Source organism: Myxine glutinosa, chromosome 1, assembly GCF_964187855.1.
Source record: "Myxine glutinosa chromosome 1, kmMyxGlut1.1, whole genome shotgun sequence".
NCBI classification, from domain to species: Eukaryota; Metazoa; Chordata; class Myxini; order Myxiniformes; family Myxinidae; genus Myxine; species Myxine glutinosa.
In genome coordinates, this window is record NC_136261.1 from 72,971,465 (window position 1) to 73,043,553 (window position 72,089).

Sequence of the window (72,089 nt, forward strand, 5' to 3'; positions counted from 1 at the left end):
TCATCGGTCACGTGGTTCGGCCGCCATATTTGTCCAAAATGGCCGATAAAAAAAAGGATATTCCGGCAAGTCCTCGGTCTCTGACCGATTTTTCATTTGTCTGTTTGTCTGTGAACAAGACATCTCAAAAAGTTGTGGATGGATTCGGACGACATTTGGCAGCGGGGTAGCGTATGTGACAAGGACGAAATGATTAGATTTTGGTGAAGATCCGGATTCGGATCTGGCTAGTAGAATTTTCTAAGTGATTCTTCACCATTGAGTGATAGGGCTAAAACCGATATATAGCACGATATCTCAAAAAGTTATGGGCGGATGTGGACGAAACTTGGTGGACCGGTTGGGTGTGTGACAAGGACTAATCGATTCAATTTTGGTCAAGATCTGATTATGGCTTCGGATACGAGAATTATTTAATTTTTAAGTGATTCTTCACCATTGAGAGATCGGGTGAAAAGTGATAAATAACATGATATTAAAAAAGTCGTGGATGAGTTATGACTAAACTTGGTGGATGGGTTGGTTTGGTGACAAGAACAAGCCAATTAAATTTTGGTTCAGGTCTGAATCCAGATCCGGACTATCAGTGGGATACAAGACATAAACTGTTCAGCCTGGCGGAGGTTTCGGTTTCTTGTGTGACATCTTCCATTCCCTTTGGAAATACTTTGCCAGGTGGGTTTGGGATACCTTCTCTGGTTAGTTGTCTTCGTGTTTGCTTACAAATTGGACTCGGAAGAAGTGCGTTGTACTTTTTATATATTCGGCCAATCCTATAATCGGTTGACCTCCATTATGCTGCTATCTCCTTCTCATCTGGGCAGGTACATTCACAGGATGCATTGATTTTTGTAAAACATTTTGTGGACGGTGAGGAGTTTCCTTGTTTTGATACCCAGTTTATTGATTTCTGATTATAGCCGGTTTATTATTCCGCAGCTGTAATGGAATACTGGAATTGCGAGTTGGTTTAGCGCCTTGATTTTGTTCCTTGGAGAAAGGTATGTTTTCAGGATCACTCTCGTTCTATGTAGGTGTCCTTTAATAATTGTTTTGCACATCTGTTTGTGGCATATTTGGTGGCCCCGAGGTATTTGTGTCTGATGCTTCGTTGTCTAGCTCTTGTATTGTTGTATTTCAACTGTAACAGGATTAGAACAGCACCGGGCATTGTATTGTTACGTACCCCTTGCTAGTACCTCATTAAAGCTAACCCGAAGCAATATTCGCATAAACTACCCCCACCAACCCTCTAGGTCTAAGTTGGATACTTAGTCTTGTTTCTTTGAAGGCAACAATTATTCACACGTCTTGTGGGGCTGGCCAGAGGATGGGTAGGAGATTTTTCCCCCAAGTTTTTCACAAACCAGCAAGCCGGGCCTGATGTTTGACTTTGTTCAAATTTTGAATTTGTTCAGGGTGTCAGCAATACAGTAGCTCACCTCGTCTTCGTGAAGGACGCCATGGGATCTTTAACCGACAATTTTTTTTTTTTATTATTTGCCCCAAACAAGGCTGAGAGCCACAAGATGGACCACCATCTCTTATCTTCCCCCATCCAAAGCCTTGATCTTTTCTACCCCTGCTAATTCACCCCAGATCCACTTTTTTGAAATTCCAACTTCTTTTCTGGAAGTCCTTGCAGTGTCCATATGTTTTATACCTCTCCCACCTCCCCCCAAGCCCTCTCCCTCCTACAGATCTCTCGATGTCCCTACTCTCAAATGTTGTTTTGTGTCCTTCCCCCTCTCTCCCCCCATCTTGTCTACCGCTCCCCTTATTTTGTGTTTTATGTGTCGGTTTGACTTTTTGTGTGATTAATGTTAGCTCTTTCACGAGCCTCGATCTTGCATACGGAAAAAAATAAATATAGAAATGTGCAGGGCTCCTGAGAAAAAGAAAAACTGGAAAACCCTCACCTAGTCCTGAAACAAGGAAACCTCTTCACAGGACCACTGTGCAAGAGGGGTTACCTCGGCCAGGCGAAAATAAAAATTTTTCTCCCCTCTTTGGGTGTTTTTTTTTTAGGTGACACTAGAGTCCCTGTATAAAGAGAGTTGCGCCATGCGCTGACCCGAGATTTCTGGTCACGTGATTTCGTGGCGCCATTTTGTGTCTAACTTCACCGTGCGTGAACGTCAGCTTGGTACGGGAATGTTGTTTATTGCCAAACAAAATGACTGGTTGTTCTGCTTTTGGTTGTTCAAACCAATCTGGGAAATATAAGATGTATAGATTTCCAAGTGATAAAGTCAGAAGACAAATTTGGGACATTTTTGGGAAATTAAACAAGTTATGGTGAATACGACGTCTTATCTGTGCTTTTCCATATCTGTTCGACTAGACGAACCGTGCACACTGCAGGTATTTTTAAAAGTTTTTTCTCTGTTTAATTACGGCTTGGCGCAGTCGAAAATTAAGTATTAATTAAGTCGCCAGCTATGAAACATTAATCGATCAGGCAATATCCATCAGAGTTCTGGGCAAGGGTGTAGTAATAAATGAACGTTTCAATCTTACTAGATGCCGATGACGTTTTCCTTATGTCAGAGACAGAAGCTGACTTGCAGCTTGTTAAATCATTACAATGGAAATTGAATATAAATGTCGATAAAACTAAAGTTGTACACTATAGAAATATGGCAATACCACGTACAGAATTTGTTTTAAGTGTGTTAGACTATATGTCGGCTGGAAGTCCTACACCGGAATTGCTCTCGGCACCCTTTAAAAAATATTGGATATGCCCACACTCCTTTCTAAAAGTTATTAAAATTCAGAGAACGACAGCATTGGTTTGTCTTACTTATAATGTTAGCTCTTATATGCAGTGTTGGCTTGTAATATGCATTGCCATGCCACTTTTAATATCACCACACAGCTCTTTTTCACGGCAATAGCTGAGTTTTTGACAAAACAAATATCACCTGTATGTAATAATAAGACTAAATATGTGTAGTAAAAAATTTTTTTAGCAGGTTTAGAATATATCACCCCATATCGCGAATGTACATGTATATCTAATCCGACACACATAGACACAAAATGGCGTCCAAATTTGAGTTGACACAACTCTCTATATACAGGGACTCTAGGTGACACCAACTCCATGCTGGATGGCCATCGGCTCCTTAAGGGAGCTCAGCTGCCCATTGCCTGGTGTTGTGACACCCCCCCCCCCCCCCCCCCCCCCCCCCATTGTCAGGTGTTATTTTTGGTCCTGCTAGGGTGTTACAGTCACCTTACTCACTAGTAAAGCCAGTGAGGGGTGTCGGTTTAGTCGCCCCGACCATGCAGCAGGTAGCACTGGGTTACCTGTTACCAGTGACAGTCCCAAAAGACTGACATGACTAAAACATACCGGCAGCAGGGATGGGATGCCCCGTTTAACGTCCATCCGAGGGACACATTGACAAATCACGCTGCCTGGGAATCACTGGGATGACAGTTTTTTGCTGCTTCAGATTCAAAATAGCTCAGAGGTGAGTGTGCATACCTAGATGCCATCCTGTCAGCACCTTAGTCGTCTCCAATGAGGGTAAAATATAATTTGCAATAATAAAAACATCATGATGAAATGTAACATCCATTCCTCATTGATCCCATTGGAATCCGCGTATCTGCATCGGAGCAACTTTAGCCTTGACGAAGACTGGCATCTCGTTTAAGCCGGCTGTCCCATCCACAACGTATCTTGTGGAAAGTATCTGCTGTTGGCATCCAGCGTTCGAACCGAGTACCCTTAAGGTTGCCAGGTGGGTTGGATTCCGCGACCAAGTTAAAATCTGTTGGAGCACTGTCCCCCGGATGCATGTTAAGCCGGGTGTCCAATCTTCTAGCATTCGTTGGTGAACTGAACATATCCCACGGTGTCTTTCGCGAAGAGTAGGCGAGTTATCGCCGCTATCCTGAACGAGCCACAAATCCCTGCCCAAATCACCTCGACTCGAACGTCAGGCCTGGTCAGCTGGTTCGTGAAAGACTTTGGATAAAAAAAATTCCTGGCCAACTCCAGCAAGAAGGTTGAAATAATTGGGGTCAGTAGAGTAGTAGTAGTCGTCGTATTTGCATGCTACCTGAAGCCCATAATATATGGTAATGTTGTGTGTATACTGTACAGTATTGGGTCAAACGTACCCGTGTACATCTAAGGGATGATTTGGTATTCCTGCTCAATATTGTACATCTAAGGGATGATTTCGTGGTATTCCTGCTCCATATTGTACATCTAAGGGATGATCTGGTGGTATTCCTGCTCCATATTGTACATCTAAGGGATGATTTGGTATTCCTGCTCAATATTGTACATCTAAGGGATGATTTCGTGGTATTCCTGCTCCATATTGTACATCTAAGGGATGATTTGGTATTCCTGCTCCATATTGTACATCTAAGGGATGATTTGGTATTCCTGCTCAATATTGTACACCTAAGGGATGATTTCGTGGTATTCCTGCTCCATATTGTACATCTAAGGGATGATCTGGTGGTATTCCTGCTCCATATTGTACATCGAAGGGATGATTTTGGTATTCCTGCTCCATATTGTACATCTAAGGGATGATTTGGTATTCCTGCTCCATATTGTACATCTAAGGGATGATTTGGTATTCCTGCTCCATATTGTACATCTAAGGGATGATTTGGTGGTATTCCTGCTCCATATTGTACATCTAAGGGATGATTTGGTGGTATTCCTGCTCCATATTGTACATATAATGGATCATTTGGTGTTCCTCCTCCGTACTGTACATCTAAAGTAGGATTTGGTATTCCTGCTCCATATTGTACATCTAAAGTAGGATTTGGTATTCCTGCTCCATATTGTACATCTAAGATAAGGGATGATTTGGTGTTCCTGCTCCATATTATACATCTCATGGATGATTTGGTATTCCTGTTCCATATTGTACATCTAATGGATTTTTTGGTCTTGCTGCTCCATATTGTACATCTAATGGATATTTTGGTATTCCTGCTCCATATTGTACATCTAATGGATGTTTTGGTATTCCTGCTCCATATTGTACATCTAAGTGATGATTTGGTATTCCTGCTCCATATTGTACATATAATGGATGTTTTGGTATTCCCGTTCAACATTGTACATCTAAAGTAGGATTTGGTATTCCTGCTCCATATTGTACATCTAATGGATTTTTTTTTATTCCTGCTCCATATTGTACATCTAATGGATGTTTTGGTATTCCTGCTCCATATTGTACATATAAGGGATGATTTGGTACTCCTGCTCCATATTGTACATCTAAGGGATGATTTTGGTATTCCTGCTCCATATTGTACATCTAAGGGATGATTTGGTATTCCTGCTCCATATTGTACATCTAAGGGATGATTTTGGTATTCCTGATCCATATTGTACATCTAAGTGATGATCTGCTCCATATTGTACATATAATGGATGTTTTGGTATTCCTGCTCAATATTGTACATCTAAAGTAGGATTTGGTATTCCTGCTCCATATTGTGCATCTAATGGATTTTTTTTATATTCCTGCTCCATATTGTACATCTAATGGATGTTTTGGTATTCCTGATCCATATTGTACATCTAAGTGATGATCTGCTCCATATTGTACATATAATGGATGTTTTGGTATTCCTGCTCAATATTGTACATCTAATGGATAATTTGTTATTCCTGATCCATATTGTACATCTAAGTGATGATCTGCTCCATATTGTACATATAATGGATGTTTTGGTATTCCTGCTCAATATTGTACATCTAAAGTAGGATTTGGTATTCCTGCTCCATATTGTACATCTAATGGATTATTTTTTTTAATTCCTGCTCCATATTGTACATCTAATGGATGTTTTGGTATTCCTGCTCCATATTGTACATATAAGGGTTGATTTGGTATTCCTGCTCCATATTGTACATATAAGGGATGATTTGGTATTCCTGCTCCATTGTACTTCTAATGGATGCTTTGATATTCCTGCTCCATATTGTACATCGAAAGTAGGATTTGGTATTCCTGCTCCATATTGTACATCGAATGGATTTTTTGGTAATCCTGCTCCATATTGCACATCTATAATGGAGGATTTAGTATTCCTGGTCCATGTCGTCGGTGCTAGTGTTTCTAATCATCAGTAAATGTAGAGTTGTCATCATGGGGACAATGGATCGCGGTAGTAATGTACAACTTGAAAGATTTCCTGTTGGGTTCGAGAGATGGTACGTAATACGTTTAAACATCTGACGGAGGTAGTCGTGTTGCATTGTGATGATAATACAGGTTGTACGTTGTTATTCCAACCACCGAACGATGGGAAGCTGTGTGGTCACCATGTGCCACTCCAAACGGCGTAGGTCCTGCGTTGACCGATAGGGGGCGGCGTTGCTTGCGAGGCTCCAACTGGAAGAGCACGTGGGGGATGCGGGGTCCGGGGAGCACGAGGCGCAAACATCGCAATTTGAGAGATGATGGAAAACGGTCATTTGGAGGCGTCTCGAGTAGGCTACGTGTAGAGACGAATTTCCGTAACATTTCCACTGGATTCTCCCCCAACCTCCACCCTTTTACTCAAACACCAAAATCCTCATTTCCCCCAATCCTTGCCTCCCTCCACCACCCTCCCCGGGGCCACCCACGCTCCGCGAAGGCTCGGCTTGCGACGTGGGTGGCCCGGCCGGCAATAATGAGCCGTGTTTGGCGAGTCATTTGCTCTCCCATCGGCCAATAGGAAATGAGGAGGAGGAGGAAAAAGGTGGTCATGGTCGTGTGGAGGTGCTCTCGTCGAGGTTGTGAGCGCTGCGCTGGTGTGTGTGAGAGGGACATATAGAGACGAGAACAGACGGGGTGCAGAGAGAGTGCGCACCGCGATCGGAGCAAGGTAGGAAATGGGGGCGTTATCTTGCGGGGAGGAGGGAGGGAGGGGTGCCCCGCGGGGAGGAGGGAAACTCCACCGGGTTTAAACTCGTCCGCCAAATGAAGGCTCTGCTCGTTCCGGCACATTGTGAGCTCCGTTCCCTCCGTGCGTGCAGGATGCCCGGCCATAGGGCTGCCCGCCGGCCCGCGTAGGGGGATTCCCCATTTTGCAGCGACTTTCCTCACTCTCACTTCCTCACTTTTCTCATCGCCGTCGGGCAACGTGAATGGGACTGAGGGCGCTTGGAGCGCAGCGCCCCGGGCTTCCCGCTCGCCCCGCAAAATGCCTCCAGGGCTGCCGGTTGGTGAGAGCACGGAGGCGTCGCACCTCGCCAGGGTAGGTCCTCCAGCCAAGTTTAACAGATCTTCGGGAGTCGATGTATATACCCTTTGTGGGTCTCTAAGTCTCGTCCACCCAGATGTAAATATTCACTAAATCTCGTATCATTCGGATTTATTGATGAACCTTCATTGTTTTAAAAAAAAACTTTTGGTCTCAATGTCTGACAGGCTCGAGGTGTGGGAAATGGGGCCGCGCGGCGACTCCGGGCGCACCTCGAGGACTGGCTCTTCGTGCTTGGATGTCGCATTCACCAGAACCCAGGCAAGGTGCTCTTGGGAGGCGTTTTGGCTCTTGGGGCATTGGCCGCGGGTCTACGCCTCGCCCGCTTGCAGACCGACTTGGAAGTGCTCTGGGTGCAGGGTGAGTGGTATCTCTGAGCACTACACGGCACGCTTGTCCGGTTGGTGGTGTTTGTATCATTTGCTCTGAAGACCATCGACCATTGCCTAAGTGGTTCTGGTTATCGCTTTACATCAACGTAACAACAGTATATATGGACCCGTGATGGAGGAACGTCGGCCGACGCGTGCTGAGCGTCCCCGTTCCCACGTGTCCGAACGGGTTTAAATCTTTCGGTATTCGTGCCGAGTATTTTTTGCGTATCGACCACGTCTCGTTGGACTTTCTTCGCTGCGATCCCTGCAAGGATCTTGGGAAGGGGTGGGAGGGACTCGAGTTATCGGGGAAGCGACGCCACGCCTCCTCCGCCGCTGTGCCACGCCCCCTATACTGCTAGGCCACGCCCTCTCCCGTCACTCACTCCCTCCCCGTACCTTTTTCCCCGCGCCGTGTGTGGTCCTTATGGCTGCCAAGGCGGGCAGTGCCGGGGCTGGCGGGGAGAGGCCGAGTCCGAAGGGAGCACAAAAGGAGCACAGGACATGAAGAGCGAGCGAGTTTACCGTTGTTCATAGGGAGCACGCTGTGACGTGTTAGATGATTAAATACATGCCTCGTGCAGGGTACGGGTTAAACCGCGGGGTCTGTTGTGAATATATAACGGGGGTGCATGATGATCCATAAATGGAGGGACCGCCCCAAAAATGATTCCATTAACCTTTTTTCCCCCTCGTGAATCGGAAGGTCTAGTAGACTCAAAAGGGTCACTGCACCATGGCCGGCTGCTTGCGATGGACCCGGTGGAGTGGAGCACGTGTTGAAACAAAACCTGTGGAAGTCACGTTAATAACCATGAGTTAGACTATGGGAGGTGGAATGAAGAAGGGACGGGGAACCATGCATGCTGCGTACCATGTTGGTGTGGAAGGGGGGCTGAGAGGGTGTGGGTGGGGTGAGGGAGGTTAACATATATGGAGCAGGACTGCGCTGAATGAACATCTGCTATCTGCAAGACTTGAAATGTCTTTATCGGTTCTCTTCCACGCTGTGACGTCATTTAAACTTACAAGCAGCAGATATTCTTCCTTTCTTTTGCGATGACCTTAGTTTCTTTATCTCTTTTTTTAACATTGTCTGAAGTTTGTATGGAACTTTCTTGGAGATTAGTTTAAAGACAAGGAGGGTGCAAAAGGAGAAAAATGGGATCCAATCCTGAGATCGCACTATCTATCAGAAGACAAGGGGGGATAAATATGTGAAGAGTCATTCAGGAGTCCATTGGTGCACCAAGACCCCCTCGGTTTTTACGAGACGCCTTCTGGCCTTGCACTGAGGTTTCAATGGCGCTGTAGGCGTCTGCCATGGGCGAGGCACCGACACGGCAGTCTGTGATACTGGGTGCACCATGCACCATGTGGAAGGTCCTCGTCGTGACTGCACTGTTTCATTCGTTCATAGGACCATAGAGGACATCTTTGGTGAACCATTCGCAGATGGTCTACCTTTGCCATTTTGACTCCATTGTTCTCGGGATGAGATGTTACATCTGGGTCTCCTCGAAAAGCTCACGGTACAGAATTGCAAGCTCGAGTGGAAGCAGGTCCACCTTATCTACTGCTGACAGTTTTTCTGTGATTTCAACCTCTGGAAGACATCACAATGAATTTCCAACGTGAACCGGTGAAGAGCTGCGAATGACCAGACTTGGGTAGCAACCTGCGATGGTTTCCATATCAGAAATACATTCAAAATGTATTGGTAGGTATGGTCATCTGTGTAACTGAGGAAGCAGTTTCTTGGCCAAGGCTCATGCAGGGTGGTTTTCTATCCCTATCGCAGCAGTAGTTAGGGCAGGAATTTGGAATTTGTTCCTGGTGCCGGCGATAGCTCACCCACTCTTCATGAAGGGCACCAACCGTGAGATCTTTTACGTCCACCAACTAATGCCGGCAGACGGGACGCCCGCTTTAACATCCGTTCGAGGGCCTGTGAAACAGTATAGAGCTGGGCCGGGATTCAATCCCAGGCTAGATGGCCGAGAAGCGAGTGTGCGTAACTTTAGGCCATCCTGCCACCCTTCAAATGAGATAGGTATATGCAAATGTTCCGTTACTTGCATGATGCGTCATGTCACTGAATATATTTGCAGGTATCATAAAGCAAAAAAAGAATTCGCAATTGTGAATTATCCTTTCTTGTTGACGGTCATCTTAGGCTTATTGGGGAGCTTGATCATATACTATTTGTCGGACAAGGAGATTAGGAGAAATCCTTTTACACACAACACAAGGTCTTTAGAGGACAATGCGAAACATCATCCCAGCATATGGGATTTGGACTGGTAACCCGAACACCATAAGTTAACTTCTCTGTTAGGTAAGTCAAACAGGCCAATCCGAAATGTTTATTTCTCAAGTATCATACGAGATACCGCTTTGAATAAATGGCTTGCGCTCTGCTAACGGGTTATTCTTTTCCACGCAGGCACCTTATAGGGATGGCAAATTGGATTAGGCCGAAAGGCAGTTGGAAAATAGTTAGGAAAACATCGAGTGAACCTGGAAAATAACACGCCGTCAAAGGGCTCATGATTAAAGATGACGTGAGAGCATGATATTAAATGCGGCATGCAAAGAATTTGGAATAGCAATAAGCAATAAGCAATAGCAAATAAGCAAATAATAAATAATATTATAATATATAATAAATAAATATAATAAATAATATATAATAAATATAATAATATTATATATAATAAATAATATAATATTATAATATTATATATAATATATAATATAATAAATATATATAATAAATATATATAATAAATATATATATAATAAATAAATATAAATAAATAAATAAATATAAATATAATAAATAAATAAATTATATATAATAAATAATATTATATATAATAAATAATATCATATATATAATAAATAATATATAATAAATAAAATAAATATATAATAAATAAATAAGCAAATAAGCAATAATAGCAATAAGGCTAACCCCCGCTCCAGCGGGGAAAATGGCCTTAAAACGATCATTCATTCATATTCATTCAAAGAAGCGGATAGGGGGATTAAACGTGGGAGCAAATGGCTCTGAAAAAGCAACCTTTAATGGCTTGGAATATTCTTCCTTGCCACACAAACCGTGGCTATGCTTTTGAGAACTGGCAAAAAAACATTGGTTGCTGGCAAAAAAAATCCCCCAAAAAAACAAAAAAACACCCGACACCTATCATTCGGATCGCTGTGTTGGGTTTTGCACCCGATCCCGTGGCCTTGAAATCCATCGCTCCTCTCGGTGGCAGCTGCATCCTTTCCTGGATGTTGTGGATGAACTGACCGGTGCATGAATGTTTGCGTAGCGTACTCGTTATAAAAATTATTATTTTTTGAATTGTACAAAGCATACCGAACACGAGTCTGATCGTTGATTACGGACGCTTTAGTTTGGAGGATTTTGGTTGGGCGACCCACCTTTTCATAGGTAGCATTTCAGTGCCCACTTCAGCTTTCTTAAGGGCGTTAGGGGTCACCCACATTGTACAAAGGTGTCACATGTTGGCCAAGCCAGGAGGTGCAGGTAGAATATCACCTTTTTATGTCGTTAATGAGAAAGTTTGTTTTTTACTGACAGTTTTGATGACGACATTGTAATCTATTACGAAAAGGAGAAGCAACCATCCGTGTGTCCGCCACTGTTCATTCTAAAGGGTTCCTGGTGTCGTAGAATAATAACAATTGTACCGTTGTAAAGCTAATATAGTAATTGATTTACTCGATTTGGAAAGCCTTGGTTTTGAAAGCTAAAAATCAATTTATTTGGAACTAAAATGAGTGGTCTTTTATTCTATAGGATTCCTGTTTTAAAAGCCTGTCTTTTCCCAATTGAAGAAGAAGAAACAAGACTTTGACCTTTAACGTATCCGTTCATATTGTTGTAGAATAATAAAAATGGTACCGCTCGAAAGCTAATAATCTATTTAATTGGAAGGAAAATTAATGTCCGTTTAATCATACATGTGCCTGGTTTTAAAGCTTCACTTTCCGGGATTGAAGAGGAAGATTTGGGAATGGGAGCTTAAGGGTGTAGTACTGGCGAACAGGTGATTTTTAAAATTTATTTATTTATTTAGCTGAACAGTTTCCTTATAGTCTTATAAACAAGAATCATGCTATGAGAGGTCATAGAAGTACCCCTAATTATTGAAAAATTTCCAAATTTTCTAACATCACACATGCCCCTCAATAACCGGAAGTAGAATTATTTGTTATAACTTTAATTTGCATCATTCTTTTGGGCTGAAATTTGGACAGGATATTCAGAATATCATTTACTTTAAAATGATGAAGGCTTTTGTTTATAGGAGTAGCCATTGTGGATTTATTGAAGGACAACCAAGTTTTATCTGGTAATTGGCATAATTAGCTAATTAGTGAACATTTGACATAATTTCACAAAATCCTCTCATCAGGTAGTAGAGTAACACATGTATAATACATGTACCAAGTTTTGTGTGAAAAGAATGATAGGTGACATAGAAGATAGAAGTAGAAATGTGTTCTTTGTTTTTCCTTGTTTTTTATTGACGGTCTAATTTATGCAAATTATATGCATGTAATATGACAAAGAAGCGTTGAAACTGGTCTGAGAGCCAAGATTATATCTTTCAAGAAAAACTGAAAATTAGATACCTCTCAAAGGTACCTATGTAGTTTTCTCAATTTTTCACCAGTACTACACCCTTAATGTAGCGGTTCCAACAGTAACATTTATTATTATATTACAGCAGGAACCCTTTAGAAGGACATGGAAGGAGCACACAAAATTATATACAGTAATACTTCTCAAAGCGATAGAAAAAATATATAATAGTATACGGAATGAGCGCACAAACAACAACAACCACATTCCCCACAACATCAACAACAACTACATGTTATAACAGATCAATTTTTCATATTTTACTTCATTTTACATCCTCATTGATATTCACAGATAGACATGCAATATGTTTGTGAAGTACAACATGGTGTCTCTTGATGAAATCCATCAGCAAAGCGACGGGTAGCTGGGCACTCCGAGTTCTCCTTAAATTAGCTCTGTTTCCAAAAAACTTCAAATTCATATCCTTAAGACTACTTCCTTTAGCCAGATTTGAACCAAAAAAATTCTGGCATGCCAATCCAGTTTATTTACCATTGGGCCACGGTGGTTTGTGGTATACTGTTTATGTACCTGAATGGGGATTTGTTGAGAAAAAAAATGCCAATTATAGATGCTGTGGAGAATGAGAGTGAAAGTGAAAGATGCTAGTGTGGGTGGTGTAACAGTCATTTAATAAATCTCTCCGTGAATTTGAAGTGTCGTAATCTGAAGGACCGAGCTGGGAAACTTTCCATTCTGGTGGTCAGAAGGCTCTTTTCCTTGTTCATCCATCCTCCCCTCTTCTTCTTTGCCCTCCCAAAGTGAGATTTATAGCATTCGGTCTCTTGCAACGTCCCTCAGCCATTTTCGGCCTTGTGAAGGCCTCACAATGTCCTTTGTCAGTGTTATTGTTGGAAGAGCGCTGGCAAGGAGAGGAGAGTCGGCAAGAGGCTAGGACACTCTTGTATTGGAGAAAAGAATGGGGGGGAGGATGTGGGTGCACTGAAAAGAGGGAGGGGTAGAGGGGTGGTGGGGAGAAAGAGAGAGGGAGAGAGAGAGAGGAACAGAGAGAGAGAGAGAGAGAGATGGAGATCATGGAGAGGAGGAAGGAGAGAGGGAGAGAGAGTTGAGAGAGATATGGAGATGGAGAGTTTGAGAGTGAGATGATGACCAAGATGAGAGAGATGGAAAAAATGAGAGAGAGAGAGAGAGAGAGAGAGAGAGAGAGAGAGAGAGAGAGAGAGAGAGAGAGAGAGAGAGAGAGAGAGAGAGATATATATATATATATATATATTATATGGAGATGAGGAAGGAGAGAGGGAGAGAGAGATATGGAGAGCTCGAGAGTGAGATGATGACCAAGATGAATGAGAGAGAGAGAGAGAGAGAGAGAGAGAAAGAAAGACTTTGACTTTTACATCCTTTTATTACAAAAATATCAAAAAGTATATTTTGTAAAACGTATAAATACAACCATTTCACAAAGCATTTCACAAATCAGAGGTAAAAAAACAAGCAAAACCATTTAAAAGGGAACATTTACATGAAGACCATTAGTACATCAAGAAAGGGAACAGGAAAAAAATAATAAAGTGTTTTGCTCCTCACAAAGAAATCATATCGTGCTTGAGGAGTGATCAATCTGTGATCAGCACACCATTTTGCACAGAGCAAAGTGCATTATTCAATGCCCATATACTTTTGAAGATCAATACTTTATCCATATATGTATAGAAACAAAATTCTGTTTTAATCCGGGCAAAAACAAGTCCTTTAAAACAGGCCGGGAGGTTATCTGTACATCTTGTAGGATTTTCAATTTGCATTTTCCTCGTGCGATATATTGCTTTCTTTGCCATGGCAACGAGAAAGTTCGCTAGGGCCACTTCTATTTGGTGTGTGTTTGAGACAAAGCAAAAAATGAAAGAATTCAAAGTAAAGTTTAAAGAAAGCTTCATGCACATTTCATGCAGCAAACCAAATAAAGGAATCAAGCGCGCACATTCAACATAAGCATGTGACACGGTCTCAAGAGCACCACAGAAGGGACAATGCTCAGATATTTCCGAAGAAAAAACATGCAAGAGCTTATTGGTGGGTAATACCCAATGTGCCAGCCTCCACGACAGGTCGGCAGTTTTCTTTGGAATAAGTATGTGATAATAGGCTTTCCAGTTAGGTTGGAAGGGGTATTCTGTAGGCAAGCAATTGTGCCACTTCCTTGACTGCCAAGTTCCTAAGGAGGGCCGGATTGCTTTGACACAGGCCTGGTATATTGCACGATTTTCCAGACCTGCAGATCCAAAACGTATTTTTGGTAAATATTTTATTATTGTGCCACAATTCATTACAGTGGGGGTGACTTCTAAATTTGGGAAACAGAGGCTTGGCTCACAAACAATTAGGCCATCACCAGTGCGAGGAGATTGCTCCCAGTGCACCTTAACTTTGCGGTATACGCTAAGTATTTCGCATAGCACAGCAGATATTATGCGGTTTGACCGCATGCCAACTTTATTTGCAAGTGCTGCAGCACTTAACCATGTCCTTGTCTCAATCATTAGATCAGCAACGTGATGGACACCATTCTGAACAAAATAATCAATAAAAGAGCGTTCCGTTCTTATTCTTTTGAAGAGAGAGTTGTAGAAAAGAGGCTCTCTGAAAAACATCTCTTGGGTGTAGGAAACATAATCACGGTCGACCATGAAAACACGCCAAGCATTCAGAATTATATTGTAAAATGGTGGAAGCAAGGACAGATCAATACATTTCATGTTCATTAGGAATAGACCAAATGAATAGTCTAGCATGCCGGCTTGACGGAGGAGGAGGAGAGCAGTGGACCTCCAGGCTAGGTCTGATGGACCATAGAGAAGCCGCCAGATTGAGGCAATGCCAAATGCCATAGCCCTGCATACGATGTCCACAAGACCATGCCCACCTTCCTCTAAGGGAAGATTCAAGATCTCTGGACGAAGCCAATGTTTTCCACTCCAGAAGAAGTTTATTATTGTCTTCTGTATATTCAGCAGAAAGCGTTCAGGAGGTGGAATGGCTTTGATTCTGTGCCACAGTATAGATGCTGCTAGGTTGTTTATGACCAGGACTCGTCCCCGGTATGAAAGCAAAGCCAGCAAACCTTTCCATTTCCGCAGCTTTTGTTCGAGAGAGTCAGCGAGACCCTCCCAATTTTTCGCTTGTGTTGCTTCATCACCGATGTAAACACCAAGGTACTTCATTCCGTTGAGGGACCAGGTGAGGTGTTTCGGGAGGACAGGCATAGGGCGCTGGCATGGGCCCATCCACATCGCCTGGCACTTGTTCCAGTTTACCAAAGCTGAAGAAGCTGAACCATAATAGTCCAAGCAATCCACCAGTTTCTTTATCTCATCACTATTATGTACGATGGCGCAAATATCGTCAGCATATGCAGAGACTTTCACAGGCCTTGTGAGCAAATTTTTGCATCCGGTTAGGATGCTGCGGACTTTGATTAAAAGAGGCTCAATGGTTAAAGAGTACAGAATACCAGATAAAGGACATCCCTGACGGATACCCCTTCCAACCTTTACAGGTGAAGTTAGCTCAGAGTTTACTCTGAGTATTGAGGAAATGCCATTATAGAGCAGTTTTACCATGGAAAGAAAAACAGGACCAAGTCCAAAACACTCTAGCACCTTGAAAAGATATACATGACTTACACGGTCAAAAGCCTTCTCTTGGTCAAGCACAATCAAACCAAGATTGTCATTTTTTATTTTACACACATCCCAAAGATCTCTTAATAAAAAAATGTTATCGTGTATCTGTCGGTTAGGGATACAGAAAGACTGATCACTTTGAATCAACGATTCTAGGAGTGGGGCGATGCGTCGAGCTAGAACTTTAGAAAATATTTTATAATCTGAAGTTAGGAGAGAGATTGGACGCCAATTATCAATGAGCTGAGGGTCTCCTTTCTTTGGTAATAGACTAATGACTGCTCTACGGCAGCTCATCGGCAAGTCACCACAACGTAATGAACTATTAAAGACCTCCAATAGTTCTGGGCCTAATAAGGGCCAAAAGGATTTATAAAACTCTATTGGGAGGCCGTCCAACCCAGGAGATTTACCCGTAGGTAAAGAAGCAAGGGAAAGTGTAAGCTCTTCCAAGGAAAGTAAGGAGCCAAGCTGATCCCTTTGAGCAGCACTTAGCATGGGTAAGTCAGATGTGAAGTAACTTATTGAGCCATCGTCAACATCATTTGCCATAAACAGGTCTGAAAAGAAGTTATAGACCTCCCTCTTTATATTATCTTGTGACGTCACAGTGTTACCAGTTGAGAGCTTTAAGGTTTCAATTTGCCTTTGATTGGTAGTCTTTTTATCAAAATGGAAAAAAAATTTGGTCGGTGCATCTAAATTATATAGCTGATCCATCCGTAGACGGACCATTGCACCTTTTGCTTGGTATTCGACCAGGCTGTTTAGTAGAGTCTTCTTTTCCATAAGCAAATGATTATTTGTTCTATTGGGGCTATTTGCCACATCAGTTTGCAACTTCATTATTTCCTTTTCTAGTGTGAACCTCTCCCTTTTTACACTGAAAGAAGAGAAGTAATTAAACTGTTGGCAAAAGACAGCGATCTGCGCCTTTGCGTAGTCCCACCACAATATCGGGTTATCAAAATTATTCTTTCTTTCTTTGAGGCTAATCCAAAACACTTTGAAAGCTTCACAAAAAGCAGCATTTTCCAGCAACATGACATTGAACTTCCAATATGGGCTGCCATGTTGCTGCAGAGCAAGCTTAAAGGACAAGGTTACAGCCAGGTGATCAGAAAAAAGAGAAGGCACAATATCAGATTTCAATATCTTGTCAAGCATTACAGTATTGACATAAATTCTGTCTAACCTGGCTAGTGTGTGCATCTGAGACGTACATCTAGACCAAGTAAACTGCCGTTGCATAGGGTGCTGAATACGCCAGACATCTATTAATCCCGTCGTCTTGATGATTTTCTCCAAAGGTATGGCAGATCTAGGATGTGGCTCCGCACTGTTTCTATCTAACGCAGGGTCAAGAGTGCAGTTGAAGTCGCCACTCATTATAAAAGAGCAATTTAAGTCAATTGTACTCAGAAGATCCTCTAGCTTTAGAAAGAAGTTTTGCCTTTCAGCATTCTTACAGGGGGCATATATGTTTACAAAAACAAAGATTTGATTATTGGCAGTGAATTGAAGACAAGCCAGATGTCCGGGAATTATTTCATTATATTGAACTTGTGTGAGTGTTAATGAGGAGGAGACAAAGAAAGCAATTCCAGCAGTGAGACAATTGATATCACTGAAGAACCACTGGCCTTTCATTAGCCTTCTCCATTGGGCTTGGCCATTCAGATCTCCATGCGTTTCTTGCAGTAACAAGACATCCAGGTGCAAACGCCGGGTCAGATCTTTTACCTGAACTTTGCGTTCTAAACTAACACCACCGTTAATGTTTAGACTACCAAAACTAACACTCATTCTTTCGGAAAAAGAAAGAAGATAAATAACTAAATAGATCAAAAAACCCATGGGGACCTCATTTACGAAGCTCCTGCCGAGCTTTCTGGATCATTTTTCTTAGCCGGTGCTTCTGAGCATCAGTGAAATTTGGAGTGTCAGGGTTGTGCACAATTTCCTTCAATTTAAAAATCAACATCTGCAGATCAGGGAAATGATCTTTCAGTTCAATGTTCCTTTTCCGATAGGAATCTCTCAAAAAGTCCTGAAGCTCGTCATCCGTAGGGCTGTTTACAGCCTTTAGAATCTGAGAGGACTCCTCTTGACCCTCACCATCAGATTCCTCATATGGGGAATCAATTGGTGTTTCAGCTTCCTGGCGCACATCACATGATTGCTCAGTTTCAATAAAGTAAACTTCTTCAGGAACGTTTTGTGCCAGAGTCACATTTGAAACTTCTTCGGGATGCGAGGTGGGGGGCTCCAAGCATGTTTGTGACATGACCACCATGCTCGATTCAAGGATGTCACTCTCCTCCAGTGGATTTAAATTATCCTCTTTTATTCTCTCTGTGCCCTTATTTTCCTCATTTATTCCTTTTTTAGGGGGAGATTTTAAGTGCTTTTCCTCCTCTTGCGATTGACAGGAGGAAGCTGCACAATGAACGTCCTCGTGTGAGATGACACTGTCTGAAGGATCAGCGACACTCACTGGGATTGGAAAGTTAGAATCCACTTTTTCCTTGATGATGTTTGTACTAGTGGAGGTGTCCTTTTCCTCCAATAAGGCAAACCTGTTTTCACATTGAAATCCAGTGATGGAGTTTTCACTGATTTGCCTTTTCCCAGAAGGTGACGCACTTCTTACAGCCGATTTACGTTTTTTTACTTTGGAAACGGTGACAAACCCCTCATTTGCGCTGTCCATTGATTCAACGGGAGGGGGCGTGTCCACTTGTTTACCTGGTTTATCCTGCACATTTGTCGAGCAGGAAACGTTAACATTAATCTGCGAGTCATTGTTTCCCGTTTCGACCATGTTAGGCTGTTCCTTCTGATTGCGGCAAAACCGTTTCATATGTCCCACTGCACCACAACCAAAGCACTTTAGGGTGTCGGTGGTGATGTATACTTGATAATCGCGGCCATTTGTCGTGAATTTTAAAGCAACATTCAAGGAGGGATATTCCTTTTTGAGAACCATAAAGACCTGCCTACGGAAACTCATCACGTGACTGACACGTTCATCCTTACAGCCCAAAGGGAGCATTATTAATGGGGACACACATTGCCCATATCGCTGCAGCGCTGCAAGGATTGTATCGGTATCGAGAAATGGTGGTGCATTTGAAATAACCACTTTCTGAGCAGGAGTATCCAAGGGATAAACCATAACAAAGTGTCCGGAGTCGAGGGACAAACCTTGTTGTACGATGAGAGCAATGTGCTCTACATCGGACACAAACACGATAACCCGTTTGTTCATACGCGACGCCGCACGTACCTTATCAAACCCGATCATGTTCCCGATCGTGAGAACAATAGCTTCGACTGTAATACCCTCGGGTGGAGAACACGCAATGCCATGCTCACGTGATAATTGCTCAAACGCTGCATATCGCTGCGAGTGAGCAGCCGCCATGTTTGGACACACGAGGCTCGACCTCGTCCTCCCAGCTCGGGAAGAAGAAGTTAGTAATGTACTCCGACTTTCCCAGCTTAGGGAAAGGGAGCGTTAAAAAAACAAACTAAGGAAATATAAGCGGGAAAAAAAGGTTTGAAGTGAAGAAAATAAGTCGGGGGAAAAAACAACAGGGAACCGCCCAAAAACGGCGATTACCTTAACCTGCACAATAAGTGTGCTCTATGGCTCTCTCTCTCGTCTCAACATAGAAGGGGAAACACAGGGAAGCTTTACAAATAGAAACAAGCACACGAAGGAGCGAAATGGGGGGGAGGAGGGGTGGAACAAACAGCCAAGACAGAGCACTCACGACACGAAGCGAGCAGACGCCATGACACTGCACCCAGCGCACCGACAGCCGATAGGTGGCGACAGAGAGAGAGAGAGAGAGAGAGAGAGAGAGAAACAGAGAGGGAGAGAGAGAGATGGAGATCATGGAGAGGAGGAAGGAGAGATGTAGAGAGAGGGAGAAAGAGATATGGAGATGGAGAGCTCGAGAGTGAGATGATGACCAAGATGAGAGAGATGGAGAAAATGAGAGAGATGGAGAGACAGAGAGAGAGAGAGAGAGAGAGAGAGAGAGAGAGAGAGAGAGAGAGAGAGAGAGAGAAGGATGGAGAGGGAGGAGAGATGGAGTGAGAGGGAGAGCGAAAAAGAGAGAGAGAGAGGGAGAGAGAGAGAGAGAGAGAGAGAGAGAAGGATGGAGAGGGAGGAGAGATGGAGTGAGAGGGAGAGCGAAAAAGAGAGAGAGAGAGAGATAGTAAAAAAAAAACCTTGCGCATTTGCAAGTGAAAGGCGCGAGCAGCAGCGAAAACAGTACTGAGCGTTCACAGATGTTAGAATAATGGGCGCTCCTTTCATCATCCTCCTGGTATGTCTGGCAGCGCTGTGTGCTTGTCACTTGGCCGCCTGTGGCCCTCCGAGGTGGCCTTGTCCTGACGTCCAAGCTGTGCCCACCGCTGCCTCGGGCTTCCGGAAATTCAGGCCGGCAAGTCTCGATGCAATTTTGTCGTTCTCAGACATTCTTTCTTGGCCACCCTGCCGTTTTAATGTGCTTTCTTGTTCTTAAACCGTAACTAGGGTGATGACCAAGATGGCCTTTTACCGTCACCATCACCAGGCCTAATGTGGGAGGCCTTACTCGGAAGGCCTGCTGTTTGGTGTTCTATAGTGGCTGTATATGCTTTCGAGACCGCTTATACCGTCAAAGGTCACTAGTTATGCACGAGGTCATTCACATGCACTGTGGCCTTCTTCTAGGTCTTTAGGCCAAACATTTGAAGGCTATGCCAACTGCCTACCTTGCTTTTTTTTTCACTTCAATCATGTTAGGCCCAACCACTCACTACACATCTGTGACATACAATATTATTGTCTTTAGAAGTTGCAGTGCAGCGTTCCTAGTGCCTGAACCTTTAGTCTTTTCCTTCCATGTGCTTGTGATGCTAAAGTTTGGAGCACGTTTTTGTCATGTGGGGCCAGTCGAGAGCAAGGGTGTAATGTTGACGTCCATGAGGAAAACGTGCATAATTGGAGATTTGCCTGCGTGACACACAAGATGTATTGCACACAATTTGTGGCGTAATCCATGCTTACTTAGCTTTCCCAGAAAAATAGATATTAATCATTTTTTTTGTTCCTGTTGACACCACAACATGAATGATGGCACAAAATATCTCAAATACTGGCTTTATCATCCCCGAGAGGTTGCCGCTAGTCTTCGGCTGGTTGCTCCTCTTGCTGGATGGGTGGTCAAATCTGTCCCAATGGGAGGTGAACAGGATTTGAACCACTGACCTTTAGGTTCCCAGGAGGGCACAGCTAGTATGACCTCACATCTGGGTCGAGAACCTGTTTTCTTTTTCACTAGGTTAACGAGCTGCATTGGCCTGTAGCTTCAGTGTGCCAATTCCTATGGCAGAAAAATAATTGGGCTGTGATTATTTTCTTTTTATTGATAACATCATGATGATCCGCATCATTATGGCTTTGGCAGTCCGTATATTATTCCTCCACTTTACGCCTGAAAGGTTTTGGGTGTTTCATCACCAGGCCATTAGTCTTCTAAGAAGTGGCCACGAGTCACAAATCATTCACTACACCGAAGTAAGGTAGAGCAAACGACAAAAATTTACTTGAACAGCAGGCCTCGTGACTCCAATGTATCATAGCACCACGACGAGGCAGTGCGCTTCATGGCGAATTACGGAGGCATCATTGTAGTATAATAATCTGGGCCACAATTTGGTTTGTGGGCAAGACTTGACTTGCCACCTTAACCCTAGATAGGTGTACCCATGGGTATACGCATCCATAAAGAATGGGTGTACCCAGGGGTACACCTATCTAGGGTTAATTCACACGAGTACATGCATTGATTGGTAATTGTGATTGGAAATTCCAGGCCCTACATCTAAAGTGTCCAATGTGACCATTCTGAAGGATAGGCCTACACTGCTCTGGCAAAATCTGCACCAGGATGCGATTCGAAAACTTCATGATTACATTGCTCATCGGGTTGAGGTATCACTTGCTCCTTATGGAGGAAACGCAAAATACCAATGTATCTTTCCCCTTAATAGTCAACATATTGGGTGAAGCATATGTACTTTGAGGTGTATGTGTGTGTGTGTGTGTGTGTGTGTGTGCGTGCGTGTGTGTGTGTGTGTGTGTGTGTGTGTGTGTGTGTGTGTGTGTGTGTGTGTGTGCGCGTGTGTGTGTGCGTGCATGCGTAAATTATGTACAAGCTGAGCACAAACTCTTTGTAGTTCACGTTTGAAGTGAACATTGTTTTTGGCAAAACTGTGGTCGCTGTGAAGTTTGATTCGCGGAAGCAAAGGTGAACAGACATGAATGTAAACTCTCATCGAGTTTTCTTCTTCCATATTATTATGTTTTACAGATCTGGTCCTTTATAACCATAGGCCGAATTTAAAGTCAGATTCTCAGTTTAACTCGACTTTCCATCACGTGGTATATAACAGGGTTTCTTCTTCAGAAGGACAGCTGAGTGATCAATAGTTTCTTCTTCCTCTTCTTCCTTTAAAATCTCTTCCTCCTCTTCTTCATCATCTTATTTGTCATTTTGTTCTTCTTGTTGTTCTTCTTCTTATTATTATTTTTGGTTTTGATGGTGTCAATCGCAACCATTCAGGATCAAACTACTGTATTCACTTATTGACACTCTACTTAATATTCTATTTTTTATATTCTCTCTACAACTTAGATATTTTTATTTGCTTTTATAAAACCAGACAATGTGGCAGTTTTTGTCCATTGCCTAATGTCAAAGCACACTGGTCTCTCCTTACATCCTCGTCGTTTTGGAATGCAAAATACAGACATATGGAAGAAGAAGATGACGGATTTTTGAAGAATTATATATACTTACAGTAGGGTAATGAGGAAATAACTGGACACAAACAAGTGGGTGAATGAATGAATGGGAAAAGAGGAGGGTGAAGGAAATATAGCATAATAACCTCCAGGTAATGAGTTGGGCATTGGTGGGGTTAATGTGGTAAACTAAGATCATGAGGAGCGATAGAAGATGACATGTGATTGTGGTCTACTGCCGCCTTGAAGCCCCGGAGGAAAGAATGGGACCGTACTGACTCGGGCAATTGATTCCACAGGTGGGAGCAAAGAACATAGGAAGGGATATGAGCAGTAAGCTTGGATTTTGAAAAGTTCACAAGGAGAGAGCTAATAGAAGAATGCTGCCATCCTGGAGGTGAGGACGAGTGAAGGTCTCAAAGAGCAGGGGGAGCAAGACCAGAAAAGAGGAAGTTGAGAATGGAGAGGATGTGATGAAAGCAATATGCACTGTGCTTCCGCTTTTTTGTGAGATAGGTCAATGATGTTGACGGTTTTGGATTTGATAGGATGCAGGAGAGGAGTGAAGTAAGGCACCGGCCTATAGGGGAGAGCAGTACTCCATGGAGCTATGAAGAAAGGTCTTGTAGGCCATCATAAGTTGAGGTTTACTGAGGAACGACTTGGCACAATGGATTATACCCAGTCTTTGAAGATGCATAGACTCTCCATCCATTGTTTATAGAGAAGTAGCAGCATATTCAAAGTTGAGTGAATCAATAAATGTTACTGAAAGTGTCGAGATCATTCACATCAGATCATGAATCATGCTCTATGCAGAGCGTCGGTGATGCAGAAGCAGTTTCTTTGGCTGGGGTTGCAATCCTGGATGGGTTGCCACTCTCACACAGGAAGTCAAGACAGTAATTTGGAATTTAGACAGTGTGCCGGCGATGGTTTGCCTACTCTTTGCGAAGAGCACCACAGGATCTTCAACATCCATCAAATAATGTCGGCAGACTGGACGCCTATTTTAACGTCTTGGATCCATTGCCTGTTTTATTTAATTTTGTTGTGTGTTTATGTGTGTGTGTATAATATATATATATATATATGTGTGTGTGTGTGTGTTAGTGTGAGAAGTCTCTGAGGATATCCCAAACACTCAATAGCTCAGTGGGCTGTCACCGCGTAAGTGATGAGGTCAGTGGGTTCGAGTCCCGGGTTGAGTCAGAATTTTTTCACACTAGCCCCACGCAGGAATTTATTCCTGTTTATTAAATATATATATATCTATCTATAATTCCAGTAATCTCTGTCTGTACGTTTGTACGTCTGTTTGTCTGTGACCGCTGTTTCTCGACAACCACGGGTCCGATATACTTTTAACTTGCCAGGTATATTGCTGGGGACCCGAGGATGTGCCTTTTCAAGGTTTCATATTAATCGGACAATTACTTACCGAGCTATGTCCAAAAAACGATTCAACCAATCAGAGAGCAGCGAACGATCGCGTGTGCCGAACGTGGAGGACACACTCTGCCTCGGATGGCACATTTGAGAGCGTATTCATTTATTTCACGTTTGCAAACTATGTTGGCGTTAAACTATGTTTTAAAACTAATAAAACCGAATTTGCGATTCATTCGCTTTCCTGCGCGTTTGTGCACGCGATGGCGATTTCTTTACCAAACTCCGGAAGCCGTTCGCTTTGGACCAAACCATTGCATGTAAATAGAGGGGGGGGATTGTCACCGTACTCGCAAGCCGTTCGCTTTGGACCAAACCATTTCATGTAAATAGAGGGGGGGGATATAATTTTAGATATAGATATAGTACGGGCAATGCCCTAGTATATATAATGGCAGTGGCAGTGCAGCGTAACTGTAATGCACTCAGTTAAAGGCCTGCGGCCTATCTCACTCTCCACATGGTATTTTTTACACATAAAACAATTAATATTTTGTGAGACGTGTATATATATATATATACATACATACATACATACATACATGCACACAGCCAATCACGTCACCGCGATTTTAGGAACAACAAATCAGATTTCACCTAATCAACTATCGCCAGGTGGCTATATGGATCTTTACAATTAACCCTCCTGCTCTTCCAACCAAAGAAAGCTGCACAAAGGAACTAAGAAAAGCTACACAAGGTAAGCCCCTTGCTGTTTCAAACCCAGAACCCAGGTAGTGTTTTGAAACAGCAAGGGGCTTACTTTGTTTAGCTTTTCTTAGTTACAATATATTGGTTTATTTGGCTGGACGAGCAAGGGGAGGAGGGTGTGGGGGCAAGGGGGAGGGTGTGGGTGAGGTGGGTGGTTAAACACACACACACACACACACACACACACATACACACACACACACACACACAGTCGACTTCTGTTGCCTTCAATGACCCTGCAATTCATTTTTAAAAGAATGTTCATGTTTGCTGAGATATGTATATGTACTCCTTACTGAGCCTTAGACAATGTGGCAAAATAGTAAATATAAAAAAGAGGTTAAAACATTATTTAAATGTTACTTGAAAAGTTTATTTTCTTCACCATTAAAATGTTCATTAACCAAATACTATTATATATACGACTATACGTACATTACTTCATTGGTGGTTCTTTTACCGTTGGTGACGTGCTCAGGAGCGAGCATACTGTCTCATTGAGCTGAGCACTGAAAGCAGAGGCAACTACGTGGAAAATCTCACTTTTCAGCTGCCAAGCTGTCTCCACTGTCTCCCCAAGTCTGCCTTTAGGAGCCGCTGGCCTGCTAAATGTGGCCCTTTTTTCTGCTTAAACCCCCGACTGCGATTAACATAATTAGAGTGGCTCTCGCCATACACATGTAAAGCAGGGGAGTGTGTGTGTGTGTGTGTGTGTGTGTGTGTGTGTGTGTGTGTGTGTGTGTGTGTGTGTGTGTGTGTGTGTGTGTGTGTGTGTGTGTATGGCATACACCACTCAGCCAAGCCAATGTTAAATGATACAGTCAAAAATGCTGGAAGCCAACGTCTGGAATACACAAGTGTCATCCTTCCATTTTTGTGAATAATCATTTGGATTTTCTTCACTTGCAGTATGTGGTGCCTTCACCTCCACCTGAGCTTTGCCACTATTTTCCTGAATCTTCAGCATATAATTCCTTTCACCAATGCGATGGATGCATGAGACATCCCTAATAAAAGCTTTTCGGCAAAGTGTCCCATGCCATTTCCCAGCAGTCCTGGAGATATTCTTACACTTTATGCTTCACTGGTACTCATCTGCCATGCAAGTGACATATATAATCTGAATTTTGTTATGAGATAAACTTTTCAAAAGTTCTACTATAGACAAGCTCAATGTATGTTTGCTGTTTTTGAAGTTTTCTGTTGGTCACGACTTGCTTGCTGCTGTCCACCCGTCCCCTCCCCCAACCCAGCGCTTTTGTGCGGCCTTACACACAATGCCCATTGGCTTCTCAGAAGCTACATTGTCAGCTTAATTCTAATGCCTCAGCCAAAGACCTGTGGCCTATCCAGCGCAGCTTAATTCTAATGCCCCAGCCAAAGGCCTATGGCCTATGCATTGCAGCTTAATTCTAATGCTTCGGCCAAAGGCCAGTTGCCTATACCCAGTGCAGCGTAACTGTAATGCTCTCGGTTAAAGGCCTGCGGCCTACCTCACTCTCCAGATAGTATTTTTTTACGCATAAAACAATTAATAATTTGTGAGACGTCTCTGTTTCTCTCTTTGATGCATACTCTAGTACCTGTTTCACCTCCTAAACTGTAATACCTGTTTAGGAGGTATCTGTAATACCTCCTAAACATAGGAACCTGCTAAGAAGGTGTTCTCGCAGAAGCATAAACTCTCGCGCGTATTTCATATTTTGCTGCCACTCTCATCCAGACCAATTATTATTTCGCACATTCAAAGAGAAAATCAAGAGGAAGAAAATAATTGTTGGGAAATTACACGCACGCTCATTTAGTTTGCTGAGGGGGGTTAGGATGGAGATTGGGGGGGTGAGGGGGGGAGCTCTGGTTCTTGACAAACTTTATTTGAAGTTTACAGTACGAAGTTGCTGTGCAGTTTAGTGAAAGTGAATGTTGTGGTTATTTTGTGCAATCTCAGTCGGATGGTGGGAAGAAAATTGGGCAGAATGAACAAAAAGGGGTCGTCACTGCAAGGTGCAGGTCTTGCATTGTAAGATGGAGGGGGACTCCCAGCTGAAGAGCGAGCAAAAGTAGGAAAACAGAATGTAAAATGAGCCTCCATTCTCGCAGGCAGAGCCGAGCAATCCGGACATCCACGAAGCTGTCCTCCACAGCCTAATGACTGATTGGCTGAATTGAAAGCAACATATTGTGACAAATTTCGCCCTTGTGTGCTGCCACATGCGTGAATGGAATCGCGAGGGGATGATTGTGGGGGGAATAAGGGAGGGGGTGAGCCAATGGGAAGAGGTGGGTGTTTCTTTGAGGTGAGTGAGTTGGGAAATGAGAGTAGAGCTGTTGTGAGAGGAATAGAAGGGGGAAAAAAAAAGCAGCTTGCTGGTAGAGTGGAAAGGAAGCATCGGAGGCCAAGACCTTCACCCAAAAGGGCGGCTCATCACAGTTTCTTCACAGTCAGGATGTAGGGTTATTACCTGGAGGCAAAATAAGAAAATTAGCAAAGGGTGGTGCAAAGAGGTGGAGAAGTAGAAGTTGAAGAAGAAGAAGAAAAATTATGTTGAGTGCCATGCACAGTGGGAGACTTCCTGTGACCCAGTGGGGTTTCCTAGTAATCCAGCTAATCCTGCACACACCCACAGCAGCACGCACCGAGGCAAACCTCGGCCTAACGCCACCTGAACCTTCTGCCCTTGACTCCTATACCCATAATTTTCCTTGGAATTTTCTCCTAATTTGCACCTGGGCCTTTGTGCGGTGATAATTTTTTTTTTTTTTTTTTACTTTTAAAGTGATCTAAGACTCTTCAAGGAGCTTGCACATACACAATATGTATATTTACATGAAATACAAGGAGAATAGTAGAGAACGGATAAGTTTGCGGGATATGAACCCGGGACCCCAGCATCGTAAGTTGTGTGCTCAGGTGGGAACGCCATTTAGGCCGAGCAATTTCTATAAGCTTATCTCCATCAGTTAGTTGTTTTCATGCTGAACATTGTGTCAGTCTCAATATCTGCGCAACCCACAAACGCATCAGTAGTCATCTATTCCAAGGCCGTGCTCTCAGGGATCATTTCGATAGTTGGCAATACCAGAAATGTACCCACTCCTAGTTGATGTAGACTGGTTGAGTGTATAACAAAACGTTCAAATGATGGAGGGAAAGCCTTTTACACATTGCAGTGTCTTTTTTGATGTATTGTCGCATTACACTCGTATCGTTTATTTGTAAAAACAAAAAAAATTCTCTAGAAAAAAAAAAAATGTAATATTCCAATGAGCTCACACAATCCTTGCAATGCAATCAGTTGTGCGATCCTCACCCTGCACAACCGTATCGGTTGCTATGCCCGATGCATTAAAGCGATGTGGGCCATTAACCAGACTACCGCATCGTTTACCCGCAGCGGGTGGTCGGCTCAGCGAAGAGATTGCTTACACCCAGAGCAAGCTCGGCCCGGACGGGCAGCTAAGCTTCCAAGCCCTCATCCAAACCCCGCGTCCTGAGAAAAGAGATGCCGCTGGAGTCCTGACGGCCGAGGCCTTATCCCAACACCTACGTTCGGCGCAGGCCGCGAGCCGCGTGACCGTCCGACTGTTTGGCAGGTAAGCCGAACGGTTGGGAAAATGTGACTTTTTGATTTATTTGGTTTTTTGCTGAGTAGAGAATTTGAATTCACAGCAATTGTGTTGGGGGCATAGATCTGGGAACCAGTTTTGGCCAAAATAAATCCATAAGGTGGAGTGAGGCAAGGATAAATGATGGTAGAAGGAAGTGAGTGGAGAAGATTTGTCATTTTCATAACATTATGTCGAGTGGAACTTGTCAAAATAAATGGAGCCACAAAATCATTCGTCGATTTATGGTAGAGAGTATGCGAATGGGGCGGATTTGTAAGGGGGACAGAGAAATGCTCATGATAGAGTGCGGGGAGGAGAGGGGTGGGGTATGGATGCCTGTATTTGTACGTGAATGGATGGAGGTTAGTGGAGGTCAGGCCTCCTTTCCAAAACCTCACACGGTATACTTTCCACCATTGAGACTGAGATTATTTGCAGGACCTGGGACCTGAACAGGATCTGCTACAAGGCTGGAATACCACTCACGGAGAATTACATCCTGCAGCAGGTGAATTTTTTTTACTCACATGTTTCTCACAACATTTTCAACATGACGCAAGACAGTCACTCCAAAATGTTTTTTTTCTATATCGTCAGAGTGAGAGACTGGTGGTTGAAATGTATAGGTGAATCACGACCACCAAAGTAAAGGGGGAATTGTTGAGGCCTTTCGGATTTATTCCTGAGGTTTGTAGATCTTGCGATGTGAAAAGTAGAGATGGCGGAGTCGGAGCCACCAATGGTCATTAAAGGGGGCACGGTGGGCGGGATAAGTGGGGGTTGGGAGTGAGGCTAGGCAGGGAAAGCCAGGCTGCTTAGCCATCAAATGGGGCCGATTAAACTCTCACACTTTGACCAGGCACCGTGTGTTTTTGTAAATTCCTGCACCATTAGCAGCTGCCTGAAACCCCGACCAGGCGCTAACCCCCTCCGCGCACCCTCAACTCTTCTCACTCGTGTTTGGTCGGCATTGTCCATTGGCAGGCCATGGAACGCCTAATCCCCTGCGTTGTGGTCACCCCCCTCGACTGCTTCTGGGACGGAGCGAAACTGCAGAGCGGCAAATTCTACTTGTCGTAAGTTGCATGTGTGGGACTTAGCTTGATTGTTGGCATACAGCTGGGCACACTTGGGCTCATGTAAACAGTTGTTTTCTTGCTCATGTTGCCATGTGTTTTTCTTCCTTTCCTTGTGTATGTCAGGTTTTTATACTGATTTCACTTTTTATGAAGGTTCCCACTGGTATAATGTGACACGAAGCCTCCTATAGGGGATGGGGTTGGTGATCCCTTGAAATTTCTTGGATAATCGATTGACGTAGCGGTTACATTTACTACAATCTTCTTCTTTTTTTTCTCACGCATCATGAATAGTACAAGTTCCTGCAGCAGTTTGGCTATGTGACGTAGGCAGCCAAGTTCACGGTGCAACCAATGTCTGGGAAATGGCATTTGTAAAGCTTCCGGGAGATGGCCTTGCCTTGCAATTATGGGATGCTCTGGCAGAATGCGTTTGCAAACGCTCCAAGATTTTCATCCCGAAGTGAATTTGACTCTCACCTCGTGGTGCGTTAAAGATCCGGGGTGCATGTTTCACGTCCCTCAAAGCAATTCCTGACATTTCTTGGCACATAATTTGTTCCGGGGACCCAGCAGAACCGAAGTATTTGTAATCATGCCTCTGGAATGTCAAAGAGAGTTCAAATCACATGAACTTTTGTTTAGTAAGGAAACATGATTTGTGCGATGTGAGCGAACGTCAAGCGCACGACTCCACTAATATTATGCCTGCTGTGATTTTCCCAAGGTGTATGACATCATCTGTTGCTTATGCTATGGCTACGCTGATGGATCTTCTTTTTCCACTGGTTGATTATTCTCACGGTTGTTTTCATTCCCATGGGGAAAGTTTTGTTGGTTACTTGTCACTCTTTTATGAGCCTAGACATATTTTTTAGAACACTTTCTCTGGTTGCTTTGCTCACAGTTTGTTTTACCAGCAGATCTTCTTCCATTGATTCGATAATATCATTAGTAAGCTTTGCTCGCTGATGCTGTCGGTTTGTTGTGCTGGTTGTCACATGATGACCAAACTGTGATTCTGATCATCTTTCCACAAACAGGGAAATATTTACGATAGCAATCTGGGAAAGTGTCGTTTGATTGTAGAACCAATACATGCTCAACGACTGAAAGAAACTAAGCGAGGCACCAAAGAGTTGGGCCGGTGGTGCTTGAACAAAAAGGTGGAATGTGGTGTCAATTGACGAGAGGTTTCCAAATATGGCCAGATGTTAGGGATGGGCTCAAAAGCTTAATATGCAAAGTCTTTTTAAACCTCCAGTTTTCTTTGTAGCCCTGGCCTTGTGCAGGTTTCCCATCCTGGATTTAAGGTTCAGGTTCAAGGATGTTCTGCGGAGTTATTGGTAATGCGTTGTCACTTTTGTAGTAGATATTGCATCAGCACTGTGGAAAGAACTTGATTTAAGGCTTTTGCTTCTACAGCCGTACGGTGTTTCGAAAAGCGCTAAATTCGGGAGTAATTTTACTACCCTTGCGGTTTTACCAGACTCGTATGGCTTGTAAAGTTCCCACGCTATGAAAGCCATTAGATAGGTTGTTTCTGACCTTCTTGTGAAAGGTCGTAATGCAAATGGATACTTTTTTGCCACCAGTGAGGGAGACATTTTTGACTCCTTGAAGAGTTGGTGGTCTCTTTCTCACTGTATGTCGCCTCAGTGCTATCCAGGGCACACCAGCTTCTACTATGGTTTCCTTTTAATGCACACGTCATCGTTTTGATGAGGGTTACTTTGTGCGACATTGCAGCAGTTTTCGTTGAACTTGGGGCATGATCTATAAAATTTGTTGAACATTCCCACTGGAGGTTGAATTTTTTCAACGAGATGTGTAACTTCCTCCCATGAGATGAGCTACTCAGGCTCTTCTGGGAGTTATAGGACCAGTGCAATCAGTTGTAGGACCAGCACGAAATTTTAGTTTGATGTCCTTCATTTACTACGTGATGCCAGTTGGCGTAGACCAAATTATGGCGTAGACTCATGCATCCATCGCATTGGTTGGCGTAGACCAAAAGTTTCAACGTGTGAACTGATGTAATGTTAAAAATGATCATAATATGATGACTTTCATGTGTTTGAGGAACATAGCCATGCATTTCTAAGTCCCATGTTCTGCGAGCATGGGGTTTCGAGTGCACACTTGAAATAGGTCAAAGAAAGTGAGATGGCTTGTAGAGACAGAGGGTGAGTTACAAGTAAAAGGTAGGGGGGTGCAGGGAATGGAGGAGTTTGGAGGGAGGGATGAATTTGTGGAGTGATGGGGGTGGGAGGGAGAGGAGTTTTCACAAACGCGAGGAGTAGCATAACCAGTGCGGCACACAAAAGCGACTTCGCTTGGGCAGCGAGGCAAACTAAATGGCGGAGAAAGGCGCACTGTGGTGCTGCATGCCAAGCAGCCATGCTGTGGTGTGGGAATGCAAGCATTGGGGGCGGGATGAGGCAGGGGAGTGGGTGTGGGGAGAAAAGGGTGTACTGGGGGGCGCTTCGGGCCTAGGGAGTCTTGATGAGGGTAGGGCTGACAGAGATTGAACGAGACTAGTTTGGTGGGCTTTACTGTGTGAAACATTCTTTTTCAGTGTCATGTACCTTGCCATTGCCGAACTAAATCTGCAATCGGAATGAAAGATTGTAGCAGTCGGTAGTGGTTAGTGTTTTCTGAAAGCATAGGCCTTAGCATACGGATGCTATGCTAGCGGCATGGTGCGTTACTGCACTGAGCAACATGCCACTGTAGATTTGCGGTAATTGTGTGGGATTCTGTCCGTCATTGTATAATTCCTTCATCATTCGATGAGAGTTGATTGTATGTCGTTTACTTTTCAGTTTCACGTTGTACGTCATCCCCTTGCAGAGGCTTCTAGTTTTGTTAGTGCTCTTTATCCCTTCACTTCCCTAATCACATGCTTTTTCTAACTGTAAAATCATGGTGTGTGGTAAACGTGTTTCAATAATCTGGATCGATGCTCAATTCTGCATAACTTGCATTAACTTTCAACCAGGAGTGCATTGGAGTACCGGTGGACAAACCTGGATCCACAGGAACTTATCAGAGGTATGGAGGCCTTCCGAGACCTGCTGAACCTACGAGACCTGGAAGAGCTGCTGGAGCGTGCACAAGTGGGCCGGGCTTATATGGACCGGCCATGCTTGGATCCACAAGACCCTGGATGTCCTGCTAGCGCTCCCAACAAACGGACTGGCCAGGTAAAAGCAGTGTACTTTTGTCATGTTTCTTTATTTTTTATCAGGAAACATCCCATTTGTTTCCTGTTTTTTAGCCCCACCCATGAATCAGCCCATTTAGGGGCTTGTATTTTGAATTCTGTCAGTCCGCATAGTTCATCCATCCGTGCTTCCATCCGGAGCCTCCACTTTGAAGTGACTAAATGCATTTCTTTCAGATTCGGCCATGTGTGCAATAATGGCTGGGCATGAGGCATTTCAAACTATTTTGGGATCAGAGCTAATTAGGAATTTTGGGAATTAATTTTTTTTTTTTACCAGAGAGAATAGTATAGGACTGTATATGCTTTTGTGAGCCATTGTTTATTTATATACACTTCACCATCTCCACCGCCTGAATTATTTATTTATATACAGTATATACTTTACCATCTCCACCATCTACACACCACATTTAATTATTTTTTTATATACACTTTTATATACACTTGACAATCTCTTCACTACCAACACACACCTTTGATTTCTTTATTTATGTACACTTTCCCATCATTGCTCCCTACATACTACCTTTAATTATTTATTTATTGATATGCACTTGACCATCTCCATAACTGACATACCTTTGTTTATTTATATACATTTACCATTTAACAACTTACATTACATACTGCACATGTAAATGGCTTTCTTTCGACTGACCTTCCCTGATTTCGCACATCGTGAAAAATACATATTGACAATGATTACTCCGCGTACGTGAAGGGCAGAGTGCGGTTAAGCAATTAAGTCATGGCAGTTTATGATCGAGGAACAACTTATTGAAGTCAAATGTTATATTTTGAACATGAATCGGAATACAAGTCTGTCATTTAACAGTATTTTGGCTGTCCCGATCACGCATGTGCAGAGAGGACTGAGATTTAAAAAATTTTACTCTGTCTGCCTGCCTGGCAATAAGCCAAAATTGAAAATAATTCCAAAGAGGAAACTTACTGCTTTTAAGGACGTTATAAAGAACACAAACAACAGGCATGAAGAACTAATGTAATGTGTTAGATAGGGTGATAAATAATAGACACTGGGTAAAATGGAGGAAAACTCGGAAATAATTTAGTTATACGCCTATAAACCTCTTTTAACCTTTATTCAAATTTAATTATATAATCTAACACTGTAGAACACAAATCCCCTTCATAATACTTCCAAGAACCTATATGGAATATTTAACATGAGAGGGCTTGGCATGTGAGACGGTGCAGTATCAGGGTGAAGAAGAGTCTGTTCACTATGGTTACATACGATGCTGACTGATGCTGCGTTCGATGGTGATCAGTAAAGCCTCCATCTCCTAAACTGCGACTCATCTTATTACAATGTATAAGACTGCCCGAGCAATGCTAAACTTCCGGATTTTTTAAACAATCATTAAAACCATTATTTTATTAAAATTGAAGTATATACTTGAACACTGTGTGGGGTATCGTGTTCCATGAACTCTCTCTCGTTACTAATGTCTTTCTTTCGCCCTTCTTGACAGCCTGTGGATGTGATGCACGAGCTTGCTTCTGGCTGCTCTGGCTTCTCACGGCGTTTCATGCACTGGCAAAGAGAGCTGATTGTGGGTGGTGCACAGGAAAATGCTAGCAGGAGTCTGCAAAGGTAGGAAAAAGGTGTCGTTGTTACACCTGCGATAAATATTTAATTAAATAAAAGACAGAAAACTTTCATTCTGAGTCGTGGCTGTGACGTAGCAACGTCCAATAGTCCGGAATGTTCAGGAGCAACTTTTCATACCATTTAGGAAAGACCAGATAGGTGACTGGAATAGTGGAATAGTGCTGTCAATCGGCTTTGCGGATGGGGTCGTGAGTTGTTTGGATAAAAAAAAGTTTGCGCCCTTGAGACATGAAATGCAAATTTTTTCATGCTTCGTTTCTGATTTGTTTGGGACCTTTTGCTTGACTTGTGTGCAGTGCTGAGGCCCTGCAGACAATGTTTGTGCTGATGGACAGCAAGCAGCTGCATGAAACCTACAAAGATAACTACGATATCCGGGACATTGGCTGGAGTGAAGAAAAGGCATCGGCCATCTTGGATGCCTGGCAACGCAAGTTTGTGCGTGTAAGTACAGCTATCATGATGTGTGTTATATACTTGGAACCCTGCTTGAGGTTGAAGAAAGCAAAAACAATAAGGAGTTATGGGACCAATAATTATTTGTGTGATCAATAAATGCATGAACTTGTTCAAGGAAGTCCAACGCAGGAGGAGGCCTTCAGGCCCATCCTGCCTACGCATTTCCACCAATATGCATTTACCCCTCGATCCCCAATTCTTTTAAGAAATACTTTTTAGAAAGAGAAATCGTTTTTAAGAAAGCCATTTTAAGGAAACCCTTTGGTTAATTTTTAAGCCACAAGCTTCCTTTGCGACTCCATTATATGCACTGCTGAGAGACAGGTTTTGAAATAAAGATAGTTTCCGCTTTGGTTACTTCTATTTGTAGTCTCAAGGTTGTAAACGTGATACCATTTTTGTTGAAAATGCAACTAAGCAACTGAACAAAAAAGTTGCATTTTGCCTAAATATTGTGATGGAAAGCAGTACACCTACTGCTCCGTAAGCCACAGATTCGGTTTGAATGTATTCATCTTGTGTGTATGCAGGTGGTACATGGAAGTGTAAGACCAAACTCATCTCAGCAGGTCCACGCTTTCTCCACCACTTCTCTCCATGACCTCCTCTGGGCCTTCTCGGACTTCCGGCCGGCCCGCGTTGCTACAGCATGTGCTCTCATGGTATGCCCCAGGTGCTGATTTGTCACTGTCCGTCACTCTTTCGTGGTGCACAAGTTCCTTGTACACGATGTCGTGCACGTTCTGACTTGATTCTCTTTGCACCAGAATAGAGTTTCCCCTTGTGGACCTGATGTCATCTCGTAGATGTTGACTATGTAAGGGTTCCACAGTTGTTCCTCCTTGCCTTCCGTTGTAGTTGGTCTTTACGTGCATGGCGCTGTTTCAATGGGACTGCACCAAGTCCCAAGGTGCAGTGGGGATTGCTGGGTTGATGATGATCGTATTATCCGTAGCCGCTGCCCTGGGTGTTTCCTCAATCCTCGGTCTGGATTTCAATGCGGCCAGCACCCAGGTAATGTTCCACACGGTTTCTGACTCGGAATCTTTCCCATTACATCAAATAACATTTACCCTTGGTTTACCTTTTTCTATTTCCACTTGCTGACTTGCTACAACCCTGCATCTCAGGTTCTTCCTTTTATCGCACTTGGATCTGGAATGAAGGACATTTTTCTGTTGGCTCACGTCTTCTCCTGGACAAGCATCAACAGAAACATCCCTGGAAATGTAAGGGGATGCCAACCTTACATTTTACACTATATTTTTTGTGGAAAATGATGCAACGACCCATTATCTGGTCATTTTGGATAATTGGGTTGTGTTTACGACTACTTGGTGTTGGTACACATAATCCGCTGATATGTTGGGCTCTATATTTATTTCTTTTGGAGATCAATGTGCCAAAGGGATTTGATTGAAAACCAAAAATTTGGATTTCTGGAATGCCATAAAATTAAATGAATTATTCTCCTGTATGGTCTATAGACTTATTGAGGACATTGTACATTTTTTTTACATATAAGATGAGGACATTAGGAGACGATGGACACAGAAACACAGTGTGTGGGATTTGAACCTGGGATTCAGGCATCAATACCCGTGTGATCAGATGGCACCACCAAACCGGAAGACCTTAAAGATATACACACCGAGCAGGATTTGTGCCCCAGAAATATGTTATTGACGCGAATGTGCTGCGATTTTATTTTGTGGGCAAAATGAGACCCATGGTCATTGCATCGGCAGTCATCAAGTTGTCCTCGTTACAGTGCTGTGTTGGAGATTGTCTGCGTGAATGCGGTCCTGGCGTTACTCTGTGTGCTGTTTGCAACTTGGCGGTTTTCCTCCTGGCTGCCCTCATCCCTATTCCAGCTCTGCAAGCCTTTTCTCTCCAGGTAGATGCCATGACCTATCCTGAACCCGACCAAACGTCATGCCATATGCATATGCTGGACCACACTGTTGTGATTCTGCCATTGATGTATTGTCTTATTTCATATAATTGTCGTTACCATAGAGCAGGCTGGGCCTACATCCACCTGGTTCCATTTAGTGTGGTCACAATTAGCATTCCTTAGATCTATAATCTAGCAATCCATGAAAAACAAATATTTATATAGTTTTCAGCATTTTGAAAAAGCTCTAAACGGTGGCCACACCAATTCCTACTGGAGGGCTGTCCGTCGGCCCTGATGCAAATTGCGACAGCTGCAGTGCCCCTTTACTTAGATGAAGTCCTCTCTGAAGCTTGACGCGATGTAACCCGACCTGAACCCTGTCCCTGCAGGCTGCTATTGTTGTGGTGCTTAACATTGCCACAACTTTGCTCGTTTTCCCCGCCATCTTGGCCTTGGACCTGTGTCGTCGCCGTGGCAACCGCATGGATGTGCTATGCTGCCTTGCAAGGTAGGCCACTTTGTACAAATAAAAATGGCTGTACTGTTATTGTGGGGTGCAGGGTTCTTTCCTGGAAAAATTGTTGAAGGAGAAAATTCCAGCGTCGGTGGTTATGCGATGGCTTTTTAGGGAGAATAATACTGTCGGTCCTTTTTGTTTTTCCACAAGAAGCTGTAAGTTTGCAAACCCAATCGTAATTACATCCGGACACTAACCACAGCACCTGGGAAAGAGCTGAGCTCACGGGGTAAGCGTGATTGGACACAATTGATCCTTTTAGGAAAGGATGGCATAGCTGTTGTAGCAAAACGATGGGAACAGGTAAAAAGTACGGGGGAGGCGGCAAATGGAGCATTGATGTTCAGCATTCCTATTCTAGCTCGGTTACGTGATGGGCCTCCTGTGCGTGTGGAACCAGTTTGCTCAGCATGCCTGGGTGCACATGGCTCATAAACCTAGGCTGCTGGATTTCCCAGCAAGCCCGCCACACCTGCTTGGCCGGTGTACTCGTCACTGTGAACACATCCAGCTTGCTCCACTGGGCTTGTAAAGTGCGATGCGGTATGTGTGGGAAACAGCCAGGCTGGATCTGCGAATGATTTAACATCTTTACACATTCTGTGCACGAACCGGAAGGAAAATAATAATGGGAAGTGAACTCTCATGATGTTCCGAAGATGGGTTAAACTTGTCTATCTGTAATCGTGCGGTTGCAGACCTTCGTGCGTAATCGGGTAATCATTTTTAGAATCCTGCGGAATTGTTCAACTCTATTTGCGGAATATATTTCAGCAATTCTCTTTGAAATGAGACCCATGGTCATTGCATATGATTGGATATCTAAAATGTGTGTTCAACCCTATTTGCGGAATATATTTCAGCAATTCTCTTTTTACCAAACATGTTCCGGGTAAAGATTTAAATGAAAATTTGCGATTTCCTGGATCAGGATGGCGGCTTGTGTGCATATTACGGAGGGAAGGGGTTTCGTCCTTTGCGCATAGGTTACAGTGAGCTCGTTTGTTTCGAGTAAAATCAAGCAAAATACAGCCAGGCTGTTTGTTTAAGTAATATTGTAAAGTACTTGTGGAAGTCAGTTAAAAAGGGAATGCCGTCTTGTGGGTGGCTATTGATCCCGGTGCGTGGAGTTGGGTAGATTCTTAAAACCACGTGAAGCCGGTCTGGATTTGATTATGGAAGGATAAGGTCACGTACCCCCTGAGGGACGGACGGCAGGTGTTGGTAGCCCAGCTACCTTGCAAAATCACAGAAAGGAAAGGTAGAGGAACAAATTGATTTACGGAACCAATTGTTGGGGTGGACAACCATTTTTTTCTCTACAAGAGCGAGGCTCATGGAAGAACAAGGTTAAGGCCATATTGGGGCAGTGGAGCAACATTTGAGCACAATCAGCAAGGGAATGAATGAAGAGGAAAGGAAGAGATAGAGAGAGAGAGAAGGAGGTGGGGGACACTGAAACCAGCAAGTAAGAGGAATGGGTTAGGAAGGATTAATAGGGGTAAAAACAATCATGGGTCAGGATGGGGAATCACATGAGATGAATCACCAGAAGTTGGCAAATAATGGTATGTGGATAAGGATTTGTTTAGATCCTCTTGTTTTCTTCCTGTGGGTTTAAACAGAAAACAGTGCGCTGAAAGTACATTAACAGACATAAATGTGTGTTGCGCTGCATGAAACACTGTGTTACCACTAACGTCTTTAATTGAGCCATTTAACAATCTTCAGTGGAGCCGTATAAAGTAATCACCTCACCTCTGCCACCCAAGGTGGAAGGATATTATGTTTTCACACCTATTTGTCTGTGAGCAGGATATCTAAAAAAAGTTATGGATGGATTCGGACAAAATTTGGTGGACAGGTTGTGTACGTGATAGGACGAATTGATTCGATTTTGGTGACGATCTGCATTTGGATACTATAATTTCTAAAGTTATTTTTCACCATTGAGAGATGGATCTAAAAACGGACTATAACATGGTATCTCAAAAGGTTGTGGACGGAGTATGACAAAACTTGGCGGATGAGTCGGTTAAGCGACAAGAACGAGCCGATCAGATTTTGGCTCAGGTCTGGATGCAGATCCGGCCTGTCAATGGGATACAAAATGTAAAACTGTTCAGCCTGGCAGAGGTACGCGCTGTACCGAGTGCCATTATAGTTTGTCTTTGGAATCATCTGTCCAATACATTTATAGAGCGGACAGGGATTATGGGGAAAATGAGAGAAAATATTGGGGGAGCATATAAGAGAGACTCGAGGGTCGGGTTTTGTGGCACAGGTGGAAAAAGCAAATTTGGTTGGGAAGACATTGGAGTATATGGAAGGGAGGTACGGAACATGTATGGATAATACGGTGGGGTGTAGGGAGGCGGGGGAGGTGGTCAAAATATATGGCACTTGTGTAAGTAATGAATAGATGACTTACTGTAAATATATGTATTTATATATTTTTTCCTCGACAAAAATGCGGCAGGCAGTACATATATACATCAAGAGGAGGAAGAAGAAGGATCCTATCATAGGATACAGGGCACATTAGCAGGGGATAAAGGATTGAAATTGATGGACCCTCTGGTTGTTGAAAATGGTCTATAGAAATCGTGTGTTTGCTGATGTTGCGTTTGCATAAACTGCATTTGTCCTTGCATTAAGGTGATAGTAAAACTAAGTTTTCCTATGCTTGCCTTTGAGCTGACTGGCCTTTGGGAGGAATACTGCGTAATTCATCTATATCCGCCATCTGGTGCGAGGCTATTTGGGATCACTGTATCTCAGAGAATTTTGTACTTCAACAGCGATATTAATCGGGCCCTCCCATCTTCAGTGAGTAGTTGGTGGTACTCTGTTCAAGGTACACTCTTTCTGCATGGATTGTGTATACCCTTTTGCAGAAACATCTTGAGATCTGATGAGATTCTTATCAGATTTCTATCAGTTCTCATGAGAAGTTATCGGAGTCTTTTGTGGGTAAAGGCTGAAAAATTTTGCGAGTACCAATATTAGTCTGACTTGTAAGGCATGGGGCATGTCACAGATTCTACAATATTTGCATATGTAATAAATATATGGCTCTTAATTTTATTTACCAGCGTGGATTGCATATTTTGCTTTGCTGTATTTAACCTTTAATTTTTTTCTTCTTCTTCACAATGATTGTGACCCCTGTTGAGGAATTACCACAATTACTTTTACTTTTCTTCATCCATCCGCCCACCAGCCCCTGCTCGAATCGGGTTGTAGCGATTGACTCTCGGCTGTCCCCAGCGTACGATGGCCCGACTCAGTGCTCACCACCAGAAGGAGGGTTCCCGTGTAGCACTGCGGCTGCACACATCACTCTGCAGGCAACACTCACTGCTGTGGCACGTTACGATGCCTCGGGGCAGCATATTATCACGCTACTGCCAGCAACAATAGCCACGCCGGCATCCACCTCTCATGAACATCCACCCACTGGGGACGCCTCCGCCCATCCCACGATGCCGGGCCCTGAATCCTGCAGCTCAACACGTGACTTGATTGCCCGAATGGAGGAGGCAGAACCATTGGAGCAACCTAGTGGTCTTTGCTGTGGCAATAGGCAATGGACACTGAGCCGTTTTGGTTTTGAGTGCTATGCACCCCTGCTAACTAAAGGGCCTGTAAAGGTGAGAAGCAGGAGTCATATGTTTTATTTTTAAGAATGGATCTATATTACAATTACCCCAATACTCATTGAGATGCATGACCCTTCAACTTGCAGGCAGCTGTTTTGCTGTCATCTTTTGCATTGCTTGGCACAGCCTTGTATGGCGCAGCTTATGTTCCTGATGGCCTACCTTTGGCCGAGGTGGTTCCTCGCGGTGGACCAGAGCACGCTTTTCTGGCCGCGCGTGCACGTCACTTCCCAGCCTACAGCATCCGTGTTGCCACTACTGCTGACGTTGACTACCCATCGGCTCAGATGCAGCTATTCGCTCTTCACGAGCATTTACGGATGCTTCCTCAGGCAGCACACGAGGCTGATGGCCGGCTTCCAAAGACATGGCTGCATTACTTCCGTGACTGGCTGCTTGGTAGGTCTTTCTGCAGTACTAGCCTCGAGAACATTTTTCATTTTCTTTCATTTCTCACCAGTATCTACATCTGCAAAGTACCGTTGCATTTTGGATTTTTTTTCTGTGACAATTGCCACTGGTCATGGTGGATAACAATAATAGAGGCTCTATTTCAGGACACGGGTGCAGCAAACCCTCTCGGTTCATTGGGCTTGTACTTTAGGCCTAACTCATCTGTGATCAATTTGCAAATTTCAGATCTGCAACGAGCATTTGATGAGGACTGGGCAGCCGGACGCATTTCGGCGTCCAGCTTCCGAAACGGCTCCGAGTCTGCTGTCCTGGCCCTGCGGCTGCTTGTGCAGACAGGGGATCCTGATGCTCCTGTAAATTTTGCGCAGGTACGTCGTCTTCTGCCGTTGTTACTATGGGACTAATTGCACACATAGATGACACCATTACTATCAAACTTGGTGGCATAATGGTTAGAACATCCGCTGGTGGTCAGTGGTTCGAACCTGAGCACGGCCGAGTCATACCAAGGACTTAAAAATGGCACATGCTGCTTCCTTGCTTCATGCTCAGCATTTAAAAAGGGTAGAGCAAGGAAAAATTACCATAGGTTGGCAATCACAGCACAGGCTTCTCCTCCAATGTTGAAGTTCCTCATAAAGGAACTCATATTATTTGTATTATTGTCACAAATTCCTTACAAGTAATTGTTGGGCAGTGTATCGGTTTCTTATTATTGTTAATGCTCCTGTCCTTGTGATTCGATATGGAACGGATCCTTTATTGTATATGACTGTGCAATGTTTCTTGATGTGAGACATTTGTTCATTTCTAGAAGTAGAGTAAAAAAGGTGACCAATTATAATGTTGTGTTTGGACTTTAAGACATTTGGAAAGATCAGAATCCGGGGAAATTCTGCTTACTTCCGGTTATTGAACCATCTCGTGTTTCTAGCAGTACCTGGTTTTAGAACCATATCGTAATTGTGAATAGTTTGTAGAAGGAGAGGTTTTCAGTTGTGGTTTTATACTGAGCATATAAATGGTAGAGCAGAGTGAGAGGTTAGGGTGGAGAAGAAGAGTCAGTTATTGGTTGCTTTGTTGTGTGCATTGTCATACTGAACTGCTTTGTGTACATCGTTTACGCTTTATCTATATATATATATAATAACGTTTTTGTTTGTTTATTTGTTTGTTTGTCTGCACGCTCTAATCTCCTGAACGGTGAAAGATAGGAGGAAACCTCTGAAACAAAAAAATGTCGGGACGGGTCCCGGGAAGGCCAGGTGGCGAGGCCGGTCGAGGCCGCCTCGGCCGGGCTGGGCCCATTTCGCAATTAAAAGCTGAGCTGAATTATAGTAGTCAATCTTCTACGGCCGCGAGTAAAAGCTGAATTATAGTAGTAAATTCATTCAAAAAGAACCAAAAATGTCGGGATGGGCCCCGGGAAGGTTATAGGCTATGTGTCGAGGCCGCCTCGGCCGGGCTGGGCCCATTTCACAATGAAAAGCTGAACTGAATTATAGTAGTCAATCTTCTACGGCCATGAGTAAAAGCTGAATTATAGTAGTAAATTCATTCAAAAAGTACCCGGGCAACGCCGGGTGCATTCGGCTAGTCTCTTTAATAAACGCAAGTTTGGACGACATCCGCCTGTCGGTTATGCATCGATCAATCCAAGAACCTTGGGTTTTATGACAATCATCCCGAGGCAAAAAAAAAACTAGCGCTATGTGATTTGGAATCAGCAAGAAGATAAATACGCCAAGGAGGAAACACAAGCTCTTCAAGACAGAGTTATCAGAGTTCCAGCCAATGGGAGGCTGCCTGGGGTTCAGTGATGTGAGAACAACAAACAATCCATCACGAATGGTCCTTGAAACATGATCCTACAAAAAATAGGTGGTTACTTTGAGCCCTGGAGGACACTGTTCCACCTTCTGTAATCTGCAAATGGAGATCACAACCGACTGGAGAAGAACAAGAATCTATAGCAGTGAGAACTCCATGCACTTTGTGGAGAAGATCCTCAAGTTCAAGTACGGGAACAAAGGAGTCTGCTTAAGGGGTTTGCAAATTCCCAGCTCCTCCCTGACAGCTTGATTATTGGTTGAATTTATGAGGATCTTAGAAAGTTAAAAACAACTTAACACCTGATTTTATTCTTCCCACTTAAGTGGAATAAACTGTGGAGAAGTACACTTGTAGCTGCAGCAGTACCACCTGTTAGACTGGTGCACAGAAGATTTGTGGGTGCTGCGGTGGAAGACAGATAGGGAAGTCACTGTACGTAGGAGGCCGTTCGTGGGGGTTCGAAGTGCCGCTGCCTGGCGTCAGGTTACGAGACTGGCCTTGGATCCAAGCCTGTGAAGAATTCCGCCTGGTGTTTGGGCAGGCTGGTCGGTCCATCTCTACAGCAGTCCAAGAAAACAGGGTCTCGTCACCGTCAATTTTCATCGAATCGGAAGGGAGAAAGATGTCATAGCCGGAGGAATTGAAGAGAATTGAACATAGAAAATATCTTTGGTCCAGTAACATAGACCACAAGCCATCATTTACCTCTGATTCACAAATGCTTCGATCAACAACTAGGTTTAACCAGATGCTTTGAGCTGATGTTGAGGTCATATCAAGCCGATAAATGACCCATGTTTAAAGCAAGGAAGAACCTTAACATAAACGGTAATGATGCGACAAATGGTTCTGCTGAAAACAAATAAATAAGAATGCTGGTGGAGAAACAAGACAGATATGGGGAAGAGTTTCATGGCATCCAATGATGATCAGCTTGCCTTTATATACCATTTACATGCAAGCAATTAAAGAATAGTTCCACCTGTATTTTTTGGTTATTCAACTGCACAAATTACTCTTGCTTAATAACCGCAATAGAAAACATTTTCAGTTTATTTTCAAGGAAACGTGTCAAGTGGTTGATCTTTTGGCCTAAGATGCAAATTTTAATGGTATTGGTGATGGGGAATAATGATGAAACATTTGTTCAGAAGTCTGTTTGAATTTAAGCATTTCGATTTTGCTATCGAATTTTGCCTTCTGATTGTATGGGTGCTAGCAGTGTCAAAAGGGAACACCAAGCTAGTTTGTTAGTGGCCTTCAATCACGTGGTCATTTTCTAAGCATCTCAGTTTGACCTACAGGTGGCGCAGTCTACGCTTCATCATTGACTCTTAAAATCCATCAGAGCTACTTGTACTTGGGTACTTGTATAGTAATAATAACAATGATGATAATTGTGGTCCATATTCTTGACATAGCTTTGGAATGTCCACGACAAGTCGAGAAACGTTTCAAGCCGAAAAGCAATACTGGACAGGTCACAAATCGGTCGTAGGATACTCGGCTGAAAGTGGAAGGAATTTGTAATCTGTTCAGTGCGTCGGTGATAACTCACCTTCTCTTTGCCAACGGCACCGTGAGACCCTCAGCATCCACCAATTAGTGCAGGCACACAGGACACCCAATTTTAACGTAAATCTGAGGAACGGCACACAAATTGATACCATGTTATAAATGATGTATCATGTATATACATACATATGTGTAGTGATATACAGACTTGGCATTTAATATGGAATATTTTTTTTGTGGGGGTGAACTTACTTTTCAAGATGACTTAGAACCAAAAGTTCATTGGAATTATGTTGAAATTATTCTAGATTTTGTTCATGTGACCTTTAAAAGAAACAAAAACCACATTTGACATTTCTAAGCAAATAAATTAATCCTTGAAAGTGATGCAAACTGATATCGAACTCAATTCACGGACAGTACTGTGTTAAACTTCTGTACGTTCTCCAGAAGTATCTCTTTATTTTGCACATTAGCCCAAAAAATTTTCGACAAAAACAAAAGCTAAATTATGACTGGGATTACGGACAGTAAAATTACAGATCAGTACTTCGTGTAACCCGCACGAGCATTCAGGAGAGCACGTACACATCGAGGCATGCTGTTCACGAGATTTGCCAAGGTTTGGACAGGAATCGCTTGCCATGCCATGACAATAGCCTGCTGCAATTGACGCACAGAGGTAGGCTGCTGGTCCAAGTTGTCGATTTGACGCGTTAATTCTGCCCACAAGTTCTCTATCGGATTCATATCCGGGGACATGGCAGGCCACTCCATATGTTCTACACCACGATCAGAAAGAAAGTGTTGGATCATGCGAGCACGATGAGGCCGTGCATTGTCATCTTGGAAGACAAAGTTTCCTCAAAAGGCTGCACGAGCAAATGGAAGCAATGTTTCTCCCAGAATGACCCTGTACTTGAACTGGTTCAGGTTTCCATTCAGAACAACCAGGTCAGTTTTGCCCCCTGCATGAAAAGCAGCCCAAACGGTCACCCCACCACCTCCAGCTTGGACTCTTGGCACTATACAATCTTCGTTGTGGGCTTCATGCACTTGTCTGCGCACTCGGACGCGGCCATCTTGACGATAGACCAGAAATCTAGACTCGTCACTGAAGGTCACGTGATTCCAGTGTCCTGGCTGCCATTGACGGTGCTTTCTGGCCCACTGCAATCGGCGCTGGCAGTGTTGTCTGGTCAGACGTGGCTTTCTCAGGGGACGCCTGGCACGATAGCCTGCTTGAACCAGTCGTTGGTTGACTAGCCTTCTGGATACAGGCACATTTGTCAGTTGCTGCCACTCAGCCCTAAGCCGATTAGCTGACTTGGTACGGCCATTGCAGATTAACCGGTGCAGCTGGCGATCATCTCTCCTTGTGGTTCTGCGTGGATGTCCTGGCCTTGGTATTGGAGTAGGGACACCCCTCTGAGCATTTCGTTTCAGGATCTTTGACACCTGACCTTGAGTGATGCCATACTGCCGAGCAATAGCACGCTGTTTCATGCCAGAATTTCGTAAAGCCACCACTCCATGACAAACAGCATTGTCAAGTTGACGGACCATCTCCAGAGGAAGCGGCAATAACTTTTGTGGACGTGCAGCAGTTGTTTTCCACTAATACAGAACGCAACAACCCTTATATACCCGATCGTGAAGCCAATCGTCAAATGTACCTGTCCTTACATTTTGTCACGCCACCTGTGATATAATCCTGTTATTGACTTCTTGCTGTGAAAGACAATCAGTGACATGGTTCTTTCAACAAATACATCACCGAAGGGTAAAAGAAACTCACCAGATTGATATACTGAGTTCAGAAAGTAAACCCAAGTCAAGAAAAAACAATATTCCATATTAAATGCCAAGTCTGTGTGTATATATATATATATATATATATATATATATATATATATATATATATATATATGTATGTATGCATATCTCTTATGCATACATACATACATGCATACATACATCAATAACAATCAACTCAGAATCATGAAAAACCCTTATTTGACCCCTCATAAGTTACTTAAGGGCCGATAAAAAAAAAAAAAATTTCTCGAAAATAATTTTTCGGTACCCGAATTCAACAGCTTATATACATATATATATATATATATATTATATATTCAAAATCAAATTCAAAAGTGTGTATATATATATATATATATACACACACATACATACATACATACATACATACATACATACATACATACATACATACATACATACATACATACATATATATATATATATATATATATATATATATATATATATATATATATATATATATATATATATATATATATATATATATATATATATATATATATATATATATATATATATATATATACATACACACACACTAGCCGAAAGCACCCGGCATTGCCCAGGCTCTTTTTGAATGAATTTACTACTATAATTCAGCTTTTACTCGTGGCGGTAGAAGATTGACTACTATAATTCAGCTCAGCTTTTAATTGCGAAATGGGCCCAGCCTGGCCGAGGCGGCCTCGACAGGCCTCGCCACCTAGCCTGTAACCTTCCCGGGGCCCGCCCCGACATTTTTAGTTCTTTTTGAATGAATTTACTACTATAATTCAGCTTTTACTCGCGGCCGTAGAAGATTGACTACTTTAATTCAGCTCAGCTTTTAATTGCAAAATGGGCCCAGCCTGGCCGAGGCAGCCTCGACCGGCCTCACCACCTCGCCTATAACCTTTCCGGGGCCCGTCCCGACATTTTTAGTTCTTTTTGAATGAATTTACTACTATAATTCAGCTTTTACCTGCGGCGGTAGAAGATTGATAATAATTCAGCTCAGCTTTTAATTGTGAAATGCACCCCGAATGGCCTTGCCACCTGGACTATCACCTTCCCGTCCTGACATTTTTTGTGTCAGAGGTTTCCTCCTATCTTTCACCGTTCAGGAGATTAGCGCGTGCAGACAAACAAACAGACAAACAAACAAACAAAAACTTTCTTTTATATATATATAAGATGTACAGTACGTATATATATATATATATATATTTATATATAAAATATATGCATAGTATATACACACACAGACACACACACACAGTGGAAAGTCACTATAATGAGCCTTGCTATAATCGAGTTGCGACCAGAACAGATCCTCCCCGCGGACACCAACTTAACTGAACAATAATCTAAATGCCACGATTTCTCAACATCCTGTACTATTGAGATGCTCCTTGTGCAATCTGTGAGCTCTTTTTTGTGTTCCAATCGCACATGTGAATGACAGCTGGTTGTAAAAGTTTTTATTTGTATTTTTTATGATGGAGTTTAATCTTGTGAATAAATTGCATTGTACCCGTTCTCTAACTCACTCAATCTGTTTTCACATCATCGCTCTGCCAGTTTACAGTATTCTTATTTAAGTTTATCGCCTTTTCACTGTTTCCATCTCGTCACTATAACAAAAGCCTTGGACCCAGCCATTTTCGTTATCGTGAGTTGGCACTGTATTATAATATTATGGTCTTGTTGAACCCTTTAACATCGAACATGGGCATACCGTGAGTAAATGAGTGTGCAGTAGCACATAATTCAATGTTTTTATTGGTGCAGTATCTTCAGACACATGGAGATAAGTTGTGTGAGAGCCAGAGTGCACTATTGGGTACACAGAGTATGGATTCCTATGTTTCAAAACCCAATTTTGGGATTTATACATTGACGAGCCATTGTTTTGCATGTGAATTGGTTTAATCATCAAAATTGAGGGACCTTTATTATGTTTCCTGCACAGCTCCCTGGAAAGCGGCTCGTTGACAGTAATGGTATTATTGACCCTGCCACATTCTATGTGGCACTAACAGCGTGGGCCAGCAGTGACCCTTTGGGAGTGGCCGCTTCACAAGCTGCCTTGCGACCTTCCCCACCAGACTGGATTCATGACAAGTACTCCAGTGGACCTGACAGCATGATCAGTAAGCGGCTATCCTCATCACAACTACCGAGCTCACGTCATCCCATTTGCTCCGTTTCCTCCCCTTTGTATTCTTATGCATCTTTGTGTCTGCTCCATACTTCATTTTGACTAAGTCACCAACTATTTTTGATGTACACAAGCACGGCAAAAGCTTCGACTTCCCCACCCCATCGTGTAATAAACAGATTTCCCGAAAGGACATCAAGTGTGAAAATCAGAGAGAAATATGAAGTGAAATATAGAAACTGTTGCTGCGGTGCATTGTTAAAAAGAACCTTGAAAGTATGAGAAAGATGAATGAATTGGAAGAGGAGCTAAAGTAAGAAGAGTAACAGTGCAAGCGTTGTGGGAGACTGGTTGCTAGCCATGCGCAGTGCAGTGCTGAGGGTTTGGCACCAAGCCCTGCATCGCCGGTGGTCTTTAAGCCAAAGCAAGGCCGTGGGGTGGGAGAGGAAGGGGAGGAAGAGGGAGGGCAAATTTTCTGCTTTGTGGCTCCGAATCCGTCACTCGGTAATTGTTTTGGAACGTGCCGGAGGGAGTTTCGGGATGTGGGACATGGAGGAATGGGATATGCAGCCCATGAGAAAGAAAAGGGATGATGAACAGGAAGTCTTGCATTCAAGTTCCGTGTTCAGGACAGATCCAGCAGGATTGACCCTTTAATTTCTGTCTCTGCGGAATACCCGAAGATCAGGCAAGTATCAGACATACTGGACCGGCGCAGCAAAAGGCAGCGCCATACGGAACAGGGATTATCAATGTTTATGAGACCTGGAGTGACCTCAAGTTGCATAGCTGCCATGCATACAAAGCCCTTGCAATTTGGGGTCATATAAAAAACATAAAACGATCCATTTTGGGAACATCATGGCTTATTTCCAGCTGTGCTGCTCATTTTCAACTTTTCTTTTCTTCTTAATCTATCATCTCATCTTCCTCTTCAACTTACAATTTATTATCATTTCTGGCAGTGATTGCATTGTGATTGAATGCAGTTATACTAACAACTTGATGATGTACTTCCGAGTGGAAGTTTAATGTCAAATCTGCACTCTTTACACCAGTCCCAGCAGCAGAGCCCCTGGAGTATAGCCACTTCGCTTTCTACCTGAGGGGCCTAAGGGAGGCGGCTGACTTTGTGGAAGCCATCAGGGCTGTTCGAGCTGTGACTAAGGCTTTCTCTGCTCGAGGACTACCTTGCTATCCTACGGGCCTTCCCTTCCTCTTCTGGGAGCAGTACCTCGGGTTACGGCACTGGCTCGCACTCGCAGCGGGCTTGGCTCTCGCGGCAGTATTCCTCGCCTGCTCTGTCGGATTTGCCAGCCCTGGAACTGCTGTGCTTGTGGTAAGAACCCTCACTTTTATCCCCCCCCCCCCCCCCCCCCAATCATTATTCTATGCCAATGGCTTGTGTTGAGGTGTCACTTGTAATTGCTTCTTAATTCTCATGTAGAAATCCTGTTTTCTTGACTTTTAAAAGCCCATTGTGCTTGCATTCTGGAAGCAGCTAAATAACTCCAGCAAATCAAGAATTAGTGATGAGAATGAGCTCTTTGTTTAAAAAGTTTACTTCTCTAGTAATTTCTAATGTTAATATGGCAAAAGTTATAAAATGAGAGGTGGAAGAATTGCTTGACACTGTTGTCTAGCAACCGGTTCCAATGTCAACTCCATTGTCTTGGGACATGTGACCCGCAGTGAGCAGGCTGAGGCTGCACCGGCAGACTTTTATTCACGGTTATTTTCATTTATGGAAATTTTCCGATGGTTTTGTGATTATTTTTTTTCCCCTGGGATATTGGCATTGAGTCACAGCAGCTTGCAACATTTCAGCTTTATATCCCAATTATAAGGTACTAAACATTTCATTTATATCAGTGAGTCAGTGAGTGAGTCAGTGGTTAGAAATATATATATACATATACATATATGTATGTATTTGTCTATGTTCCCTATATACTTTGAAATCCCTGCACCATTTTCCCCATAATTTGCTGCACTGCATTATTTTCACACGTGGAAGGTCAATGTCGCAAAACCTTTCAATTGTTAAGCAAATTGATGTAAACATGAAAAATAACCGTTTTGGCCAATCAAGCATCAAATGCCAGGTACCTCCTTGGCAGGGAGAGGGGCAGAGTTCGACTTGTGTATCCATGCTTCTGTGTTTAACGGTTGATTCTCTGTCAAGAAACAAACCAATTACATTGAAATATTTATATTCCGCATGCAGAATGGAAAGTAATATACAAAGTTTCCACAGTCTGCATGATAATACTGGACACAAAGTCTAATGTACAGTGTCTATGGTACTGTGAGTGTCAGGTGTGGTCGCACAATGCTGTCCAATATTAAACAAGGAAATGAAGACGCCATTTCACCCATCATCGCCGTGTTGCACTCCTGGATGATTTTTTACTGTAGCTATGAACAACAATCTTCTTGATGCTTTACTAAAGTCTAAATAACGTGATTTTATACAATTGTATAAAACAATATATATATATATATTATAAATACACAATGCTTTCAGAAAGTATTCACACCCCTTGACTTTTTCTCATTTTGTTGTGTTACAATGTTACAGCCTGAATTTAAAATGGATTGAATTGAGATTTTTTTTGTCACTGATCTACACATACATAATGTGTATGTACAGTGGAAGAAGTGCAATGATTTCCCGCACGTTCCAAAACCCCATAATGTCAGAATGGAATTTTTTTTGGACACTTTTACAAATTAATTAAAAATGAAAAGCTGAAATGTCGAGTCAAATGCTGAAGGTATTCAACACCTTTGCTATGCTATGACACTCCAAATTGAGTTCAGGTGCATCCAGTTTCCTTTGATTATCCTTGAGACGTCTCTACAATTTTATTGGAGTCCACCTGTGGCCAATTCAATTGATTTGACATGATTTAGAAAGAAACACACCTTTCTATATAAGGTTGACAGTGCATGTCAGGGCAGAAACTCTACCGTGATGTCCAAATAACTGTCCGTATAACTCCGAGATAGAATTGTAAGGAGGTATAGATCTAGGTAAGGGTATAAAACAATTTTGAGAGTGTTGAAAGACCCCAAGAGCACAGTGAACTCCATCATTAGGAAATACAAAGAATATGGAACTACCCAGACTCTTCCAAGGGCTGGCTGTCTGACCAAACTGAGCAACCGGGTAAGAAGGACTTTGGTCAGGGAGGTGACCAAGAACCCAATGACCACTCTGACAAAACTTCAGAGTTCCTTTCGCTGAGATGGGAGAACCTACTGGATGGACAACAGTCTCTGCAGCACTTCACAAATCTAGGCTTTATGGGAGAGTGACCAGACGGAAGCCATTCCCGAGAAAAAGGCAAATGACAGCACATCTGGAGTTCGCAAAAAGGCACGTGAAAGACTCTGAGAGCATGAACCAAAATATTCTGTGTTCTAATGAGATGAAAATTGAACTCTTTGGCCTGAAGGCAAAGCGCTACATTTGGTGGAAACCGAGCACAGCTCATCAACCATTGAACACCATCCCTACCATGAATCATAGTCGGGGCAGCATCATGCTATGGGGATGTTTTTCAGCGGCAGGGACCTTGAGACTTGTAAGGAAAGAGGGAACAACAAATGCAGTCGAATACAGGAAAATCCTTGAGGAGAACCTGTTTCAGAGTGCGAAAGACCTTAGGTTCTGGCAAAGATTTTTCCTTCCAACAGGACAATGGCCCCAAGCAAAGCAACACTACAATGGCTTCAGAACAAGAATGTGAAAGTCCTTCAGTGGCCCAGCCAGCTTGACAGAGCTTGAGCAAATCTGCAAGGAAGAATGGGAGAAACTCCCCAAATCCAGATGTGGAAAACTGATACAGACACACCCAAGAAGACTCGAAGCTGTAATTGCTGCCAAAGGCGCTTTTATGAAGTATTGACTCAGTGGGTTGCATACTTATGTAAGGTAGATATTTCTGTATTTAATTCTTAATTATTTTGTAAACATTTCTAAAAATAAAATATAAAATCCACTGACATTGTGGGGTATTATGTGTCAATCAGTTACAAAAAATCTCAATTTAATCCATTTTAAATTCAGGCTGCAACACAACAAAATGTGAAAAAGTCAAGGGTTGTGTCTGAAGGCACTGTATATATATGCATGTATATATATATATATATATATATATATATATATATATATATATATATATATATATATATATATATATATATATATATATATATATATATATATATATATATATATATATATGTGTGTGTGTGTCTATATATATATATATATACGTGGTATTGCCCCCTTTGACAGAGACAACCTCAAGGAGGCGTTTCTCATAACTGTCTACCAGTCTCTGACATCGACTGGGAGAAATTTTTGCCCACTCCTCCATGCAGAATTCTTTCAGCTGTGTGATGTTTGAGGGGTTTCTTGCATGCACAGCTCGTTTCAAACCCCCCCCACAACATCTCAATGGGATTTAGATCTGGGCTTTGACTTGGCCATTCCAGAACCTTCCATTTCTTTCTTTTCAGCCATTCCTTGATGGATTTACTGGTATGTTTAGGGTCATTGTCATGTTGCATGGTCCACCTTCGGTTGAGCTTCAACACTCCGACAGATGGCCTCACATTATCCTCAAGCACCCTCTGGTACAATGAAGAATTCATCGTGGATTCTATGATGGTGAGCTGCCCAGGCCCTGATGCAGCAAAGCTGCCGCAAACCATAATATTTCCACCACCATGCTTTACAGTTGGTATCAGGTTCTTGTGGTCAAATGCTGTCTTTGGTTTCCGCCAAACATGTCTTCTGGTACTGTGGCCAAATAGCTCTACCTTTGTCTCATCTGTCCAGAGCACATTGTTCCAGAAGTGCTGGTCTTTGCCTAGGTGTTCATTGGCAAACTTTAATCTTGCCTGATGTTCTTTCTGGAGAGCAAAGGTTTCAAATGGTAGACTCATGCACTTTGACATCAACAGTGGCAAGAGCTACCTGTAGGTCCCGTGATGACATTCTGGGGTTCTTAGAGACTTCTTTCAGCATCTTGCGGTCTGCTCTCGGGCTGAACTTGCTGGGGCCGCCTGGCCTGAACAAGTTGGCAGTTGTTTGGAATCTTCCCCACTTGTAGATGATCTTCCGGACAGTCAAATGATTGATTTCAAATTGTTTGGAGATCTTTTTAAATCCCTTCCCAGACTCGTAGGCATCTATAACCTTCTTTCTGAAGGCCTCAGAGAACTCTTTTGATCTAGGCATGGTGACGCCGCACACTTCAACAACAAAGAGCAAACCAAACGAAATGTCTGAGGTTTTAATAAGACAGGTTCCTCCAAGATCCTCTCTGACGATGTTCTAATCATTTGCAACTGAGCTGGTGCACCTGATTCTAATTTTAGGTATTTGAAGTAGTGATAAATGTAGGGGTGTACTTACTTTTTCCACATGCGAAATTTGCATTTATGTTTATTTAAATTATACAATGGACTACAAAATGTAAATGTTTCATGATATTTGTTATATTATATCACCTTTATCTATCAATATTGTTGAAATGAAGATCAAATAGCTGTATGTTGAAATATGTTGAAAAAGTCAAAACTTTACTTACTTTACTTTACTGGGGTGTACTTACTTTTTCACGTGACTGTATATATATATGTAGATATATATATACAGTATATATATATATATATAGATATATATATATATAGATATATATATATATATATATATATATATATATATATATATATATATATATATATATATATATATATATATATATATATATATATATATATATATACAGTATATATATATATATATATATATATATATATATATACAGTATATATATATATATATATATATATACAGTATATATATATATATATATATATATATATATATATATATATAACACACACACACACACACACACATACATACATACATACATACATATATACGGGTCTGTTCATTTGTTCCTGATACGCGTCCAAACCCCTGGCTCAATTTCCCCTAAATTTGTTATACTGCATTATTTCCACATGCTGATGGTCAACATCACAATAAAAACTTTCAATCCTCAATCAATTCCATGTAAAACACATGGCTCGCAATGGGATCCTTTCATATCCTCTCTCTGTCAAGGCTGTAATGCCTCAAAGCAGTGTTTTGGGCCCAGTCCTATTCCTAATCTTCATCTACTATTTTTCTGACTCTCTGGAAAATCCTCTTTATCTCTTTGTTGATGCCTCCACCCTCTGCCATAGCATCCCTCATCCTTCATATAGGCAGGCAGCAGCTTCTTCCCTCTCTGCAGACCTTGATAGAATCATGAGCTAGTTCTACACTTGGAATATGTCGTCCAATCCTGACAAATCTCACAATCTCACTCTCCAAAAAGACGATCTGGTGAACTCTCCCATCTACATCCTTAACTTCACAATCCTCTTGAAGAAGTTAAGAAGTTCAGTCACCCAAACATTTGAGTCTCACCATTAGCCAAGATCTTTCTTGGGCAAGCCACATATTTAAGTTGGCCTCCAAAACTAGTCATCGAATGGGCTCCCCCATCTTGCAAAGTCTTTCCTTGGCACATCTGAACTGGTATCTAACTAAAAGGCCTTCATCCATAGCTTGATGGAGTATTGCCCCTCCCCTCTGGGCTGATGCCCCTTCCTCACACATTACAGCTATAAACAACAATCTTCTTGATGTTTTACCAAAGTCTAAATAACCCGATCTTGATTGGGTGATCCAACGTGTTTTGATATATGAGTACCAGGAACTTGGATAACATCCTTGTAAATCTGGATATACCTGATTTGTAGTTATAAATATGACTTTTATCCATAATAATATGTTTTGCAGATTTTGGTTCTGGCTCTCACCGTCATCGAACTCTTTGGTTCCATGGCTTTACTGGATCTGCGCCTTAGTGCCATCTCTGCTGTTCTACTTGTCATTTCCATTGGTCTGGGTGCACATTCCTCTGTCCACCTGGCAATGGTGAGCTGAGATGTATTGTCACCCTTTCCCCACTCCCATCCTCCCTCTACCCCCGTTGTATTAAGAGCAGTTACACACCCTGGTATTTATTTTAACGTAGTAAGCTGTCAGGCGACAAGCGTCGTGACTCCACTTCCGCACACAGGCTGGAGTATTTGAAAGCTGCACAGGGGCTGGTGAACATTAATATATATTTAACCTTAAGATGCACAAAGTACCATGCAATATAAGTTAATAATGGATATTAATAAATTTGATTAGTTAATACTGGATATGAATGTAATATGGCACTTATTTTGTTACTAAAAGTGATATAAAAAGTGTAACACAATGATTTAGGATTACTGAGTGAATTTTTGAATGAATGGTGAACAAGTGGCCTTTCAATCTGCAGGCATTCCTAAACTCCAGGGGTACGACAGAGCGACGGCTGGCGCAAGCTCTGGGCCAAATCCTCCCACCCGTCACCAAGAGTGCCGTGTGTGGCCTGCTCGGGCTCACCATGCTCGCTGCTTCGGAATTTGACTTCATCGTCAGGTATGAACAAAATTTCAGGACTAATGACAAGCGCTCACCTGAAATTATGCCATTTTCTTTTTCGGTCTGACGTAGGCTAAAGACAATGTTGTATGAATGTTACGTAAATATATTGCAGGAAGTTCCTCACTGTCTTAACTTCAAACTCTCTCTTTTCACCTCCATCTCTCTGACACTCACTTTTGAGCTGTAAGACCTCTCGTGGTGGTCTGCAGAGGTATATCACATGTATTATGAGATGAGAGTGACCTCAATGAGCAATGAAGGGGAAAAAAGGATAATAATAATAATGCTTTATGCACTATAATGCACAATGAGAAGAGGAAAGTGTTTTTTTTTCCAACTAACAGATCAAATCAGAAAATTGCAAAAGTCCCACCAATGCCCTCTGTTAGTGTTCGCATTCTGAAAGCATTCTTTTTGTGATGTTTGCTGAACAAGTTTTGAATCACGAACGAACTTGATTTCCACCAGCATGCTCATCCCCAAATTTAGGGTCTGGTCAGCCAGACTGTAACCTCCAGACATCTACATTTCTTTGAGGACCTTCAGACAGTTCTGTACATGGTGATAAGGGTGCAGCATCGCAGGCAGTTATAGGCTTTTGGCGGATGTTATTGGCATGCGGCCAATTGAAGTGTGCCGTTCCCAAGGCTAGAACAGGGAAGTAGGAAGACGACTGTATTGGAAAGTATGACCACTTGTTCAAATTGTAGTGACCTGAGTGCGATGGAACGCCTCCACGAGGACGGGGAAGGTGCTGAGGGGATGGTAAAGGATGGATGTTCAGACTTGGATAGACAGATTGTGGACACAATCCGCAAGCTTTCCCATCCGTGTCCTCGGCTAAAGCTAAACATATGGCAACATTTGTGTGCGGCGGAGGTGGTAGGGGAGGTGGTGGGATTAAGATGTATCGTCTGCTGCTGGACTCCCAGGTGGCTGGAGAGCATTTGGTCAGTGTTCAAATACAATTGTTGTTGTTTCATATGTGTATATCATTGGGCTATATTGGTCTTCGGCATTGTTAAGATCCTGATGGTGCGATGAATGAACAAACAAATGAATAAACACAATTAGCAGCGACCATATGTTCATGGTGAAAGATTTGGGAGCCATTAAGTAAAGGTCATTCCCAAGAAACTGGTTGTACGTCGGATGCCTGAGCTGTGTGGCCACTACTCAAATTGGTAATTGGATGGCAGGCAGCTATTCTTGCAGGATGTGAAAGATCCCAAGTTGTCTTTTGCAACGAGCAGACATTTGAGCTCGTACGTTGTTCGAATTTCCCACCCCCCGTTTGGGTCAAACCCGATGTTGTCTCATGAGGACCCTTCTCGGTTTACAACCAGTGGAGCGGCCTCTTAAGCATTCCTGAACGGAGAATGTCACATAGATTGGATTCAATATTCTGTCAGGTATTGAAAAATCAAGGAAAAACTTGCAAATAAATAACCCCCTCCTCATCTATTCCTCAGGTATTTCTTTGCTGAGCTAGCACTTTTGTCACTCCTCGCATTGGTCAATGGCCTGCTAGTGCTTCCTGTACTACTATCCACGTGCCTTCCTGGAGACCAGGTTGGTAGATTCAGAAGACTTTCGTTCGATCAGTCCATTCAAGTGTGTTAAGTTGTTAAGATTGCACTAATTTATGGTCAACCTTTTCACCCCAACCAGCACGAGACAGTGGAGGCGGAGAGCCTTCCAACAGACCAGGGAGCACCATGCTTTGGGACAGTCCCCATGGTAGAAGCAGAAAATGGCCCAGGTCCAGCAACTGGAGATGCATATGGGCCACGAGGCCTTTACACGGTGCCACCTTCGAGCACACATCCGAGGCTGGTACTGGATGGACCAGAGAACGTGTACGCACCACGAATCAATGTAAGCTGTAACCCATAATGCTCATTATAGAACTCTTTCCTCACGATATAATTAAATGCAATACCAAATACCACTCAAGTTGTGCATTTGATGATTTGACTTCCCAGAGTTGTTGGGTAGGAGCTCTGGTTAATCCATTGTCATAGCGCTCGTTTAACTTGCATTTATTGAACCAGCATTTTGTATCTTGTGCTCATGTTTCTTTTGAATATCAACAGCTGGTGTCTTTGGTCAAGAACGATCCAGTTTCTGTGCTGGAGATCCAAACTGGTCCACGTATTGGTTCAGCTGCAGGAACAAAGACGTGGAGCACAGGCCGATGCAACGAACCACCCATCTCGAAGCTACGACCTCAACCGGCCTGCGGCGCAGATTGTCCAAACGCACCTTGTAGGACAGGACATGCGGGCAGGTCGGCAGCAGGCGACATGAGGCATGGCGTGGGGGTCTCTCAAACACTGGCCACAGTTACGGCAACAGCTTCAGTCACCGTATCGGTCACCGGCATGCCCGGAGCCCACGTGAGGACACTGGGAAACAATGGATGCTCCCACGTCTCACACGACGACAGCTGCAATAAGAACAATGATTCGGGTCATCTAAAGGACCATGTGACAGAGCCTCCGGTCATACTGCCTGGAACGCCATCTCTTGCCACGGACGTTGAGGCCCAACCACCTTGACTCAAATTATTGTCACAAGCAGTCATGAACAGAGACTGAGGATTGAGATACAGAACCTTCTCGAAGGGATACCTTTGCCTCCCGTCCCCCGCAATCGATATTATGCCTCACTAACCTTATTTAATAACATATCATCGGTCTGTGTGCAGTCGGACATGCCTTCATGCAAACGTATCCATGTAATATGACCTGTATCACGATTTCTTTCGGCTGGACATCTTGCCTTATGGAAAGGACCGAAGATTGGAGTTTCCCGCTAACGTTACGGTATCCGAAGCATAACACAGAGCTTTGTTAACCGTTTCTTCCTGAAGCTCATGAGTTGTTTTTTTAGCCCCACATTTTTATGTCGACGTCTGCTGCTGCTTTATCGATTATAATATATAAAGTATTTAAACTTGTCAGCAAAAATTTATTCTATGCAAATGAAAGAAGTCGTTAGGTTTTTTTTTTAGGGGGGGGGGGGCGTTATTGAGAGACCGTGTCAGTCCATGTTGTTAACTTCCTTTTAGAAAACACTTGTGTGAATCACTTACAATCCATGTGTTTATATCTGATTCATGGGAGTTGTTTTGTAAAGAATTTCCTTTTGATTCCAGCCATTATTGTTTTTTTGGGAGGATCGGTGTATCGCACTGGAGTCTCGTGATGAGCTCACTCACAGCTCGTTTATTCCCCCACCTCCGTCGACCCCCCAATCTCACTGCCTCCCATCAGCGAGGGTGAGCAGGCGAGGTACGAGTGCAAGCTCGAGTGCGACTCGCTCCAAACCTGGAACGTCACGTACCATTTCGTCGGCTAATCAACCACTAACCTGCAACCCCGCTTGAGCAGTACGGATAACTTTCGGTAAATTGTGTGTCGGAAGACAAAAGTGCATATTGTGCAAAAAAGAAGAAGTTCATATTGTGCAAAAAAAAAAGTGCATATTTTTGTTTCAGAAAATACATCATCAGAAGTGTGTTGGTTACTTGGTAGTGGTGGTGGTGTCATGGCTCACATGATGTCAGAGCACCAATGAAATAACTCGTTCTCTGCATTTCGTCCGTCGCACAATTTTTTTTTTCATCGTATAATTTTTTGCAAGGCCTGCCCTTTTCCCCCTCACCCCACTGCTTCGGATTGGTTGAATCACACATCTTGATGCCACCACACAAGCGATACGCCGGTCAGTGGGTCGCCGCACTCCCCCCAGCCACTCTCTCCACGTGGAATTCCCACGCACGGTGCTTGCCCCTACCACCTGGTTTTGTCAGGTGCTGAAGAATGTTGTAACTCATTATAATTATAATAATTATTATTATTATTCTCCGCCTAAAAATGATAAGGTATAAAAATAAGCATTAAAGTTGGTATCCAACGATTGAGATTCTCCTCCAAGCTAATTGTTGGTATCGCACATAACTTATTTATATAAAAATCTATTTTTGTAGCATGTACAGAGTAGAAATCTCATTTTGTCACAAAGTATATTTTGAAGAGTTCCTCGTTTTATATGACATTTTCCACACTGGCTTTGCGGTTCAGCCGCCTCGCTCTCTCTCCCTCGTGGCCACAGCAGAACCCCAATTGGCGTGAAATCGTGAAGAAGCAGCCACTAGGCTAGCTCATAACTGTTACACGATGCACGCTCCATTGATACCTCGAAACATACAACCTTGACAAGAATGTAAGGTGTGTATTAATATTCAAATGTGCATAGTGGAAGATCTAACAAATAAAAATGTTGGAATATTTAAAAAAACACTTGCTTGAGTTGTTCATATTTTCTGTCTGTTTGTGACTGTGTATTATATCCGGTGCACATGGAGCACAATGAGCCTAGAACTTCAAGCACAGGGACATGAGGAGGCCATCTTGCCTGATATAGGAAGTAATATGGTTTGGGGTGGTGGTGGCCGAGTGGAGCGGACACAGGACTGGCAGCGTAGAGTTTGTGCCTTCAAATCTATCTGAAGTTAAAATTATGAAAGATTTGTGGTTTTTGCTTCTGTAAACGGAATCTGCTTCCGTAAACTTTTAATGCCCTTCTGGACAAGGCCGGATTGGCTCGACATGCCATTCAGAAAAAGATGGTGTTGCCCAAATGTTATCCGAATAGAAAACAGTTTGAAACCCAAATGTACTCAATTTACTCGAAACGGTTTACTCAGCCCATGCCCTTATTGCGCATTCTTTCACATTAGAAGGAAAGCGATTGATGCCGAAACGCGTGCGTTGTATTGTTTGTGTTACGAGGAGGTTCATTCTGGTTTCTGGCAATGGAGGACAGGATAGTTTCAGTTAGAACCTCATCATGGGTCTGTGAACTCCACAATGCAGCGATGACATTTCCAGGCCAACTCAGAACAAGCTGCTCTTTGTTGATGCCTTGAAACTCCGTTAGATTCTCTCATCTATCTTCTTCCCACCATCTTTCTCAATCAGATTTTCCCCAAGGTGTCTCTTAGAACTATTCTACTTCATCGTTTGTTTGTTTTTTACTTGTATCAAACCCCTTCATATAAAGTGTTTTACAAAGTTCAAGCGGCCTCTTATTATAAACTAAGTATATCTGAACAGATTGTCCCTAAAGAAACCCCCCAGCTTGGTGTGACCTAGTCCGCCCATGATTGATAACCCTAATCAGACGAAAGGGGCCCATTCCAAGCCTCGGCCTATTACTCGGCACCCGGTTGACTTGGCGGTCTTGAGCGGCCCATCAGCATCGTGATTGTTGACTTTTGTGACCTATAAGCGTTACAAATTGTTCGGCCCAAGGAGCCAAGGGTCTCCAGAGATCCTCGAAACATACAAACGAGCAGCTGCTCCAGGCTCGAAGTATGATGATTCGTCCGTGACTTGGATTTTGACTGCTGGCGGATTTTCTATATTTCTCCAGTGGTCGAGCAGTGCAGCAATGGAAAAAAAAGAAGAAAAAAGCAACCTTCCGGCCTACAGTCATCTTTCCTACAATCTGAGTGACTCCTCGAAATGCTTGATCTTTTCTGACATGGCCGTGCATTTTGACTATCATCTTTAACCATCACCTGTTTCTTCAAACTCTGGTATTTAAAAGATACGTAGAGCAAAGCAAACACAGACGATGACTAAAACAGACACTTTCAAAGCCAAAGAAAGTGATACCAAAATGACATTTGTAACTATTCCACAGTTTGTTGTGGGTGCAGACTTCCAAAATGGCGGCGAGATAAATTGACTAAAACACAGAGGCCGTGACCCAGTTCGTATCGCCTTTCCTTGCTCTTTGGAGTTCTGTGAGATCAGAGGCTTGCCGATCCACACAGCAACTCCCTCCCTCTTAACTATAAACTTCGACCAGGCCCTACGGTTTTCTAGGTCATTTCCTTAATTATCAGCCTGTGTTTGGAGATGGCTTCATTAGGGCAGAGATGAGCCCACCGGTTTTGTTATATATTTGCTTTGTTATTTTTTAAGTCTCTGTATCCCGGTCCTTGAGTAAAGTGGGCAAAAGGATAGCTTAGTGGAATAGCTCGTGTTCTGAGCCGTTTGGAATCTCCACCAAGCTATAAACTGTCATATCCTGGTGGATTGCCCGCAGAGAGATTCAACAATGTGTGTGTTGTCCCTTGGATGGGAATTGAACTGGGTGTCCCGTCTTCCAGCATTAGTTGGTGGACGTTAAAGACCCCACGGTGTCCTTTGCGAAGAGTAGGCGAGCTATCGCTGGCACCCTGAACAAATTACAAATTTCTGCTCTCGCCTACAGGGGGCACTGCATCAGCGACACAGCTGCACCCCCAGCAAAGGATGCTTTCCGCAGCCATGTCCTGCATACGAAAGGAGATGGGCTCTGGTTTTGTGTGATCAGCAGGAGACATCACATTGTTGAGTATGCTCTCAATAAAAAGGCCTCACTACATTGATAAATAATATTGCCACATGACTGATGGTCTACACGACCCACAACTCCATGAGGTGATCAGAAGGTTGAGCCATGTCCCAACTATCCCCCCCCCCCCCCCCCCCTGTAGGACGGTGGGGTTAGTTGGAACATTCATTATTCTCTGGGTTTAGAGGCCTAACCTAAACTTCAGTCACTGAATAATAATCATTAGTACGGCTGAAGTTTAGGTTAAGCCTAAAAACCACAGAATGATGAATTATTCCCAGATAAATGTGTTCATTACTATTGGTTTTGACACAACTACTCTGGGTAGACAAATCTACCAGGAAGACAGGTTTTTGAGTACAGTACGCTTTGTCCCAACACTTTTGTATGTGGCTTAGGATGTGGACTTAGTTGGGACATGTTGAAGCTAACCTCGTGCTTTCTGTTACAACTAACCACCAATGGTCATGTGGCAATCTTATGTACAGTACACAATACAGTGCTTTAGTTACAAGATCTACTTCGCCTCACACTGTGGCTTAGTACCTGTACATTAAAAAAAAAAAAAAAAAACACCTTTAGAGGCCATTTTTCCCCGCAATTAGTACCTGTACATATAATACAAAAATGGTACTGGTCTTTATATAACATCATGAAGATAAAATAACTTTTCCTCAAATAAATATTTATTCAGAAATATAAAACACGTACATACCTTTCTCGTCAGAACAACTACTTTCCCTTTGTATTGAAAACAATATGGTGGAAGGGTGACGTCATTATCCACCGCTACATGGCAGCACCATCGAGACGTCATCTTTGGTTTATTTGAAAACTACAATGTTTCAACTAACCCCAAATTTCAAATAACCCCAAGTTTCAACTAACCCCAAGTTTCAACTAACCCCAAGTTTCAACTAACCCCACATTCCAACTATCCCCATTTCCCAACTAACCCCACGTCCCAACTAACCCCACATTCCAACTATCCCCATTTCCCAACTAACCCCACATTCCAACTATCCCCATGTCCCAACTAACCCCACATTCAAACTATCCCCATTTCCCAACTAACCCCACGTCCCAACTATCCCCATTTCCCAACTAACCCCACATTCAAACTATCCCCATTTCTCAACTAACCCCACGTTCCAACAAACCCCACATTCAAACTATCCCCATTTCCCAACTAACCCCACATTCCAACTATCCCCATTTCCCAACTAACCCCACATTCCAACTATCCCCATTTCCCAACTAACCCCACGTTCCAACAAACCCCACATTCAAACTATCCCCATTTCCCAACAAACCCCACGTTCCAACTTTCCCCATTTCCCAACTATCCCCATTTCCCAACTAACCCCACGTCCCAACAAACCCCACATTCCAACTATCCCCATTTCCCAACTATCCCCACATTCCAACTTTCCCCATTTCCCAACTATCCCCATTTCCCAACTATCCCCACATTCCAACTTTCCCCATTTCCCAACTATCCCCATTTCCCAACTATCCCCACATTCCAACTTTCCCCATTTCCCAACTTTCCCCATTTCCCAACTATCCCCATTTCCCAACCATCCCCATTTCCCAACTTTCCCCATTTCCCAACTATCCCCATTTCCCAACTATCCCCATTTCCCAACTATCCCCATTTCCCAACTATCCCCATTTCCCAACTATCCCCATTTCCCAACTATCCCCATTTCCCAACTATCCCCACATTCAAACTATCCCCATTTCCCAACTATCCCCATTTCCCAACTATCCCCATTTCCCAACTATCCCCATTTCCCAACTATCCCCATTTCCCAACTATCCCCACATTCCAACTTTCCCCATTTCCCAACTATCCCGATTTCCCAACTATCCCCATTTCCCAACTATCCCCATTTCCCAACTGTCGCTCAAGCTTTTGGGTCTCACTATCTGCCATGATCTTTCTTGGGAAAACCACATTTCCAAGCTGGCCTCCAAAGCCAGTCGCCGACTGGGCATCCTCGGTCGTGCGAAGTCCTTCCTTGGCACACCTGAGCTCCTCACCACATACAAGGCTTTCATCCGCAGCTCAATGGAATACTGCTCTCCCCTCTGGGCCGGTGCTCCTGCCTCACACCTTGCTCGGCTCCACGCTGTTGAGGTCAAAGCTTTCAGAATCATTGGAATCTCCTGCGATGTAGTCAACTCCGAGGGCCTTTCACTCACTCACCGCAGGCAGGTTTGTGGTCTTTCTGTCTTCTACCGACTCCTCTCCGGCCTTGCTCCCCCAGCTCTCTCTGTGCTCTGTCCTCCCAATATTCCTTCAGGTCGCACAAGATCTGCCTGCAACCCTCTTATGGTTAAACTGCCAAAGTCCAGGCTCTCTGCTCACCTTCACTCTTTCATTCCCCTTTTCTCCCGCCTCTGGAACAAACTCCCCCACTCCCTTCAATCCCACTCCTCCCTCCAGGTCTTTAAAACAGCTGTTCACCACCATCTCTTATCTTCCCCCATCGAAAACCTTGATCTTTTCTACCCCCGGTAATTCACCCCAGAGTCCTTGCAGTGTTCATATGTTTTATTCCTCTCCCACCTCCCCCCAAGTCCTCCCGATGTCCCTGCTCTCAGATGTTGTGTTTGTGTCCTTCCCCCTCTCTCCCCATCTTGTCTGCCGCTCCCCTTGTTTTTTGTGTTTTGTGTGTCGGTTTGTCTTTTTGTGTGATTAATGTTCGCTCTTTCACGAGCCTCGATCTTGTATACAAAAAAAAAAAAAAAAATCCCCATTTCCCAACGATCCCCATTTCCCAACGATCCCCATTTCCCAACGATCCCCATTTCCCAACGATCCCCATTTCCCAACTATCCCCATTTCCCAACGATCCCCATTTCCCAACGATCCCCATTTCCCAACTATCCCCATTTCCCAACCATCCCCATTTCCCAACTATCCCCATTTCCCAACGATCCCCATTTCCCAACTATCCCCATTTCCCAACGATCCCCATTTCCCAACGATCCCCATTTCCCAACTGTCCCCATGTCCCAACTGTCCCCATGTCCCAACTGTCCCCATGTCCCAACTGTCCCCATGTCCCAACTGTCCCCATTTCCCAACGATCCCCATTTCCCAACGATCCCCATTTCCCAACTATCCCCATTTCCCAACTATCCCCATGTCCCAACTGTCCCCATGTCCCAACTGTCCCCATGTCCCAACTATCCCCATGTCCCAACTATCCCCATTTCCCAACGATCCCCATTTCCCAACGATCCCCATGTCCCAACTGTCCCCATGTCCCAACTGTCCCCATGTCCCAACTGTCCCCATGTCCCAACTATCCCCATTTCCCAACGATCTCCATTTCCCAACGATCCCCATTTCCCAACTATCCCCATTTCCCAACTATCCCCATTTCCCAACTGTCCCCATGTCCCAACTGTCCCCATGTCCCAACTATCCCCATGTCCCAACTATCCCCATGTCCCAACCATCCCCATGTCCCAACTATCCCCATGTCCCAACTATCCCCATGTCCCAACTATCCCCATTTCCCAACTATCCCCATTTCCCAACTATCCCCATGTCCCAACTGTCCCCATGTCCCAACTGTCCGCATGTCCCAACTGTCCCCATTTCCCAACTATCCCCATTTCCCAACGATCCCCATTTCCCAACTATCCCCATGTCCCAACTGTCCCCATGTCCCAACTGTCCCCATGTCCCAACTGTCCCCATGTCCCAACTATCCCCATTTCCCAACGATCCCCATTTCCCAACGATCCCCATTTCCCAACTATCCCCATTTCCCAACTATCCCCATTTCCCAACTGTCCCCATGTCCCAACTGTCCCCATGTCCCAACTATCCCCATGTCCCAACTATCCCCATGTCCCAACTATCCCCATGTCCCAACCATCCCCATGTCCCAACTATCCCCATGTCCCAACTATCCCCATTTCCCAACTATCCCCATGTCCCAACTATCCCCATGTCCCAACCATCCCCATGTCCCAACCGTCCCCATGTCCCAACCGTCCCCATTTCCCAACTGTCCCCATTTCCCAACTGTCCCCATGTCCCAACTGTCCCCATGTCCCAACTATCCCCATGTCCCAACTATCCCCATGTCCCAACTATCCCCATGTCCCAACCATCCCCATGTCCCAACTATCCCCATGTCCCAACTATACCTGTGTCCCCACCTTTCTCCACCATGAAACTACTCTGTGAGGCAGGCACCATGTTTACCGAGTAGATTTGAAGGCTTTGATCATTGAACTGACGAGTTGCTCGTGCTGACACGGGATATTAATAAACGGAGGCGGGATGGAGCTGGCAAAAATGCAAATGGCGTCTTCTGTCATCGAGCCGGCTATCTGGGAGCAACAATTCCCATTTGTTGCCACATTTGATGGCATTTCAACGCTCTAGTGGTGACGAGGAGCTCCATTTGAAAGTGTTAGTTAGACATGTGCAGATTTTGATACCTAAGGTCCATAATAAAAATTTGTATTGGTGTGAAATCCAGCGATCAATGAAGACCTGAGTGGAAGAAGTACTTTAGTCACATTCTTAGGCCAAGTGAGTTAGAACCAGGAACTCCATCTACAGTATGGTAACTAACAATCCATGTCTGTAATAATTTTGCATCGTGTTATTTTGTGACTTGAGAACTTCCTCCATTCAGGTCTTCAATAAATAATCACTGGCTTTGACACCATTGCAAGTTTGTTGTTTTTTTATCACGTTGTGGATCAAAAGGAGACATTTGATGAGATGCAATGGGCCCACTATTCAGTAGACACTCGCTGCTCGTGGTCGTGGTTCTCCATCAGATTATGAGTCTCCGCTGTTAAGTGAGAGGACTTCCAAGCGATGTCTTGTTCTGCTTGTTGTCCCCGTCGCACCGCGGAGCGAAAGGGGTCTATGGTTTTCCCCTCCGTCCGTGTGTCCGTCCGTGCGTGCGAACGTGCGTGCGTGCGTGCGGAAGCGAAGGACCGAATTCTAATTTGGTGTGTGGGTGCAACCCACGTCAAAATCCAAGATGGCCGCCGCCATGTATGTCTAACGCCATGTATGTCTGAACCTTGTGAGCGGAATATCTTGAAAAATAAGCGAAGCACCAACTTCTAATCTGGTGTGTGGGTGTATCTCGGCATAAGGAAGAACGCTATTGAAAATTGGGTCGGCATGTCAAAATCCAAGATGGCCGCCACCATATATATGTCTGAACCTTGTGAGTGAAATATCTTGAAAAATAAGCGAAGTACCAACTTCTAATTTGGTGTGTGGGTGTATCTCGGCATAAAGAAGAACGCTATTGAAAATTGGGTCGCCACGTCAAAATCCAAGATGGCCGCTGCCATGTATGTCTGAACCTTGTGAGCGGAATATCTTGAAAAATAAGCGAAGTACCAACTTCTAATCTGGTGTGTGGGTGTATCTCGGCATAAGGAAGAACGCTATTGAAAATTGGGTCGCCACGTCAAAATCCAAGATGGCCGCTGCCATGTATGTCTGAACCTTGTGAGCGGAATATCTTGAAAAATAAGCGAAGTACCAACTTCTAATCTGGTGTGTGGGTGTATCTCGGCATAAGGAAGAACGCTATTGAAAATTGGGTCGCCACGTCAAAATCCAAGATGGCCGCCACCATATATATGTCTGAACATTGTGAGCGAAATATCTTGAAAAATAAACGAACTACTAACTTCTAATCTGGTGTGTGGGTGTATCTCGGCATAAGGGAGAACGCTGTTGAAAATTGGGTCGCCACGTCAAAATCCAAGACGGCCGCCGCCATGTATGTCTGAACCTTGTGAGCGGAATATCTTGAAAAATAAGCGAAGTACCAACGTCTAATTTGGTGTGTGGGTGTATCTAGGCATAAGGAAGAAAGCTATTGAAAATTGGGTCGCAACGTCAAAATCAAAGATAGCCGCCGCCAGGTATGTCTGAACCTTGTGAGCGAAATATCTTGAAAAATAAACGAACTACTAACTTCTAATCTGGTGTGTGAGTGTATCTACGCATAAGGGAGATCGCTATTGAAAATTGGGTCGCCACGACAAATCCAAGATGGCCGCCTTGCGTCTTCCACTTTGTCAACTCATCACTTCACCGACGGGGGATCTAGGCATAACGCTTGTTTCATCTAAAATGGAACGGTGTGACTTTGTATGTAACTGTGTGTCTGAAGGTAGCTCAGCACCTCTCTGCAATGGTCCCACTGGCTCGGTCTTTGCAGAACTCCATGAACTCTCAATGATCTCTCGACTTTGATCAGCTGCGGCCTGTGCTATCCGACTCCGGCCTGCCAAGTTGACATTGATGTGCCTACTTTTCTGAAACTCATGGACAAGAGTATATAATGTGGCAAATGCGTTCTGGTTGCATTTCCAATTGACAAATGTGCTTTTTGACAAAGGCTGCGGAAATTGCTAACGTTTCACGATGAACTATCTCAAAGGTGATGTCAACCTGGGAAAAAGAAGGAAAGTCCTCATCATCAAAGGGTACCAGCTAAGCTGGGACACTGGGCGGAAGTGCATACTCGACAAGCGTGATGTACTGGCATTAGTTCGGACTGTGAGGCATAACAGGAGAGCAATGGCAGACAAGCTGTGTGCGGAGTTCAACGTGGGCCGTGAGCATCCTGTATCGTCGAAAAACGGTCATTAAGGAACTTCACAGTGCGGGATACCATGGTCGGGTTGCTTTGCTCAAACCGCTCATAACACCTGGCAATGTCCGTTTGCAGGTCCAGTGCTGCAAGAAGCATAGGCAACGGGTTGTCGAGCGGTGGAAGAATTTGATGTGGCCTGATGAGTCCTCCTTCACGATGTTCTCGACTAATGGACATGTGCACGTGTGGCGACAGCCCAGGGAGTGCTACAGCCTCACGTGCCTGGCCGTGAAACGTTCTGGTGGTTCCATAATGGTGTGGGGCACGTTTCCCTGGCATGGCCTGGGTCCACTCATTCCATTAGAAGGCAGGGTTGATGCAGCGTGCTCGTTTACCATCCTGAGTGATCATCTCCATCCCACGATGCAGCATCTTTTCCCTACTGGGAGGAATGTCTTTCAGCACGACAATTCTCAGGTCCACAGGGCTTGCGTTAGTCACCACGAGGTTTGGTTCGGCACGAAGATGAAGTCTCCCATCTTCCAATGGCCCTCCCAATCGCCTGACCTCAATACCATTTGTGGGATTGGCTGGAGAGGCGCCAAGACCAAGGTTTCTGCCCCCATCAAACCGACGTGAATTTTACACACCACCTTATCTAACATGTCACATTAGACATTTGTGCCTGGTGTTTGTGTCCTTTATGGCGTCCTTAAAAGAGTAAGTTTCGTGTTTGGAATGATTTTCGAATGTTGTTTGACTGCCAGGCAGGCAGACAGAGTGAAAAACATTATCTCACTCCTGTCTGCGCATATGCGATCGCGTCTAATTCAGAGACAAAGTGCTGATAAACTACAGGTTTGTTTTCCGATCTGTGTTCAAAATATAACATTCAATTTAAATTAAGTTGTTCCTCCATCAAAAAATGATTTTTTGGACATAGTGGATTTTTTCGCGGATTTTGTGATTTTCTTGTTTTTGTGGATATTTTTTGTGGATTTTTTGTGGATTTTTTGTGGACTTTGTGATTTTGTGGTATTTGTGGATTTTTTTTTAGTGGAATCTGTGATTCCCTTGTTTTTGTGTATTTTTGTGTATTTTCCTGTTGCATTTTGTGGATTTCTATGGATTTTGTTGTTTTTGTGGATTTAGTCAGGTTCAGTATGTCCAGATTTAAAGTTTCGTTGGATTTTTTGGGGGATTTGGAAAACTATATATTTTTGGAAACTATATTGTATAGTCAGTCAGAAAACCAATGTTGCTATTTGCACAGACTCCTGTATGACGGCCATCTTGGATTTTCAAAATTGCCGCCGTAGAACTAATTTTTCTGAATATCTCAGCTTCTAAATAACATAGAGCTTTGATTCTAACGGCTAAACATACATTTTCAAGGGCCCCGAATCCAATGGTAACAAGTTCGATAAGCTAGACATGACCATAGAGCTCCTATGTGGCGGCCATCTTGGATTTTTCAAACTGACCACCGTAAACTTGATGTTTCTCAATATCTCAGCTTCTAAACAACATAAAGCTTTGATTCTAACGGCTAAACATACATTTTCAAGGGCCCCGAATCCAATGGTAACAAGTTCGATAAGCTAGACATGACCATAGAGCTCCTATGTGGCGGCCATCTTGGATTTTTCAAACTGGCCTCCGTAAAATTGATGTTTCTCAGGATCTCATCTTCTAAATAAGATGAAGCTTTGATTTTTCTAAATCCCAAAAACAATCCAACGAAATCTAAAATCTGGACATGCTGAACCTGACTGTGTTGACTGTAATGAGAAATACTATTCTACTGCGAGTGTTTTGCCCTTTGTGGGCCTTTGTGGCATACTGCCAAATAACACACAGATACTCCTAATGTTCATGAGAACTTAAAATCTGTTTACGGGTGGACAAGCTACTAAAGTAATAAGTTTGATCCCCAGGGTACAGCTGAGGAAAATAATTAGTTTACAGCGTGTGTTTTTGTATTATTTATATACTGAGCAATATACCTGATATTGTGGTGATGGTGATAGTGTATTTGTAGCCTATTATACATCAATATGTCTGTGGTGGTGGTTGTATATATCGGTGACGGTTCCCTTTGCTTTGCTGTCTTTGCAGGTTCTACATGTCACATTATGAGTGAGATGCAACAAGATGGTGAAGGGGCGGGGCAAGCCCAGGAGTCCACGAACTGGAAGCAGTGCATTTTATGCAAGGCTGATGATGTCAAGAAAGGATCCTTGGTGTTAAACCCCAGAATAGATTCCTACCAACATTTATTGAAGACAATAGAAGAAAGGGCCAGTTTGCATGATGGCATCTACGTTCAAGTCCATAAACGACTCCAAAACAGCACAAAAGAAACACTCTCTACAGAGAAGGCAGTTTGGCATCGCACTTGTTACTCCAGTGCAACTAACAAGAGCGAGATACAACGTGCCAGAGACTGCCATGCGCATGCAGTAACAACTGGACACTATACTGCAAAAAAACGCGGACAGAAGAGAGGAAGCACAGAAATGGACGAGCCAGGCTCATCAACATCTGATGGAACATCCCCGTTCACACGCTCGTGTACAGTGCCACTGGATAAAGAGCAGTGTTTCTTCTGCCAAAAAGATGATGGCCAACTACTCTACCAGGTTAGGACTGAAAATGCTGGTCAAGAGCTTAGAGAGGCTGTAGAGAAGTCCCAAGATGCATTATTGAAAACACGATTCAACACATGTATCTCACCAGGTGATGCACACGCAATTGACCTTCGG

General features: G+C 43.4%; 1 protein-coding gene across 3 annotated transcripts; it reads left to right on the top strand.

Moving 5' to 3' along the window:
* The first annotated feature begins 7,112 nt into the window (after positions 1-7,112).
* On the top strand, positions 7,113-60,607 carry LOC137411899 (protein patched homolog 2). Of its 3 annotated transcripts, XM_068097174.2 has the most exons (23): positions 7,113-7,239; positions 7,413-7,605; positions 28,308-28,506; positions 28,960-29,029; positions 29,506-29,597; positions 32,602-32,806; positions 34,326-34,447; positions 34,762-34,909; positions 35,455-35,586; positions 35,783-35,938; positions 36,055-36,153; positions 36,696-36,821; positions 37,214-37,332; positions 40,565-40,994; positions 41,090-41,402; positions 41,643-41,785; positions 48,559-48,739; positions 49,806-50,086; positions 55,622-55,759; positions 56,154-56,296; positions 57,775-57,874; positions 57,974-58,180; positions 58,399-60,607. In XM_068097174.2, the coding sequence occupies exons 1-23, from the start codon at positions 7,186-7,188 to the stop codon at positions 58,861-58,863; spliced, it is 4,116 nt and encodes a 1,371-aa protein (XP_067953275.2). In that variant the 5' UTR covers positions 7,113-7,185; the 3' UTR covers positions 58,864-60,607. The 3 variants fall into 3 exon arrangements, with proteins under 3 accessions (XP_067953275.2, XP_067953276.2, XP_067953278.2); XM_068097175.2 differs by lacking the exons at positions 7,113-7,239; positions 7,413-7,605; positions 28,308-28,506 and having other exon boundaries at positions 28,965-29,029; positions 29,416-29,597; XM_068097177.2 differs by lacking the exons at positions 7,113-7,239; positions 7,413-7,605; positions 28,308-28,506; positions 28,960-29,029; positions 29,506-29,597 and adding an exon at positions 32,093-32,111.
* Positions 60,608-72,089: the final 11,482 nt, after the last annotated feature.

Bases quoted from the DNA above. Each gene is read 5' to 3' on its own strand.
- LOC137411899 (XM_068097174.2), top strand. From the start codon at position 7,186: ATGCCTCCAGGGCTGCCGGTTGGTGAGAGCACGGAGGCGTCGCACCTC. The intron at 29,598-32,601 runs GTAAGTTGCATG...ACTTTCAACCAG, and splicing joins AGCGGCAAATTCTACTTGTC to GAGTGCATTGGAGTACCGGT. The intron at 37,333-40,564 runs GTAGGCCACTTT...TCCGCCCACCAG, and splicing joins GTGCTATGCTGCCTTGCAAG to CCCCTGCTCGAATCGGGTTG.